The following is a 70,614-nucleotide window of genomic DNA, read 5'->3' as shown; positions in this document are numbered from 1 at the left end:
TTCTGGGGTGCTCTCAGATTTTATTCCTTTATATTACCTGTGAAATACGTTTGCTCAGTTCCAAGGCCTATCGTAGGAATTCTATTCAGAACTGCATTTTATTGTGTTTTGGTACAAGTTTGTGTTCATACCTAGGCACATACGTCTTCCTAACATTGTTTGATTTCTTTAACGATGAGAGAGAATCATGGATCGGCTGCCTCCTGCACGCCCCCTACTGGGGATGGAGCCCGCAACCTGGACATGTGCCCCGAGTGGGAATCGAACCGTGACCTCCTGGTTCACGGGTCGATGCTCAACCCCTGAGCCACGCCGACCCGGCTCCTCTCAATACATTGAAAGGCATCCCCTGTTCTATCAATTTTGTTTCTTTCGGGGAGATCTCTCCCCCATGGTTTTCCCTCTTACCGCTCAGACCGGGACGGGCTGCTCTGAGCAGCCACGACCTGCCTGTCAGCCTGGGATTCCATTCGCATTCCCCTCTTGTCTCTCAGCGGTGTTTCCTGGTCGTTGGCTTCCCGTTTCTCATTGTCTCTCTCTTTCCCGCTTTGCTGCCTGTGGAGGACGGAAGGGAGAGGAGAGGTCACGCGCACTTGTTGGCATCGCTTTCCAGCGATGAGAGAAACATGAACTGTCAACCAAAAAATGCAGAAGAGGAAGAGCTCGCGGGAGGAGCGGTGGTGGCCACCGAGATGAGGGGGTAGGATGTGGGAGAAAGGTCGTGGGGCTCGCACATGGCGGAGCTGGCTTCGGAGAGGGAAAGGTCTTCCCACGGCCATCAGCGCGGAGAGACGAGAGACAGACTCCATGTCTGGGGACCTGGCAGGCTCCGTCATCCGGGCCAATCCTGCTGAACACGATGAAAGGTGTTGGATAAAATAGAAGGAACATTAAAACACACACACACATGTTTACAGTCTGCCTAAATATTAGATATTGACAGAAAAGGTCAACTGATGATAACCTCGTATGTTTCAACCTAACAGCAAAGCATGAACAGGACGCCCTGGCCAGTGTGGCTCAGTGGGTTGGAGCATCCTCCCCGTCCACTGAAAAGGTTGCAGGTTTGATTCCTGGTCAGGGCACATACCCAGGTTGCCGGTTTGATCCCCGGTTGGGGGCACGTGTAGGAGGCAACTGATCAATGTTTCTCTCTCTCTCCTGCTCTCTTCTACACTCTCCGTAAAAAAAATCAATGGGAAAATATCCTCAGGTGAGGGTTAAAAAAATAGCCTATATAATAAAAGCCCAATATGCTAAGTGTCCAGTCATCCAGTCGTCCAATCAAAGCATAATATGCTAATGATATGCTAAGGCTGCTCAACCGCTCGCTATGACGTGCACTGACCACCAGGGGGCAGGCACTCCAGCTGGTAGGTTAGCTTGCTGCTGGGGTCCGGCCGATCGGGACTGAGTGATACGGGTGGACACGCCCTGGAGCCCTCCCTCGGTCCCTCCCCTGCTGGCCAACCTCCCTTGGCCCCAATCGTGCACGGGTGGGGTCCCTCAGCCTGGCCTGCACCCTCTCGCAATCTGGGACCCCTCGGGGAATGTCAGAAAGCTGGTTTCGGTCTGATTCTGCAGGCCAGGCCGAGGGATGCCACTGGTGCACAAATTCATGCACCAGGCCTCTAGTTAAAAATAAAGACATAAACAAATGTGGGGTTAAAAAACGGTGGCAGCTCTTTAAATTCCTGGAAGTCACTCCAGCCAGGGGGGAGGTCACTTCCAGCCATGGGGGTGGCGCAACCACAGCGGCTGCCGACCTCTTCGACGGCATCTCAGTGATCAGAAGCCGCGATCGGCAAGCCCTGGCAGTGCCCAGATCCGTGATATTTGGAGGACAGATGGACAGAGCCCTTTTTGCACAGCCTGGCTCCCGCACGCTGCGTGCACAGCTGTTTGAGGGACACAGGCACAGCTGCCCGCCACTGGCTGGGGGCTGGGGTTGGGGCGCGGAGCTGAAATTAACCAAAATTAACCGGCAAGTCCTCCCCTGGAAGTTGTAAGACTCTGAGATTTTAACAGAAGGTTAGAAAATGCGAAAGAAGGAATTCTGGAACTGGAAGTTCAGCTAGCAGAAATGATCCAGAATGAAAACACAAGAGACCTAAAAAAAAATGGGAAAATATGAAAGAGAGGCTAAGCAAGATGAAAGATGGAGATAGCATTGAATGAGAGTCCCAAGAGCCCAACAGGAGTGGCTCAGGGATTGAGCGTCGAACTAGGAACCAGGAGGTCACGGTTCGATCCCCAGTGCAGGGCGTGCAGGAGGCAGCCGATCCACGATTCTCATCATTGATGTTTCTCTCTCCCTCTCCCTCTCCCTTCCTCTCTGAAATCAATAAAAATATATTTAAAAGAATAATAGAGTCCAAAGAAAGGAGAGAAAGCGTGCAGCAAAGTCAGTATTCGCCACATTTTTCAGAACGGATGAAAGTTGGGGATGCGTCCCCTGGGCGGTACCCCCAATAAACACCTAACAGCACAGGCCCTGCCGTCATCGTGTTGCGCGTGTCAGTGGGATTTGGGGAGATTTAAACTTTTATTAAACCAGATCGCATCATCCCATTCCCTGCGTTAGAAACCCGGTATCGGTGGATGTTTCTCTCTCTCTCACCCTCTCCCTTCCTCTCTGAAATCCGTAAAAATATATTTAACAACACAACACAAACAAACAAAAAACCAGGATCAGGGTGATAACACGACAAAATCAGCCCGGAAAGGGAGGTGCTTTGCAACCCGGCTGAAAAGGGGCAGAGAAGGTGCCTACGAACAGTGCTTTCCCATGAGGGTTCCTTCGCCTTCTCCCCACAGAGCCATGACGCTGCATTTTGAAAAAAGTCAGCGATCACGGTTTGACGACCTCTTGGGCCATGACCTCCTCAGAGGGCGGACATGAAATTCACTCCCACCGGGTTCTCCGTCCGCAACCTGGGAGGCCACGGGCGCCAGAAGAGAATGCCACACACTCTGTCATGTCACGAGTTACAGTCATTGTTCTGGGAATTTTCTCTGGGATTTGGCATGTGTCCCCATAAACAGAACTACTTATCACTCCGGACGCCGTCTGGCACCCGGCGTGCGAGCCGTTGCGGCATCTCTTCCAGATGAAAAAAGAGAGCCGGCCGGTGTGGCTCAGTGGTTGAGCGTCAACCTATGAACCAAGAGGTCACGGTTCGATTCCCGGTTAAGGGCACATGCCTGGGTTGCGGGCTGGATCCCCAGTAGGGGGCGTGCGGGAGGCAGCCGATCCATGATTCTCTCTCATCATTGATGTTTCTATCTCTCCCTCTCCCTCTCCCTTCCTCCTTAAAATCAATCAAAATATACTTATAAAGAAAGCCCTGGCCAGTTTGGCTCAGTGGATTGAGCGTCGGCCTGAGGACTGAAGGGTCCCGGGTTCGATTCCGGTCAAGGGCACGTACCTTGGTTGCAGGTTCCCCGGCCTTGATCAGGGCTGCGTGCAGGGGGCAACCAATCGCTGTGTCTCTCTCACATCGATGTTTCTCTCTCTCTCTCTGCCTCTCCCTCTCCCTTCCACTCTCTCTAAAAATCAATGTAAAAATATCCTCCAGGTGAGGATTAACAACAAAAAATAAAAATATTTATAAGAGAGAGAGAGAGAGAGAGAGAGAGAGAGAGAGAGAGAGATGCCCAATGGTCCCAAAGCAAGGCTGGGCTTTTGGGTTTCACATTTCACGTGTCCCCAATGAAGTTGCCCCCACCGGGACACGGATGGAGACAGCATCCCCTCAAAAAGCGCCCTGGCCCGACCCCAGGCCCCCACACCGGGACCTCGGACAGCTTCCTCCACGACCTTTCAGAGCCTGTGAGTGTCTGAGCCCGGAGACAGGGCTAAGGTTTCTGTCTCCAGACAGAACCTCTTCGCCTGGACATGCATCCTCAAGATCGGGCTCAAGCACCCACGGCTGGTCCAGCCTGTTCCTTGTTCATAAGTGGGTTCTGGGACGAAGTTTACAAGATCGAGTTTGACGACCTCTTGGGCCTCAAGGGCTGTAGGCGCGGAGGTCGTTGAAGTCAGTGGGGCGGACACAGAGGATAAGCCATCGTCGTTAGCAAGGCTCCCAGCCTCCTGGGTGCTGGTTCCCGCCCTCCCTTCCTCCTTTGCTCGATGTGAATAACATCAGGGCGGTATATCTCTTTATTCTACAGTCTTTTCTTGTTGTTGTTAATCCTCGTCAAGAATATATATAGCCCTGACCGGTTTGGTTCAGTGGATAGAGCGTGGGCCTGCGGACTGAAGGATCCCAGGTTCGATTCCGGTCAAGGGCATGTACCTTGATTGCGGGCACATACCCAGTGGGGCATGTGCAGGAGGCAGCTGACTGATGTTTCTCTCTCATCCATGTTTCTAACTCTATCCCTCTCCCTTTCTCTCTGTAAAAAATCAATAAAATATATTTAAAAAAAAGTATATATAAATAAATTATTGATTTCAGAGAGGGAGGGAGAGGGAGAGAAACATCAGTGATGGGAGAGAATCATGGATCGGCTGTCTCCTGCACACCTCCTACTGGGGATCGAGCCTGCAACCCGGGCCTGTGCCCTGACTGGGAACCGAACCGTGACCTCCTGGTTCATAGGTTGATGCTCAACCACCGAGCCACGCTGGCCGGGTCTCCCTTTCCCTTTTGAATGGCTTCCCCAAGAGTGCGAGGGCCAGAGCTTCTGATGGAACCCTGGGTTGGAGGGTGTCTACAAGCACATGCCCCACACGGGTCTGCGTGACTCTAGGGCCCACGTGCTCCACATCATCCCGCCAACCTCTCAGTGGCAGATGGAGGTGGCTTTGCGAGGTCAGGGGACCAACGGCGTCAGGAGGGCATCTGAGCGAGCCAGGCCTTGAGAATGCGTAGCACTGCCACGCGCAGAGAGGAAGAGAGGGGAATTCCAGGTGGGGTGGAACTCGGGGAGAAAACACACAGAACTGGTTTGCTGGATGGAGCGTGAACAAGTTGGACCAGAATCAAGCAGCGTTTCTCAACAGGGGCCACTGGCTGGCATCCGGACGGGACCAGCGTTCAGTGTGTGCGACTGTCCTGGCCATCGGAGGGCAATGTGCGTGCCCGGCCTCTGCCCACCCAGTGCCAGTCACCGCCCCCATCAAAACTGCTTCCAGGACTGACCGGACGGTGTGGCTCAGCGGTTGAGCCTCAACCTATGAACCAGGGGGTCACGGTTCCATGCCCGGTCGGGCACAGGCCCGGGTTGCAGGTTCGATCCCCAGTAGGGAGCGTGCAGGAGGCAGCCGATCCATGATGCTCTCTCATCGCTGATGTTTCGGTCTCTCGCTCCCTCTCCCTTCCTCTCTCAGAAAGCAAGAGAGACATATATTTTTTAAATCCAGAAAAACAACGTGACAAGGAGAAGGGTACATTGAGATAAACGGCAGTTCACGGCCCCTTGGGGGCCTGGGCAGGTTGGGTTCCCAGAATTGTGTGGCACGGGCCGCCCTCCAAGATTTGAGAGGCACCTCCAGGCATTTGGAAGAAAGCACCATTTGGCCGGGAAAATGGTACCAAGGGAGGCTCTGGGTCCAGGAATTACAGGGAAAGTAACAACGGTGCTCATCACGTGCCTGGAGCTGGCTTTGCAGAGGCTGTGTGTGCAAACATTGGCCAAGAGTGTCGTTCCGTTTGTTTAAAATATAATCCTCCTTCCCTTCTTCTTTTTTTTTTTTAAATGTATTTTATTGATTTTTTACAGAGAGGAAGGGAGAGAGATAGAGAGTTAGAAACATCGATGAGAGAGAAACATCGATCAGCCGCCTCCTGCACATCTCCTACTGGAGATATGCCCGCAACCCAGGTACATGCCCTTGACCGGAATCGAACCTGGGACCTTTCAGTCCGCAGGCCGACGCTCTATCCACTGAGCCAAACCGGTTTCGGCCCTTCTTCTTTTTTAAAAAATATTTTTTTATTGATTTCAGAGAGGAAGGGATAGAGAGAGAGAAACATCCATGAGGAGGGAGAATCCTGGATCGGCTGCCTCCTGCATGCCCCCCACTGGGGATCGAGCCCACAACCGGGGCCTGTGCCCTTGACCGGGAATCGAGCCGTGACCTCCTGGTTCGCAGGTGGACACAGAGCGCCCTGGCCTGCTGGGTTGGCCTGAAGAGGAAGCTGGGAGGGGTTGTGGGTAACAGGGCTACCTTTTTCGCCTGCATCAGCAGGAAGAGCCTGTGCAACCCCCTTTTCCTGGAATTTGCTTTTCCTGCTCTTAGAATCCTGGGCGGGGATGTAACAGATGCCTGCGTGTCCACGGCTTCCCGCGAGGGTTTCTGTGGCAGGCCCGAGGTCCGTCAGAAGTTGCCAGTTAGTTCCTTCCATTCCTCCCTTAAAAAAAAAAAAAAATATATATATATATATATATATATATATATATATATATATGTGTGTGTGTGTGTGTGTTTATATGTTATTGATTTCAAAGAGGAAGGGAGAGGAAGGAGAGAGAGAGAGAGAGAGAGAGAGAGAGAGAGAGAGAGAGAGAGAGAGAGAAACATCCATGATGAGAGAGAGTCATGGATCGGCTGCCTCCTCCACGCCCCACACTGGGGATGGAGCCCGCAACCCGGGCCTGTGCCCCGACCGGGAATGGAACCGTGACCTCCTGGTTCCTAGGTCAATGCTCCTCCCCTGAACCTCGCCGGCCAGGCCATCCCTCCCTTTCCCCCAGCCTTTTGGTCCATCCGGGGCTTTCTCAGTAAAACCAGAGCAGCAAATGCCTTGTCTTTGGCCCCCGTGGCTCCGGTCGCAAACTCTCTGCTCCACGCCGGGCATCTCTGAGCAACTCTTACTCAGTGGATGATGACACTGCTGGGCTTCTGGCAGAACGTGTGTTTATCCATCGCATTATCGTTATTAACTTTCTCTCCCACTCACATTTTTTGCTGAGTGTGCGTGGCCGGGGGGAAGGGAGTCCTGTATGGACGGGTCTAAGACACAGTGTACCTCTGGTGACCATCACACCATGTACCCGAACTTTCCTTTATCTCCGGAGGACAAATACCTAAGAGTAATCCGTTGCGCTAAGCAGATGTTCTGATTTCTAAACCAAATTTCTTCTGGTTCCCCCAAAAGTCCCTTTCGTGGTTCCTGCCTTCCTCAAGTGTTAGTCATGCCTCGATCACCTCCTACGTGCCTTATACTAGTAGAGGCTTTTTAGTTGTTGTTTCACGACGGGTCTAAAATGATGTCTTTTGGCCCTGGCCGGTTTGGCTCAGTGGATAGAGCATTGGCCTGCAGACTGAAGGGTCCCGGGTTCGAATCCCGTCAAAGGCACCTGCCCGGTTGCAGGCTCGATCCCCAGGGTGGGGCGTGCAAGGGGCAGCCGATCCATGATTCTCTCTCATCATGGATGTTTCTCTCTTTCCCTCTCCCTTCCACTCTGAAATCAATAAACATGTATTAAGAAGAAAAGATGTCTTTTGAATCTCTAAGAAGCCAGCCAGCCAGCCAGCCAGCCAGGAGAAGGATTACGTCGAGGCTCTGGAAAATAGATTAGTCATCTGCTGTAGTCACTCGAGAAAAATTCGGAGTTAAAATCCAAATGGCTTGCCCAGCTTTCCAACGTCTTCGTCACCCCATTGCTTCCCATCATTCAACCCGGAATCCACGTCACCTGCTACACATGCCACCCTTTCCCCGGTGCCTTTGTGGGGGGGCCGTGTCCAAGCCACTGGCCCAGGAGGACGAGGGGGGAGCTATAGATGAACCCCCAGTGAGAGCCCAGGCCCCCGTATTCCCACCCAGATCCAGGGCTCACATGCCCACGGGCCCAGCTGTCTCCAGTGAGGTTCTATCCTGCTATCGGCTGGGGACCTTCTACCCTGGCCTTAAAGGACCCCCCCAAATTTGGTTCCCCTGTCATCACTACTCCCCGGCATGACATAGGGAAGAAAGTCGCCCGCAGACCAAGGACGCCCGCCTTGGAGTGTCACATGGGTGGGACATGAAGGCCTATTGGGGGGGTCACTTGTTACAGCAGCTGATGTCGCCCTCACTCCTCCAACAGCCATCTGTGCTTGCCTTTCTTTTTTACTCACCACCTTTCCCCACAAGTCTGCTCCCCAGGATGTAGGCGCCAGCCTGGTCCATGACTCCCGGGGCCCACGCTCTCGCTGGCCTGGATCCTCAGGGTTGACCATCTCCCCATGAGTGGGATAATTTTTAAAAAAAATGTATTTATTGATTTCAGAGAGGCAGGGAGAGGGAGAGGGAGAGAGAGAAACATCAATGATGAGAGAGAATCATGGATCGGCTGCCTCCTGCACGCCCCACACTGGGGATGGAGCCCGCAACGCGGGCATGTGCCCTTGACCGGGAATCGAACTGTGACCTCCTGGTTCCTAGGTTGATGCTCAACCACTGAGCGACCCAGTGAGGCCCTGTTGGGGTCACGTCCCTGGTGTCAATCTGCACCCCGACTGCCCAGGCACCCAGCCTGTCCCTAGCTCAGGTCTTGCGCCTGCAGAATGGGACAAGGACGTCTACCCCGCGGCGTCTATGTCATTCTTTCGGGGCGTAAGCTCCGGGAAGTGGCTGGGCCTTCATGAAGGCTCAGGAAACATCGGCGCCCTCTGTCTCTCTGCTCTCTGAGGAGGAAATTCAGACACAAAACCTGAGCCATCTGGCTGAGCATCACCTGCAGGAGCAGAGAGGGGAACCCCCCTGAAAACCCAGGACTTGGACTTGCCCTTCCTGGTTGGCGGTGAGCAAGGCTCACAGCACCCCAGGGAGGTGAGCGTCCGGGGCAGGGGTCCACATGGCCTGGGCCCAGGCCAGGGAGGCTCATCAAACTCTCTCTCTCTCTCTCTCTCTCTCTCTCTCTCTCTCTCTCTCTCTCTCACACACACACACACACACACACACACACACACACACGCCCTACCTGGTTTGGCTCAGTGGATAGAGCGCCGGCCTGTGGACTGAAGGGTCCCGGGTTTGATTCCGGTCAAGGGCACATGCCTGGGTTGCGGCCTTGATCCTCAGTAGGGGGCCTGCAGGAGGCAGCCGATCCATGATTCTCTCTCATCATGGATGTTTCTATCTCCCTCTCCCTCTCCCTTCCTCTCTGAAATCAATAAAAATATATTTTAAAAAACACACATCCATGATTGAGAGAGAATCATGGATCAACTGCCTCCTGCACGCCTCCTACTGGGTGGGGATTGAGCCTGCAACCCGGGCCTGTGCCCTTGACCCGAATGGAACCTGGGACTCACTCTTCAGTCCTCTAGCCACTGAGCCAAGCCAGCTAGGGCTATGGCGCATCTTATATCACTTACAAGCCAGAGTCTTTGACTCCGGAATATTCAGTAAAGCCACGCCTCCAACCGATCAGGCCTTCAAAAAAAAAAATAGGGCACTCGTGTCTTTTTTTAAAAAACTGCTGTCTCCAACTGGCCTCGCTGTTTTGCAGGTGTGCACAAAAACCCACTAACAAACAAATTCCAACCTCGACTGGGTCATTCCTCTTAAAATAAAACACCCCCAAAAATGGAGGAGGATCGGATGGTTACAGGAATTGGAGTCACACACACTTCACACTTCAGGGAGTGCCTTCTGCACCCACACTTCACAGCACAGCGTCTGCAGAAGCAGAGAAGCCTGCAGCGAGGCCAGGCTGGGCATCTGGCCTCGGGCCGCTGGCTGGCGTCACTTCAGGGTGTCCGCTGACACGCGTCTTAGTGAGCCCTGTGGAGTGGGGGTGGGGTGCGTGTTCAAAACCCTGATGCTGCCTTTTTAAAAAATACATATATATTTCATTGATTTCAGAGAGGAAGGGAGAGGGAGAGAGAGAGACGTGAGAGAGATACATCGATGGGTTGCCGCCTGTGTGCACCCTGACCCGGGTCGGGGATGGAGCCTGCAACCCAGGTACATGCTCTTGCCCAGGAATCGAACCCGTGCCCCTTCAGTCCGAGGGCCGATGCTCTATCCACTGAGCCAAACCGGCCAGGGCTTCCCAAGTGTTTTCAGGGATCACAGCTTTAAGACCACCAGGGCGCCCACAGATTCGAAAGCTCAGGGCACTCAGCCCCCACCCCCTACCCGGGTAGCTGCGCCCTCACACAGAACCAGGTCCCCACACATGTCCTCATGCTTTCCTCTTTGTCAGTAACTTCCAATGTCAGGAAAGACAGTTTTCCTGCACACACGTGCCTCTTTTTTAAATTTTAATTGATTTCAGAGAGGAAGGGAGAGGGAGAGAGAGAGAAACATCTATGATGAGAGAGAATCATGGATCGGCTGCCTCCTGCACACTCCCTACTGGGGATCGAGCCTGCCACCCGGCCATGTGCCCCGACCGGGAATCGAACTGTGACCTCCTGGTTCCTAGGTTGATGCTCAACCACTGAGCCACGCCGGCTGGACCACGCCAGCCTCTTATTACAGGCAGGAAACACTTGGTAGTGGCATCTAGCAGCCGTCACTTCGGTTGGGGGGAACATAGAGACTGGTGATCCTCAGACACCATTTTCCCACCCACGTTTCTGGGAGGTGTTCTGGAGGGATACGGGGGCGGGTGTGTTTAAACAGAGACAAGTTGTGAGTCACAGAACCGAAAACCCACGGAAGGGAATTTTCAAGTGAGTCTGCTCAGCTCCAACTCTGTGGGACTAACCGATCTGGGCCGTCTATTTATTTTGTTATTCAGTTGTTGGCCCGAAAGACAAATATGGGATCAGGGGTGGGGGAGTGGGGTGTGGGAGGCAGAAAAAAAACCACCGTAGTGTAAAGAAATGAGAGACAAAATCCCCCATTCAAACCCAAACAAACAGGCCTGGCCAGGCGTCCAACCCCTCTGTCCACTGGCCTGTCACCTCGTGGCACCTCGGCTGGAGTAAACAGACAGGTAAGGAAAATGCCAAGTTGGCCCGGCCAGTGTGGCTCAGTGGTTGGGCGTCGACCTGTGAACCAGGAGGTCACGGTTCCATTCCCGGTCAGGGCACATGCCCGGGTGGTGGGCTCCATCCCCAGTAGGGGGCGTGCAGGAGGCAGCCGATCCGTGATTCTCTCTCATCATTGATGTCTCTCTCTCCCTTTCTTTCTGAAATCAATCAATACAAATATATTAAAAACACACACACACAAAGACAAGGACTGGTTGTGCCGGAACACGGGCCGGTTCCCGGAATGACGTTTCCCAGCCCCGGCTAAGTGGCCAGATGTTTTCCTCATTAAGCCCTTTCCTCGGGCAGCGAGGACTCTGGCCTGTTTAGTGCTTGGGTAGATGGGTCGTCTTTGCCCGGGGCGTGGGAACTGTCTGCTTTCGATGGCTGCCCCAGATGAAACATCGAGTCCACGGCATCCTCGACGCGACCCACTTACCGGAACGTTCACCCCGAGTCCCGCCGCCGGGCTGCCCCTCAGCTTCCAGGAAGTCCCGGAGGCAGGCGATCAAGCCAAGTGACACCAGGAATAAACAAAAGGTCACGTGTATCCCGAGGAAGGGCCGTTCTCCACGGCGAGGCTTCTGGACTCTTCCATCCACCTCATTCGATGAAGAGGAAATCAAAGAAGAAAGAGATGAGGTAGGGTTACTGCTCTAGACCAAAAGGAACCAAAGAGACTCACCAAAGGCAATGGGTAGCCCTGGATTAGATCCCGATTAAGCGTCCTATTAAAATAGTTATAGCAGAGCCCGGCCGGTGTGGTTCCGTGGTGAGCCTCAACCTAGGAACCAGGAGGCCACAGTTTGATTCCCCATCAGGGCACATGCCCGGGTGGCGGGCTCCATCCCCAGTAGGAGGCGTGCAGGAGGCAGCCGATCCATGATTCTCTCTCATCATCGATGTCTCTCTCTCTCTCTCTCTCTCTCTCTCTCTCTCTCTCTCTCTCTTTCTCTCTCTCTACCTCCCTGAAATCAATCAAAATATATTTTAAAAAATAATAAAACAGACGCCCTAACCAGTTTGGCTCAGCGGATAGAGCGTCGGCCTGCGGACTGAAGGGTCCCAGGTTCGATTCCGGTCGAGGGCATGTACCTTGGTTGCGGGCACATCCCCAGTAGGAGGTGTGCAGGAGGCAGCTGATGGATGTGTCTCTCTCATCGATGTTTCTAACCCTCTATCCCTCTCCCTTCCTCTGTGTAAAAAATCAATAAAGTATATTTAAAAAATAATAAAATAGAGATGGCGACCCCGTGAACTCTCAATCCTGGTGAATTTGTCACCGGTTTACGACAAAGAGAAGTAGAAAGGACATGTGTCTGTCTGTCTGTCTGTGTCTCTCTCTCTGTTCCTAGACAGACCTCCTGCCTGTTGGGAATAGAAGCTCCTGGAATCGAAGGCAGCCCGTAGAAATTTTTTTTTCCTGGAAGGATTAAAACAGTAGCAAGCATGCTCCCCCTACGCTCTGGGCAGCTCTGGCTCTAACCCTAGCATGGACACACACACACACACACACACACACACAAAGGTGTGGGTGGGTGGGTGGGATGGGGTTGGAGAGCGTGCAGGGGTGGGCTCCCTGACCCCAGGGGCCGAGCAGGGGACCACATGACCCCACGCCCTGAAAGACCCTATAATTTGCAACTGATTAATGGGGGGCGGGGGGGGAGGGGGGGAGGGAGGGGGACAGAAACCAACGTGTGAATCACCTTTCAAGTTTTTAATGTCATCAGACAAGGAAAACGAGGCTGCTTTCAAATTCCTCCCTGGCATTAACTTTGGTTGCCAGGCCGCCCCGAGTAATTGGGAGAAGCGATTGCGGAGGCTTAAGTCCATTTCTCACGGCCGCTGCACTCGGACAAAGAGGGTTTTACGGGGGCCAAACCCTGGGCCAGGGCAGGGCAGACCCCGGAGCAGGGACCCCAGGCTTTTCATAAACCACCTCGAATCATAAGCCTCTGTAATAAGGGCTCCTTGGGGAGGACTGGGGAGTCTATTAACCAACCAGCCCAGCGGGGCCCCCTCTCCCGTTGTCCCAGGGCCCTGTCCTTTTCCCTCTCGTCTTCTCTGTAGCTTTTTAAAAAAATGCATTTTTAAATATATTTTTTATTGATTGCAGAGAGGAAGGGAGAGGGAGAGAGAGAGAGAAACATCAACGATGACAGAGAATCATGGACCGGCCGCCTCCTGCACGCCCCACACTGGGGTACACAGTAGGTCTGTGGAACTGAGCATGACCGCCCCCGACTGCTCCTTGACACCATTTGTCACAAAGGCATTTCCACAGCCCGGCCGGTGTGGCTCAGTGGTTGGACGTAGACCCAGGAACCAGGAGGTCATGGTTCGATTCCCAGATCAGGGCACAGGCCCGGATTGTGGCCTTGCATAGAGACAGACATTGAAAAAAAAATATATATATATTTTTGATTTCACAGAGGCAAGGAGAGGGAGAGAACGTTTTGGGCATTCCCTCTTCTTCAAGTTATCTGTTTTCTCACTCTCTGATGGGAACGATCAAGCCCATTAAATCATACACATCCTGTATGTGCAGTGTTCGTGTAACAGTTATACCTAAATCAAACCAGTTCTGCCCCGGCTGGTGATGCTCGGTGGTTAGAGCACAGGCCTGTGAACTGAAGGGTTGAGGCTCCATTCCCGGTCAAGGGCACGCACCTGGGTTGCAGGTTCGATTCCCTGGCCCAGGCTGGGATGTGTGTGAGAAGCAACCAATTGATCTCTCTCTCTCTCTACATCTCTCTCTCCCGCCCCTCCATCCTTGCCTTCCACTCTCTCTAAAAACCAATGGAAAACAAATATCATCATGTGAAGATTAACAACAACAAAAAAACCCCCACCAAACTGTTTTAAAATTGTGCACCGAGAGGTCACGGGTTCGATTCCCACTTCAGGGCACATGCCCAGCTTGCAGGCTCCGTCCCCAGTAGGGGGCATGCAAAAGGCAGCCGATGGATGGCTCTCTCTCATTGATGTTTCTCTCTCCCCCTCTCCGGTCCTCTCTCTTGCTTTCAGCAGATTCCAAGCAGAGCTGACTCCACGCTGCTGACTCTCAGAGTGACTCCCCGACCAGCCACAGCCCTTGATGCAAAGCTACACCCATGTCCCGCCTGGTTTATTGTTTTCCTTAAAGCGGGTAACACGTGCTTAACCCCCAAGAAGCCAGGCTGTATCCAGGGGCTGCGAGAAGACTCGTTGGTGCTGGTTCCCTGGGTGCCGTGGGCTGTGCCCGGCCCGACCTGGCCAGGTGTCCCCCATCTGCCACCAGCGCCTGGGCCGACGTGGCTGGTGCCTCTTCCCATCGCCGGGACTTGGCACGGGCCGTCTGTGTCCCCGGGCAGCGCCTCGTCACATGTGAGCCGGAGCAGCGAGCATGGTTCTCTCCCCCACCTCCACGCAGGCCAGGGCGGTCATGTTAAGTTCGACAGACACATGATGGACGAGCTGTTGAATGAGGCCGAAGGACAGTAACAGCAGGACCCAGGCTACCGGTTTTGTCCCGGCCCAAATGAAAGTATGTTGTCGTTGTTGCAAAAGATAATTGGAGACATAAAAGCCCGGATGGGTGGTCAGCTGGTCACGTGGCCGGGAGCTTTGCATTCTTGGTTCACAGTGATGGCGAACCTATGACACGCGTGTCAGAGGTGACACGCACACTCATTTTTTTGGTTAAATGGCATTTAAATATATAACATAAATATCAAAAATATAAGTCTTTTACTATGGTTGCAAAGATCAAAAAATTTCTATATGTGACACGGCACCAGAGTTGAGTCAGGGTTTTTCAAAATGCTGGCACGCCGAGCTCAAAAGGTTCGCCGTCACTGGTTTAGGCGGCCGTTTGCACATGGCTTCTGAGAGTCAGTCTATCCTTTTATTTTAAAAAAATTTCAGAGAAGAAGGGAGAGGTAGAGAGAGAAACATCCATGATGAGAGCGAATCATGGATTGGCTGCCCCCTGCACGCCCTCTACTGGGGATCAATCCCGCAACCCGGGACTGTGCCCTGACCGGGAATCGAACCGTGACCTCCTGGTTCCTAGGTGGACGCTCAGCCACGGAGCCACGCCAGCCGGGCTAAGGCGCTTTTTAATTTTTAAAAAATCATTCAATGGAGAGGGAATGCTATCAGTTAATCTCAGGTCAGGTCCCGCCCGCCCCCAACTCCCTAATAATTTCCTCAACATCAAGCATTTCCATGAAGCCAGCCAGCCCCTTAATTACACAGCCTTTGTGAGTAAGTGCTTCTACGGGCTTCTCAAAGGAATGGCGGGGATCCGAGTCTAATTGAGGGTTTCCATGTTCCTCGGAGCCCGTCTTCCAGCCCTTTTATCTCCATGCAGAGCGCGGCCCAGAGGCGGCGGCAGAGGGGGCAGGTACATACCTTGGGAGCCAGCCTGGCTCGAGGATGAGGCAACCTGCTGGGGGCTGTGAGTCGCGGACGTGCTGGGGCCGCTGCAGCGCCCACTGTGGGGATCATCCCAGCAGGTGAGCGTCCCCTGGGCAGGAACCCTCTGCATGGTTTGTTTTTTTTGGTTAATTCTCACCCGAGGATATTTTCCCTTTGATTTTTAGGGAGAATGGAAGACAGAGGGAAACACAGAGAGAAACATCGATGTGAGAGAAACACATCGATGGGTTGCCTCTTGCACGAGACCCGACCAGGATCCGGGCCCGGGAGGAGCCTGCAATGGAGTACGTGCCCTTGACTGGAATTGAACCCGGGACCCTTCAGTCCTTGGGCTGAAGTTCTATCCGCTGAGCTACACCGGCTAGGGCTGGCCCTTCCTTTCGATGACCTAAGACGAAAGAAACCTTGTCAGGACAGAATAATGCTAAAGGCAAATGAATCACCTTTGTTATCTCAGGAGTCCACATGAGCTCCGGCCGACGTAGCAATACCTGGCAGTGGCTATTTAAAATCTTTCTTGGTACTTAAAGGAACTCTAAACTCTCACCATCAATATCTGTGTTATGGACAGAAATCCCGGGTTCGATTCCCCGTCAGGGCACAGGCCCGAGTTGCGGGCTCGATTCCCAGTGTGGGGCGTGCAGGAGGCAGCCGATCCATGATTCTCTCTCATCATGGATGTTTCTCTCTCTCTCTTTCCCCCTCTCCCTTTCTCTCTGAAATCAATCCAAATATATTTTCTCAAAAAATCTGTGTTAAGAGCGCACAGGTTAAAGCCCCGCTGGTGTGGCTCGGTGGTTGAGTGTCAACCTACGAACCAGTCATGGTTCGATTCCCAGTCAGGGCCCATGCCCAGCTTGCAGACTCGATCCCCAGTGTGGGGCGTGCAGGAGGCAGCTGATTGATGATTCCTCTCATCATGGATGTTTCTCTCTCTCTCTCCCTCTCCCTTCCTCTCTGGGGGAAAAAAAAAGATAAAAAAATAAATACAGGCAGAGGATACAAATGCATTTCCTTTCGTCTCAGGAGCCCAACTCCGTGAGATGCGGAAATGTCTTGTGTTTTTTTTTTTAATGAAGGAGATAATCTGTTTTATCAAGAGCGACTCAGCCCTTTTTTGCAAACCGCCTTTCAGCTGCAAAAACAGGACCCCACTTACATCATGTTGGAAAGCAATCACCTCCGGGGTTCCAAGCAACACAGCGGTTTCTCACAGCTGAGCTCCCCCACGGCTCAGGAGGCCGGGTTTCAGATGGCCGGTTCCTGGCCTCCGCCTGACGAGCCTGCAAGCAGATTGCAGTTGCAAAGCATCCGACGGCTCCGCGAAGTGCTAAGTCCCGTCCTCCCTTGCCCCCCCGCACGCCATCACTCACGTCAGCCCCCGGGCTCTCCTGAGTGAGCCAGGCTGATGTTACCCAGAGGAAGCCTGAAACACAAGTGTTTTGTTGTTGTTTTTTTTTTTTTGCTTTTGTCTCCGGCAGCCTGAGAAGCTATCTCCGAGTCGTTGTTCTCGCTGCATCACTGTTGCGGGCTTAGAAAGGCCGGGGTCCAACGTCTGTCCTCAGTCAAAGTGTGGCAGACACGAGGCAGCGGGGAGCCCGGCCCCCCAAAAGGCCCGGGTTTGGAGCAACGCATTGAAGAATGCGATAGGCGTGTGTTGGCTGGTATTTGCAGAATGCAATAAAAAAATAAAATAAAAAAGGGCGGCGGTGTGGTGGTGAAGAACCGCCTCGACGGATCTAAAATGGCTCTATTTTCTGTATCACATTCTGACACCATTCCCAATTATCTGGTCCCTAGCCGGTGTGGCTCAGTGGGCGGAAGGGTTGCTGGTTCGATTCCCGGTCAGGGCACATGCCCGGGTTGCGGGATCGGTCCCTGGTAGGGGGTGTGCAGGAGGCAGCTGATGGATGTTTCACTTTCACGTGGATGTTTCTCTCTCCCTCTCTCTCTAAAAATCAATTAAAGAATCTTTTCCTTTAAAAAAAATATTTTTTATTGATTTCAGAGAGGAAAGGTGAGGGAGAAAGAGATAGAAACATCAGCGATGAGAATCATGGATCGGCTGCCTCTTGCATGCCCCATACTAGGGATGGAGCCCGCAACCCGGGCATGTGCCCTGACCTAGAATCGAACTGTGATCTCCTGGTTCATAGGTAGAGACTCAACCACTGAGCCACACTGGTTGGGCCAATTTAAAAATCTTAAAAAAATAAACATAAGTCCTAGCTGATTTGGCTCAGTGGATAGAGCGTTGGCCTACAGACTGAAGGGTCCCTGGTTCGATTCCGGTCAAGGGCACATGCTTGGGTGGCAGGCTCAATCTCCAGTAGGGGGCGCGCAGGAGGCAGCCAATCCATGATTCTCTCTCATCACTGATGTTTTTCTTTCTCTCTCTGAAATCAATAAAAAACATTTAAAGAAAAAATATTGATGAAGGAAGGTTAGAATTTTGTTTCCTTTCACGAAAGAGCTGGGAAATGTTAAACCGTTAAGGCCGACTAGAAATAACACACAATTCCAGGAAGTGTTAAAACCAGATTGAAGTTTTTTTGTTTTTTTTTTTAATTCAAACTGACCCAAAGCAAAACAAACTTACATTACAAAGGAAGAACAAAATACAGTATGAGAGAACACACTAGGAGTTATATGAAAGCTCAATTTGGGGGCAGAGGGCCTCATCCTGGTCATATCCTGGGCTGCTGAGCACTTGGGCAGGGCGGTTAGAATCCCCCGGGGTCACAGGCGTTCTCGTCGCTTAGCCTGACACAAGGCGCTCGCTCCCCCGTGTGCCACGTGGACTGTGGCCACGGCCACAGGACACTGGACTCTCTCGCGGAAACACGTCCCGAGCGTGACTGATAACGACTTAAAGAACAAAACGGTGACGTCGTCCCGACGCACAAGCGCAGATTATTTCTGTCATCAATAGTTTAGAAAGATGGGCATTAAATAATCTAAAAAAAAAACAAAACAAAAAAACCACTCTCGCTCTGCTGTACATTTACAAACACAAATATTTACATGGGGGGGGCGGGGGAGGGGGGAAACTCGGTTTCAAAAACAGAGGAGGTTGGCAGTTCATGGCTGATCATAATCTTTCAGGAGCTGGTTTCTTTGGTGTACTCGCCAGATAGGTTTTTTTTTTATAAAGGTTTACGCGGAGGCCTCAATCATAAATTTCAAAAGAAACGTCAAGGATCGTTGACAAATTTGATGCTATTCTGAACATCTCAGTCAAGATTCTGGGGAAAGCGATCGGTTGATTTTTTTTTTTTTTCTTTTTTCTTTCTGAAATGACTCGTTTCTCTCTCCTCGCCATGGGACCCCGGGATGCTTCTAGAACAATCCGATTCAAATGCGGACCTGCACATTCACCCCTCCATCCCACGGATTCCTGACCTCCAGACAGTTTTAGTTACTGTGAAATACGCTGATGTGATAGGGAGTCTGTTACCAAAAACAAACAAACAAACAAACAAAAAACCCCCACAAAAAAACATTCTTTTTAAGTGTCCGGAGAAATCAAACCTCAAACAATAAATAGTGGGGCTTAGACACGTCTTCATTAAATAGAAATTTCAATCGCGGAAGGAGCGCGCATAATTTTTTTTTCTCAAGTCGAAGCAGCGACACGGAGCGAAGAACTCGCCTCGGTCTTTCTACTTGGGACCCCCTGACTGGGACTCAGTGGCTTGCTTTGGGGAAACTCTGGGCTGGTTGGGGAAAGAGAATCATTTTAGACTAAACTGATTGAATTAACACACACGTAGGCGGACAGAGGGCCTGCGCGCCCTCCCCCGTCCTCGCCTCCCGGGGCCTGGATTTTACAGGGAGAAATAAGGTTCCATTCATTCCTGGCTGTGCCATGTCCCCGATGCCTGCGGGTGGCTCTTGGCTCCGGCTCGGCTCCCCATGTCCCGAGGGAAGTGAACTGGGACAGACCACACCTTTCGGGCCACCTGGCTGCAGTTACAGGCTTGGGGTGGTGACAAAACCGGCCACACGCTCACGGCTCCCCCATCGGCGACCCCCGAGGCACCCTTTTCCCGAAGGACAAGCCACAGGAGGCCCCCAATTCGCTGTGGCAACAGCTCCCCACTTGGGGACGTAGAAGCAGAGACTCGAACCAGGCCAGCCCTTCCCCGCGCCAACCTCTGATGAGAAACGCGTTAGGATGCGTGACTGGGCGTTGCCCAAAGCGCCAGGAACCATCCTGGGAAGTTGGAAGAGGCTTTTTGGAAACGAAATGACCCGTCAGGCGTGGCACCCACTTCCAAGGGCCTCATCCCGGGTCCCTGCGGCTTCTGGAAGCTTCTGCGTGGTTACGGACGCGCTATCACGCCTGCGTTTTCACGCTGCCAGCCCTATCAACCCAGGAAATAAGGTCCCCGCGGGTAAGGGCTCATCGGCACAGTAGGAGGTTCCCCAGATTCACCAATGCACGCCCATTAGAAATGTCACCCTTTCGAGGCCTGGCTTAACTGGGGAGGAAAAAAAAAAAACCCCAACACAGCACAGCAAAACGCCATGGAACCGCCTCGAACGATTCCACCATGAGAGCCACAGGGTTAAATGCTGTTTGGGGAATATTTTTTAGGGAAAAATGCTCTCCCACCCGGAGATGAAATTTTAGGCTCCATCCGCGTGGAGGAAAGGACGAAGCCCTGAATGGAAACTGTGACCCGGGGGACTGCGGCCCCGCAATTCACACAGAAGTGGCAGTGCCCGCGCTCACGGGCACGGCAAAGCCGGCGGCCGTGGCATGGGGAACATTAAGCGAGATAATGGCCCAAAGACACCCGAGAAAGTACTGTCCTGCACCGGAGGCGCTTTAGAAAAACAGAAGACAGGGGCTTTAGAAAGTGATTTTCTCTCCCGTTAGTTTTTTTTTTTTTTTAAAGCACTATTCCCACAGAGACTCGCGGGGGCCCCGTGTCTCTGGGTAGTGTCCTGCGATGGTTAAGAAAAGTAAGTTAAAAACAAGAGCACGCTGACCGGGAATAGAGAGGTACTGGGGTTAGGTCCCCCCCACCCCCCCAAAACCACCGAAAGCGACGGGAACTAGGAAAGGAGCCGTTTCAAACAGCCAGTCTGTATTCATTAAAAAAACGAACGCGGGGACAGGAGTACTTACAAAATTTTGGGGGGAGGAGGGGTGCATTTTCCAGTAGAACCCAGAACCCCGTCCTGGGTGGGACGAGGACTCCCAACGTTAACATGTGCTCTGCTGGTTGGCAACAGGCACAAGCCCATGAACCCATAACATTGGCAAAGGGCGGATTCTCCGCTCCAAGCCTGCTCGCGACGTGTGGGGGTGGGGGTGGGGGTGGGGGGTGGGGGAGAACCGCCACCACCCCACAAGCTTTTGTGAGTGCGGCATCGGAGAGAAAGCTTGGACCTCTCAAACCTGGACCAAGAAACCGAATTAAGACCGTCAAGCATGTGGTGTGTTTATAGATAGATATATATATAAAAAACCAACAACCCCTCCCGTACAACGAAAACCAACCGAACAAACGAAAAAATAAAAAAAAAAACAAACAGAAAGAATAAACATCTAAAAGTGTACACCTGCTTTCTGACTTCTCGGCGGATCAGAAATTGCATAGGATATACTTTGTGCAAGGCGAACGGCCTTAGGGGTATCTGGGACAGAGCGCCCGGCCCCGCGCCCGGGGGCCTGTGTCTGTCAGATGCCGTCGAATTTGTGTTTTAAGTAGTCTTTTATGACCTTGGCAATGGGGAGGTCGTCAAGTAGCTTTAGGTTCTGAAGGCCTATACACTGTCGGATTTTAATTCGGCACAGGTCCTGCAAGTTTCGGGGCTGCCCTAGAAAGACAGAGAAGAAGAAAACACGTTTACAAAGCAGAATATTTAAGGCGGGCTTTTTAGGTTCTGAGAATCACTGGGTGTTTTGGTTTGTTTTTTTTTTTAAAAAAATATGTTTTTATTTTATTTTTTAAACAGATATTTTTATTGATTTCAGAGAAGAAGGGCGAGGGAGAGTGAGAGAGAAACATCAATGAGAGAGAATCATGGATTGGCTGCCTCCTGCACGCCCCCTACTGGGGATCGAGCCCCCAACCCGGGCATGTGCCCTTGACTGGAATCGAACTTGGAACCCTTCAGTCCGCAGGCCGGCGCTCTATCCACTGAGCCACGCCAGCCAGGGCTTTTTATAGTCTAGATCAGCGGTTCTCAACCTGTGGGTCGCGACCCCTTTGGGGGTCGAACGACCCTTTCACAGGGGTCGCCTAAGACCATCGGAAAACACATAAATAATTACATATTGTTTTTGTGACTAACCACTATGCTTTCATTATGTTCAATTTGTAACCATGAAATTAGGGGTCCCCACAACATGAGGAACTGTATTAAAGGGTGGCGGCATGAGGAAGGTTGAGAACCACTGGTCTAGACAAACATCTTTTGTATTGGAAGTACGTTCTCTTCGCCTGCTTTCATAGTCAATGGTAACGCTGATGAGAGCTGGCACACGTAGAATGCTTACGCTGAGCCGTGGATTCTCACAAACCCCTGACACACAGGAACTCCTTTAATCCTTTTACGAGGGGAGGACTTTGATCATCAGCCCATTTCACAGACTCCGACTGTCTGAGGGATTAGGTAACGCCCTCCAAGTCTAGCCGGGAGCCCTGGTTCAGCGGTTTTCAAACTTCTCCGTCCCAAAGCCGCTTCCTACGTTCCCAGATGCTCAAGCTCCCAAAAGAACTTCTGTGTTTAGGGTAGGGCTGTATCGAGTGGTTAACATCCCTGTCTGAAGCTAAGAGACAACGTTTAGAAAGACTTCTTCGTTCTCTTAGAAGCAACGGCAAGAAACCCCATGACGTGCGAACAGAAACCGCGCGGCTGTGAAATGAGCAGGATGAAGCGAGGAGGATGGCACGCGTTCACGTCTTATCAACACCCGGGAGCGCCTGGCTGGATCCTCTCCGACGCGGCCGCATCCCACCCGCCGGGAAGCGGTCACGTCATCTGGTCTCTGGAAACGTCCCCTCACACGCAGGGGAGAAGGAATGTGAGCGAGGCAGCGCACGTCTCGGGGTGAGGATGAGCATCACTCTGACCTCAGATGCCCTGAGAGGGTCCGGGGAAGCCCAGCGGCCCCCAGGCCACACGGGGAGGACCACGGGGGGCCACATGGGGAGGACCATCGCGCTGCTTAGCACTTGAACCTGTGCTTGAATGGTACTCGTCTGTCAAGAGGGATCACCACTGTTGGAAATTAATTCTTTGTGAGGACAAAAGGCTCCTTAAAATTCAGGCCTCTGTTCCGGAAGGCCCACGGAAACACGTGTTTCCCAAGAGTTACTGAATACATACGTGTAAGGGCTTTTAAAAGAATCACAGCAGCCCGGCTGGCGTGGCTCAGTGGTCGAGCGTCGCCCTACGAACCAGGAGGTCACGGTTCGATTCCCGGTCAGGGCACAGGCCCGGGTTGTGGGCTCGATCCTCAATGTTGGGTGTGCAAGAGGCAGCCGATCCATGATTCTCTCTCATCATTGCTGTTTCTATCTCTCTCCCTCTCCCTCTCCTTTCCCCTCTCTGAAGTGAATAAAAACATATTTAAAAAAACAAATCACAGAAGTGACAGATTCCCTAGAAAGATTTATAAATTAGGAGCAGGAGCATCTACAGAGGTTTGCGCTGGATCTGTGTGGCTACGAGACACACAGACACAAGACACACACCCCCCCACGTGTCTCCCAGCAAACTCCCACCTTCCCCGCCTCCCACCCTCAGGGGCGAGGAGTGAGGTTCCCAGCAGACGCGCTCAGAGCTCGGCTGGCGCGTAACAAGGTTGTGAACAACCTACACCCCATGCCCACGAGGGCAGGACCGCTCTGGCTGCCCGTCAGCCCCGCGCCTGACACAGCCCTCCACCAACACCGGCCGGGGGAGCGAATGAGTGAATGAGTGCTCTGTAGGCGGGTCCCTAACGTAGAAACCGGCCAGCTCATGGCAAGACACGCCCCTGCCGAGAGCAAATCGTTTCCTAAGCGGTGCTGGGTGACTTGGCATCGCCATGCACAGGCTGCCATTAGCAAGAGGATAAGCGATCGCTGCCATTTTTCAATAAGTGCTTACGACACTTGACCCGCACGTGTACACCAGCACAGGAATCTTCCTTAAAAAAAAAAATACACACACACACACACACACACACACTTCAGAGAGGAAGGGAGAGGGAGAGGGAGAGAGAGAGAAACATTGATGTGAGAGCACAGCGGCGACCGGCTGTCCCCTGCACGCCCCCTGCTGGGGGATCAAGCCGGATCGCCCTGACTGGGAATCAAACCAGCAACCTTTCAGTGCAGGAACGTCGCTCAACTGCCGGCCAGGGCAGAATCTGAGTTTTTAAACCCTTCCTGACCCTGTGGGACCCGTTGCCTGCAGAAGGACCATTCACGATGGGGGGCACACCCCCCGTCGTGCTCCAAGCATCAGGCCTCCAGCCAGGTTCCCCGGGCTCGACTGCCCAGGTCTTGTGCCCGTCCCCCGGCGTCCTCACCTGGGCACTGAGGACACCGCCACCTGCACCACAGGCCCGACAGGCCGGACACGAGTTCACCCGGGGCAAGGGCTCAGAATAGCACCGGGCACACAGGAAGAGCTAGCCACGCCTTTAAGTACACAGACGCTCAAACAGTCCTATTCAGGGGCTCGTAAAAAACCACGTTTGCTTCTCCCGCCCAGGAGAGGAGGAGCCAGAAGGCCCTGTCCGCCCGGTGCTCAGAGGACAGTGCGGACCGTAAAGGTGCGGGCGATTCGTAACCCGTTGCTGGGAGCTGGTCCCGGGCCGACGGATGGAAAGCAGATTCCGGAAATCGCCGCATGGCTTGAGTCAGGGTGTGAGGAGAGAACGCTCCCTGTATACAAAGAGGTGCAGCCCTGGCCGGTGTGGCCCAGTGGATAGCGCGTCAGCCCGTGGACTAGAAGAGTCGCGGGTTCGATTCTGGTCAAGGGCACGTACCTAGGCTGCAGGCTCGATCCCCGGCCCGGGACCCTGGTCGGGGTGTGTGCAGGAGGCAGCCCATCGATGTGTCTCTCTCACATGGATGTTTCTCTCTGCCTCTCCCCCTCCCTTCCACTTTCCCTAAAAAAATCAATGGAAAAATATCCTCGGGTGAGGATTCACACAAAATAAAGAGCTGTGCAGCGATGAAAGGAGGTGTATCGTTATCCCACTGCTCCATCCACACAGGCACAGACGCTGACTCATCTCGCCCGGTACTAGCGCTGAGCGACAAGCAGGCGAAATAATAAATAGTAATAAGGGCTACTCATTGTAATTATTGTTATTGCTAAGATTAAGGAGCTGCCCCCCTGCCCCGCCCGAATAGAAATTTGGGAATAGAAAATTATGATTGAAAAAAAAAAGACTTATTTTTTTTAAAAAATTATTTTTTTAAATTGATTTCAGAGAGGAAGGGAGAGGGAAACATCAATGATGAGAGAGAATCATGGACCGGCTGCCTCCTGCACGCCCCCTAGGGGGGATGGAGCCCGCCACCCAGGGGTGGGCCCTGACCGGGAATTCGCACCGTGACCTCCTGGTTCATAGGTCGAGGCTCAACCATTGAGCCACACCAGCCGGGCAGGGCTTATTTTCTTGAAAGTATTTAGGGAGCACCTACTATGCGCTCCAAGACGCATTGCCCCAAAGATGAAAGGGGCGAGGAGCAGGCAGCGGCCGAGGAAAAGAGAGCTGAGGAGGAGAAAAGGGACGGAAGGAGAAACTCCACACACACGCACACACGCACACACGCACACGCACACACACACACGCACGCACACACACGTGCACACACGCTTTTACGAGGTGTCTTAGAAAAGGCTCCCTTCCCTGTTACATAACAGCGCGGGGCTGTAACAGCGGCCTGCCTGTCCCCGGGGGACAGCGCACAAAAGAACATAATTGACGGAATTATTGTAACACTCCGGGGCTGCGTCAAACTACAAGGTAGCCGAGCTCGTGAACTATAGTGGGATTACGCCACAGTTCAAAGGGGCTGTCGGCCTCTCCCCCGGGGAGGGAGCCCGTCATTAGCGGTCATGGGGCTGGTGCTGGTGCGAAGTAGGAAGTCGGCTTTTGAAGGGCCTGGTCTGGCACGAATTACAAAACCGGGGCGGCCGCGTCGTTTGGAAAATTAAACCTCCCCCAGCCTGCCTTTTGGCGCTGCCATTCGCGGATTCAAGATAGACCTCAAGTTACTGATCTGGACAAAATGTTCGTGGAAGTGGGCAGGGAGGGCCAAACCTTTGCACGTAACGTCACCCAAAGGGGCGAAATAAAAGCAAAATAGGGTTTTTTTTCCTTTGGGGAAGAGGCGGGGAGAGACGGAGATGGAGAGGAGGGTGTAGAAAACGAACAAGCAAACAACGAAAAAAAAAAAAAAGCCAGAAATAAACAAAGAGAAAGCCCCCGCCCCTCTGGGTGGCTAAGTACAATCTGACTGGTCCTTCAGGCACCCCTGCATCCCGCCGACATCCGCAACGGCCTCCCAGGACCTGTGTCTGTGCTTCAGCTCAGGGCCCCACTTTCACATCCTCCCCAACCCCACTGCGTCCCTCCTGCTCTCGCCTCCGGATTCCCTTCCCGGGGCCTGGGTCCGAGCTGGGTGAAACGAGACGTAAGGCTGTAAAACAAAGGCGGTGCCTGGCTGCCTGGACAGAGCCATGGCGCTGCCACCTAGGAGGCGGCTCTGGTTCAGCCCTCGGCGCGGCGAGACTCCCAAGGCACCACATCAGCCCCGACGACATGCGTCCACGGGTGACATTCTTTCCCACGGGGACGTGGGTTTGGGCTATATTTGCGTTTTTGCTTTTTAATCCTCAACCCAGGATATTTTTCCACGGTTTTTTTTTTTTTTTTTGGGGGGGGGGAGTGGATGGGAGGAAGGAGAGGGGAGAGAAGGGGGGAGAGAGAGCGGGAGAAGGAGATAGATAGAGAGAGAGAGAGAGAGAGAGAGAGAAAGAAATATTGATGTGAGAGAGACACACTGATTGGTTGCCTCCCATATGCGCCCAGACTGGGGCCGGGGATCGAGCCTGCAACCGAGGTGCATGCCCTTGACCAGAGTCCAACCAGGACCCTTCGGTCCACAGGCCAACACTCTAACCACTGAGCCAAACCGACCAGGGCTGACCTGTATTTTCCATCTGCACTAAGCCAACCAAAACCATACGCTGCTTCCTGGCAAACGGCAAGAAATCTCGAGAAGCTTACATTAAAAACAGAGAGTAATACAAATAGGGTGAAAACAGCCCAGGATAAGGCACTACTTTTACCCCAAAGAACCGTAAAATGGGGTGTGATCTGACGTAACACTGTGTGCTGCTGCTTTGTTTGTTTATTTCTAAAAGTGATTTTAGTCACTGAGGCAGACATGTAGATGTCTGGCAAAATCCCCAACAAGAAAAAAAAGTAAATAATTGAAAATAACCTCAGTTAAAATGAGCTACGCGAATCACTGCTCTGAAGAGTTACACTAGGTAACCCTGTTTTGACAAGTCATCCTGCAAGAAAATTCAAAGAAACTGACTAGAGGATCATTGGAAAATTAATAAAGAAAAACAAAACCAAATAAACAAATGAATAATCATTTGAAAGGAACATAGGAGTCAGGCCCCGGCCTTGGAAGCGATGTTTTAGGTGATCATCTGCCCGCATACCCATTGGGGACTGGACTCAGCTGAGATGAGCCTCAGCCTAAATTTCATTTTCTTAATATTTTTTTTTTAAAAAAGGAGTCATGATTAGTATTCCTACTTTTTTTTGGTGTGTGCCCTTGACTGGAATCGAACCCGGGACTCTCCAGTCCGCAGGCCGATGCTCTAGCCACTGAACCAAACCAGCTAGAGCTATTTCTACTTTTTAAAAGTCTGATCCCCCGCCCCTGCCCCTAAAGTTTAACTTCTGCAGCGACTGACATTTGAACAGAAACGTATTTCAGGTCGTGCGGTGCTTACAAAACAGGAAGCACGCGTAAACACCTGTGACTGATGTTCTAGAACAGCAGTTGCCAACCTTTTGGACCTCGAGGGCCACTGTTCTAGAAAGCGTAAGTGCTTGACAGATGAAGTCTCTAGCAAAACAGCTTACCCGGCTCCATCCCCATCTATTTCATCTTACAGCTATGAGCCATTTCATCCTAAAACACACACAAATCAAGCCCTGGCCAGTGTGGCTCAGCTGGTTGAGCATCATTCCAGGAACCGAGAGGTAGCTGGTTCGATTCCGGGTCAGGGCACGTGCCTGGGATGCGGGCTCCATCCCCAGTAGGGGGCGTGCAGGAGGCAGCCGATCCACGATTCTCATCATTGATGTTTCTCTCTCTCTCCCTCTTCCTTCCTCTCTGAAATCAATTTAAAAAATACATGTATTTTTTAAAAAAGAGTGGATTACAGCTGAGAGTGAGCTGTGGGGCACAGACCCGCTGAGGAGTGAGGGGAGCCCCCGGCCTGAAGCCCCCGGCCCCTCTGGCTGCCGCCACCATGACACACAGACCAGCCCCAGGCCAGGCTAACGTGAAACCTGACATTAACGGCCTTGTTACCTCAGTGCCTATTACCTAATACTTCATGTCTGGCTTCAATAAAAAATTACAAGACGTGCTAAAAGGCAAGAAAAAACACAGTCGGATGAGACGAAGCAAGCATCAGACCAGACTTCGATATGACACAGATGTTGTAAGGATCAGACAGGCAATTTAAAAGGTCTATGATTACCATGTTAAAACCAAGGGACACATTAGATGGGTAAATGTGACAGCTTGGCCCGGCTGGCGTGGCTCAGTGGTTGAGCGTCAATCTAGGAACCAGGAGGTCGCGGTTCCACTCCTGATCAAGGGCACATGCCTGGGATGCGGGCTCCATCCCTAGTAGGGGGCGTGCAGGAGGCAGCCGACCCATGATTCTCTCTTGTCCCTGATGTTCCCCTCTCTCTCCCTCTCCCTTCCTCTCTGAGATGAATAAAAATATATTTAAGAAAAGAAAAAAGGCAGATGGGCCTTCATGTCTGAAAAGCCGGCCACACGTCTGCTCGGCTGCCATCATTCTGAGATCCAATCGGCCAGCCCACACGCACCCGGGGCCAGCTCGGGGCGCGCTCCATTCCCGAGCAAGGGAGAACTCCAAGGCCAAGAAACATCCCTGTTGATTTTTCTATTTGCCCCGAATTTTAAAGGTGCATGTGAACCGTATTTATTTAATCCTCATTGGAGGATATTTTCCCATTGATTTTTAGAGAGTGGAAAGGGGGGAGAGGGGGGAGAGAGAGAGAAACAATAATGTGAGAGAGACACACCGCCAATTGGTTGCCTCCTGCATGCAACCTGACCAGGGGTCAAGCCTGCAACCGAGGTACGTGCCCTTGACCGGACTCGAACCCAGGATCCTTCAGTCCGTAGGGGATGCTCTACCCACTGAGCCAAACCGGCCGTGACTTATGTGAACGTCTTTTTAACTCAGCGTTCTTGCCCTCCAGCATCATTCTGAGAGCTGGGACCCGGGCAGCTCCGACCACGCCCCTGGCTGGGTCTCCGTGTGCAGACCACACAAGTCTACAGAGCCGATGAGAGGCGGCTGGGGGAGATGCGTCTGGAAGGGATTCCTGGTAGCAAGCCCTTGTCGTTCACCCGCCCACAACTAATGCAATGCTTTATTGAAAACACACACACACACACACACACACACAGCACTGCAAACGCACCAGACACTGTTTTCAGTGCATTATAAACATTAACTCATTTAACCCTCCCAGCGAGCCTATAGGACGTAAATACCCTAATTTTCAGATGCGGACACAGGCACAGAGCAGCCACGTCGCCTGCCCGAGGTCACGGCCAACACGTGGGAGAGTCAGCGGCGGGAGCTCACGGGGGCCCAGCTCCAGTCTGTGCTGTGAACCGCGGAGCCAAGTACTTAACGGAAGGGGCTGAGCCGTGTCTGTGGGGCACACGCCTTCCTGCCGGCGGCCCCACTCGTGCCACCCAAGCGCCGCTAGTGCAGGAGTTAAAGCTAAAGACACCCCGAGATTCTGATGAAACAGACACGCTCAATGCTATGCAAGCTGGGCCAGCCACTTCCAGGCTTCTTTTAGGAAAAGCGAAAAAAAGCACCCACAGAGAGACAGGTCAGGCACAATGGAAGCCGGCACCGAATTTCCCGCCTACGGCAAATCTCTTCTCACCAGTTTCCTACCAGCCTTCACCGCTTTAGCGGGCGGCCTGAGCCAGTGACACTGCGGCCCCATGTCACGTGGGCTCTCTCTGCGATGGAGCCAATGTGAGCAGCAACTTGGCAATAAAAAAAAAGTACAAGCGCGGCCTATGAACCAGGAAGTTATGGTTTGATTCCCAGTCGGGGCACATGCCGGGGTTGTGGGCTCGATCCCCAGTAGGAGGCGTGCAGGAGGCGGCCGGTCAGTGATTCTCTCTCATCAATGATGTTTCTTTTTTTCTCCCCTTTTCCTATTTTTTTTTATTGATTTCAGAGAGGAAGGGAGAGAGAGGGATAGAAACATCAACGATGAGAGAGAATCATGGATTGGCGGCCTCCTGCACGCCTCCTACTGGGGATCGAGCCCACAACCGGGCATGTGCCCTTGACTGGACTCGAACCTGGGACCCTTCAGTCCGCAGACTGACACTCTATCCACTGAGCCAAACCGGCCAGGGCTCATCATTGATGTTTCTTTCTCTCTTTCTCTCCCTCTCCCTTTCCTCTCTGAAATCAGTAAGATTAAAAAAATAAACAAAGAAAGCCAGGAGCCTTGAGCAGGTCAGGAACCTAAGACCCAACTTCCCCTGGTCCCTCCCCCAAAGCCCACAGCAGCCCCAAGAAACGACGCTTCCAACACAGAGGGGCTGCCTTGTTCTAGCAAAGATCTTCATTAATGAAGAGCCCTCTGATTCCTGTCCACTTCTCCTTCGCTTCTCTCCCGACTGTATTTCCTATTGCTTCTCGGGGCTCACCTGAGTTTCTATGCGATCCTGTGATATCGAGCTTTCTTTCTATTGCGGACGAATGAGGTCTGACTTTACCGAGCAGGGCTAAAAGGCACCATGAATGTCTGGTTATTATCATTTGTTGAGAAACACCTTACAGCCCTGGCCGGTGTGGCTCAGTGGAGAGAGCATCAGCCTGCAGACCAAAGGGTCCTGGGTTCGATTCCGGTCAAGGGCACGTACCTCGGTGGCAGGCTCTTCCCCGGTCCAGGCCCTGGCCAGGGCATGTGCAGGAGGCAACCCATCGATGTGTGTCTCTCACATCGATGTTTCTCTCTGTCTCTCCCCTTCTCTTCCACTCTCCCTAAACAACAACAAAAAAAATCAATGGGAAAACATCCTCGGGTGAGGATCGACACCACCACCGCCTGCGATTCCTCGGAAGATGCAGGCACTTTTGCCAACGCGAGAGTAGGAACCAGCGGGTTACGTACGTGTGACTTCCTGCAAGAAATCCAAACACGGCCGCCCGCTGCCCGAAATGCTGAGCGAGACCGCCAGCGGGGTCTGCCCTTCGTAGTTCCTCGTGTTCGTGTCCGCCCCGTAACTGTACAACATCCGCGCGCAGAGCACGTCGTCGCGGAGGGCGGACAGGTGCAGGGGCGTCTGGCCGTCCTCCAGGCGGCCCAGGTTCGTGTCGGCCCCGCGCTGCAGGAACATGCGGCAGTACGAGTGGTTGCTCTTGATGACGGCGTAGCGCAGCAGGAAGCCGTTCTGGATGTCGATGTTGGCGCTGTGGTCCAGCAGGATCTTCACGCAGCTCGAGCGCTCCCGGATGATGGCCAGCTGCAGCGGCGTCGTGCCCTTGTCGCTGAGCGGGTCCACCTCGGCCTTGAACTCCAGCAGGAGGCGGACGAACGAGTCCCGGCCGTAGTGGGCGGCCACGTGCAGGGGAGTCCAGCCGTCGTTGCTCTTGGCGTTGATGATGTCGCTCCGGTACTCGGACTCCAGCATCAGGCGCGCGATGCGGGCCCGGCCGTGCATGGCGGCGTAGTGCAGCGCCGTGAAGCCGCCGATTAAGTCCTTGACCGTGGGGTCAGCTGCGGTGGAAACCAGAAGGGACACATCAGCAGGCGCCCGGACAAAACAACGAGCCCTCCCCACAGCAGAGCCCGCGGGCGCCAATTCTCACACGGGATGCAGAAGGATCAGACATCGCAGCCGACGTCAAGCAGCACGTCTTTCCTCGGTTTAACTGAAGTCAAGGGTTTTTAAAAAATATATGGCTTTATTGATTTCCGAGAGGAAGGGAGAGGGAGAGAGAGATAGAGTCATCAATGATGAGAGAGAATAATTCATCGCCTGCCTCCTGCACGCCCCCTATTGGGGATCGAGCCCGCAACCCGGGCATGCGCCCTGACCAGGAATCGAACCGTCACCTCCTGGTTCACAGCTTGACGCTCAACCACTGAGCTACACCGGCTGCGCTGAAGTCAAGTTTTGATGAAAAATGAAGTTTGGTAGAAAGTGATCAACCGTGGTTAAACAAGTTTTTAAAAGATATATATATACGCCCAGCTGGTGTGGCTCAGTGGTTGAGCACTGACCTATGAACCAGGAGGCCACGGTTCGATTCCTGGTCAGGGCACATGTCCAGATTGCGGGCTTGATCCCAGTAGGGGGCTGCAGGAGGCAGCCGATCCATGATTCTCTCTCATCATTGATATTTCTTTCTTTAAAGATTTTATCTATCTATTTATTTTTTTATTATTTTTTTTTTGCTAATCCTCACCCGAGGATATTTTTTCCATTGATTTTTAGACAGAGTGGAAGGGATGGGGAGAGACAGAGAGAGAGAGAAAGAAAGAGAGAGAGAGAGAGACAGAGAGAGAGAGACAGAGAGAGAGAAACATCAATGTGAGAGAGATACTGAGACACATCGATTGGCTGCCTCCGGGATGGAGCCTGCAACCAAGGGTTATGTGCCCTGGATCGGAATTGAATCTGGAACCCTTCAGTCCACAGGCTGACGCTCTATCCACTGAGCCAAACCGGCCAGGGCTCATCACTGTCCATTTCTATTTCTCTCTCTGAAATCAGTAAAAAGATTTTTTTTTAAAAAAAAGATATATACAAAAAACATAGATTTGAGACCACCATGTCCGTTTGCTAACTGAACCCACTGCTCTTGGCTGCCCCAGCTCACCCATCTCTGAGTTGTTTTCATGCTTCTCTTCGGCTTTAACTTTCTGTTTTATTTTCTCTTGTGCTTCTTGGTCTTAAAGAGAAGCATGTGTAGCAACATCTGCGGCTCTAAATTACGGATATACTGTGGTCTGGCAGACGGCGTTGTTTTAAGGGTGTATTAAGTGGGGGGGAAAAATAAAGTTGTGTTCTTTTTTCCCCTGTGGTCTGCAAAAATTCCAAAGCACGTTAGATATATGTTAAGTGATCTGGACAAATCAGGTTCTCGTAAGATAAACGTCTACTCTGAACGCTTGGTTTTACGAGAACTTTGGAGTCTGTAAGAATTAAATGGCGCGCCGTGTGAAAACCGGGAAGCAACTTGAGCGCCGTGTAAATATTATTTTGTACGACAGTTCCCAAGCTCTCTCCTAAACGGAAGGATTTCTGCGGGAGGGGGGGGAGAGAGAGAGAAAGAAAAAGAAACGCCAGTGATGTATCTGCCGTGTCACTCCTCAGTCACAAGCGTTGTCACCTGGCCCAGCGGCTCCTTGAGCCAAAGGGGAAGTTCTCTGTAGCTCTCATCCCACAGGCATTCCTGGCACCGTCTCCCGGAGAACACAGGCCACTTCCTGGAGGCCCGCAATTCCTCGTGAAGATAAACTGGTCAGACCTAACTGCCTGGGATCCAAAGGCTTTCTCCTTGCCCTGGCCGGTGCTGCTCAGTGGTTAGAGCTCCGGCCCTAGGACCGAAGGGTCTCGGGTTCAATTCCGGTCAAGGGCACGTACAGGTCCTCCAGGCCCGTAAGGGCATGTGCAGGAGGCAACCGATCGATGTTTCTCTTTCTCTCTCTCTCTCTCTCTCCCTCTCCCTCCCTCTAGGAATCAATGGAAAAAATATCCGGGGGTGAGGTTTTAAAAAAAACACACGAAGGCTTTATTCTCATAAAAGTCACCCTTAATGTCTAGTTTGGCCACGAAAGAGAAAAATTCATGAGTGCTTTTTCAAACAACGAAACAGAAAGCCTCCGAAGTTGTGTGAGCAGACATTTGTGTACTGTCTAGCAAAATGTTATTTCCTGCTAAAACGTGACAGCTGGGTCTCTGGGAAAATTCTACGAAGCAGAAAGCTCCATGGAAAAGAATGGTATTACGGAGAATGAAAGTTTCAGTTAAGAAGCAGTTGCTCACAGAACCTGTAAAAAGTTAAGACTCTTACTAAGTAAAGTATACCAGTTCGATTTCTAAAATCACTAAATACAAACGAACAGTGCACAACAGCAATAGCGTATCCTGCCAGCGTTGGTCTTCGCTAAAAGGAAAACAGATAGCAACTCTGTATTATGCGGCTTAAAAATAAATGAGGGCGAGCTTTTTTTAACAAAGCGTCTTGCTGCCACCTGCTGGCCATGCCAGGAACGGCAGCTATGACCTGCCCACTCTGACAGGATGCTGAGCCCTCATCCTGCTTCCGCCGCCTCCCTTAACTAAAAGCAGCGACGTGGAGACAGGCATGAAGGAGAAAAGAACCCCTTCGATCCAAATGAAACCGTCACTGAGGCCAAGGCGCCGTTTCTAATCTCTACCTGACCAAGCAACAGCTGCCCGCTCGGTGAGTGAAACGTTACGAATACCTTCCATCTCTCCCACCTTTCGTCCACTCTTACGCGCATCTTAGACTTGCTGATTCAACAGCAAAATGACAACCATGTTATGTGAGACTGCACTTGGGGCTTTGGTTTTCCACTCTGGGCCTTTGCCAGGTTTTACTTACGTTTTGGTGTTAACGCGGAGCTGGGAGAAACCGTGATTAACACACAGAGCAAGGATCTGCTTAGCCTCAGTAAAAACCGTAAAAATATACTGGCTGTGCACACGCGGAAAACAGCACAGAATATAGAGCTTTAAGTAACAATGCATGAACTTTGCATAGTTACTGTCCTTGAGGCATTAACAAAAGGAAGATCTAGACAGATGAAGATGCAAACAAAATCGAGTTTAAGGATGACTGTTAGCCAGTGCAGTAAGAAAGAGATCTCATTTGTAATAGTAACAGAAACGATAAAAACACCTAGCGCCCCAGATGGTGTGGCTCAGTGCATCAAGCATCAGCCTGCGGACTGAAGGGTCTTGGGTTCGATTCCGGTCAGGGCACATGCCTGTTTCGGGCTCCATCCCCAGTAGGGGGGCGTGCAGGAGGCAGCTGATCAATGATGTTTCTCTCTCTCTCTCCCTCTCCCTTCCTCTCTGAAATCAATAAAAACATATAAAAAAAATAAAGAAAGAAAAACACCTCAATATTAATTCAGTAAGAAATGTGCAGGGCATGTACAAAGACAACTTTGACGGAAATTGAGCTCACTTTGTCCCATAGTCTCAAGACACCTTGAAATGTAATGAAAAATTTGGAAGTACATATAAATAAAAGCAGATAAACATTCCCTATCAATATGGTATGTTTTTTTCCCCCCAACAACTTTAGCGGGGTTGCAAGAAAGCTTCCCAATCTTAAGTGTACACGTCGATGAACTTGGACAAATTGTATACAGTCATGTTGTAACCACCACCATAACCCAAATATTCCCATCATCCCAAAAAGTTCCTTCCTGCCTCTTTGCTGTCAATTCTCTGCCCAGACTCTGGGCCCCAGGCCGCCACTGAGGTTCTGGCCTTCCTCGAATTTCATAGAAATGAAACCATAGGGTACGGAGAGTTTGTGTCTGACTTATTTCACTTAGCACGATGCTTCTGAAATTCACCCGTGCTGTTGTTGTGTGTCCAAATGTTCATTCCTTTACATCATTGAGTAGTTTTCTACAGTATGGATCTTCAATTATTTATCTACTAGAGGCCCGGTGCATGAAATACGTGTGGGGGAGGGGTGGGTCCCTCAGCCCGGCCTGTGCCCTCTCCCAATCCGGGACCACTTGCTCCTAACCGCTCGCCTGCCTGCTTGCTGGCTCCTAACCACTCACCTGCCTGCCTGCCTGCTCGCTCCTAACCGCTTGCCTGCCTGCCCAGTGCGTGTCATAGCGACTGGTTGTTCCCGTCATTCCGCTGTAACGGTTGCTTAGGCTTTTATATATATAGATTATTCACCAGCAGGTGCACAGTGGGCTATTTCCAGTATTGAGGCTATTATGAATACGGCTCCTGTGAACATGCATGTACAAGTCTACACGGGGCTGTATGTTTCCATCTCACTTGGGTACATACCTAGACCTGTTGGCCTGTATGTTATATGTACATTTGAGAAACTGCCAAACTGGCTTTTAGTGGCTCCACAATAGTACATTCCCACCAGCAATACAGGGTGGGGCGGATGTAGATTTACAGGAGTAGTGAGTGTGAGAAACAGAGTTTATTCCTTTTTTATTTTTTGAAGAATTTGGCTGGGACTTCCATTATCCTCTCTCTCACACCTAGCAGCCTGGGCCAGCCAGCAATCTTTGTTTCATTTTATTTATTTATTTTGTTTTATTGATCTCAGAGAGGATGGGGGAGGGCGAGATAGAAACACCAATGGTGAGAGAGAATCATGGATCCGCTGCCTCCTGCACGCCCCCTACTGGGGATGGAGCCCGCAACCCGGGCATGTGCCCTGACCGGGAATTGAACCGTGACCTCCTGGCTCATAGGTTCATGCTCAAACCACTGGGCCAGAATTTATTCTTGTATTCTTATTTATTAATGTATTACTTTCCATATGAACAACTGTAAACCTTCTTTTGCCCCAGCCTGTAGAGGCGTTCAAGTTGGTCTTCACTAATACTTGGCACCGTAGCAATTTTCGTTTCTTCCACGCTAGCGAGTGTAAAGTCGTAACTTATAGGAACTTAATTTACACATCCCAGGTGGCGTGGTGATACTGAGCTTATGCAAGCGCTGTGTGTTGTGAAGTGTCTGTTGAAATCATTTGATTATTGCTATGGGGTTGTTTTTCTCACCGAGTTTACAACTCTGTTGTGTATACATTCTGGATACGAGCCCTTTGTTAGATATGTTTTGTAAATATTTCTCCTCGTCTGTCAGGCCTTTTCATTTCCTATACAGCGTCGTTTAAAGAAGAAAAATGTTTAGTTTTGAGGAGGTCAAGTATGTTTTTCCTCTGACGGTTTTCGCTTTTTGTTAAGAAATCTATGCCCACCACGACGTCACATAGGTTTTCCGTCTTCTTCTGGAAGTTTTATGTTGTTGACTCTTATGTTTAGAGCAATGATCCATTGCTCGTTGCTTTTTATGTCCAGTGTGAGGTCAGATCAAGGTTCATTACTTCCCACACGGGTATCCAGTTGTTCCAGCAAAATCTGCTGAAAAGTCTAGCTTTTCCCCAGTGATTTTTGTCAAAATCAGTTTGTCAAAAAAAAAAAAAAATCAGTCTACCAGGCAAGTGTGGGTCTATTTCTTTTCTTCTTTGATAACCCTCACCTGAGGAGTGAGGATATTTTTTCTAAGGAGGTGGGAGTGGGAGAGACAGAAAGAGAGCAGAGAGAAACATCTATGCGAGAGAGGCACATTGATGGATTGACTTCTGCATGTGCCCCAACCAGGGGTGGGGATCGAACCTGCAACCCAGGTAGGTGCTCTTGACTGGGAATCAAGCCTGCGACCCTAAGGTGGGGAGGCCGATGCTCTAACCACTGAGCCATGCCGGCCAGGGCAAGTGTGGGCCTATTTCTGAACTCTACTCTGTTCCATTGATCTGAAAGTTTATCCATATTGTCCTGACCACTGTGGCTTTCTAGAAAGTTCTGACAGCAGGGAGTGTATGTCCTCAACCTTCTTTGAAACCGTTTGGGCCAACAAATCAACTTGTCCATTTTTTCAAACAAGCCTGCTGGAATTTTGACTATCACTCCACCAACTCTATAGGCTCCTCAGACTAGATGTTCACTGATCAATTTTCAAGGTCACTGATTCCATCTTCTGTCAGCTCAAATCTGCTATTAACCACTCTAGTAAATTCTTCATTATAGATAATGTGCTTTTCAACTCAAAATTCATATTTGGGGATATATATGTATACATATACTAATATGATATATAACCTCCTATGTAATAAAGAGCTAATATGTTAATTAGACCAAACAGCAAAATAACCGTCTGGACGAAGCTGGGGCTGTGAGGGCCAAGCCCCTGGCACGAATTTTGTGCACCGGGCCTCTAGTGTATATTCTATCAATAATAATAAAAAAGCAATATGCTAATTAGATCGGATGTCTTCCAGATGTCATTCTGGACGTCCATCCTGATGAAGCCAGGGCTGGAGGGAAGCCAGCCTGGGTCCTGGGTGCCTGCTGGTGGCCGGAGGAAGGAAGCCTGGGTCCCGGGTGCCAGAGGGGAAGGAAGGCCTACTCTTGCACGAATTTTTGTGCATCGGGCCTCTAGTATACATATAACAAATTCTATCTGTTTTTGATAGTCTGTATTTGACGCGTTAGTGCCGCCATATATTTATGTTTTGACCACCATTTCCTTAATTCTTTGAACACATTCATAAATAGCTGCTCTGAAATTTGTTCTTCTTCAAGGTGCAGGGTCCTGCCCTCGCAATATCAAAGATCGCTGATTAGCCTGACCAGTGTGGCTCAGTGGTTGAGCATCGACCTATGAACCAGGGCTGATCAGTGACCTTTTAAAAAAAATATATACATATTTTTTAATTGATTTCAGAGAGGGAGAGGGAGAGAAGGATAGAAAAATCAAAGATGAGCCCAGCCACATGGCTCAGTGGTTGAGCATCGACCTATGAACCAGGTGGTCATGATTCAATTCCCAGTCAGGGCACAGGCCCAAGTAGTGGGCTCGATCCCCAGTAGGTGGCCGATCAATGAGTCTCTCTCATCATTGATGTTTCTCTCTCTCCCTCTCTCTGAAATCATTAGGACATATTGACAGTCCTCCACTCTATCAACTGAGCTATCAAAGGCCCTGCTATTAGGACATATTTAAAGGGGCCCATGTGAGGTCTGTGTGTTTGAGCAATGCCAGCAGGGGAAATGTGTGTAATTCTCCGGCTGTAGGTACACCACAGCCACTTCTGCATCTGAAACGCGAGGAACTGGGCGAGGTGACGAAGGGGCTGCTTTTAGTTCAAGCCACCTGCAATCTTGGCTGTATATCAACTACTGCTACAAGGGAAATAGCACTTTCACCAAACTGATCTTTTCGACAATTTGGTTGCAAACAAAACTCAGCATAACTGTAACAAAGCTTCACATAGGAGAGGTTATAAGAAGTTGAGCATTGCCCGGGTGGTGTGGCTCAGTGGTTGAACGTCAACCTATGGACCCGGAGGTTACGGTTCGATTCCCAGTCCGGACACAGGCCCGGGCTGTGGGCTCCATCCCCAGTAGGGGGAGTGCACGAGGCATCCAAGCGATGATTCTTGTTCATCACTGATGTTTCTATTTCTCTCTCCCTCTCCTTTATTCTCTGAAATCAATAAAATATCTTTAAAAAAAAAAAGATATACACATGCACACAGATGTTTCAAATTAAATATAGTTTCATTTTAAACTTCTCCTTGGGGGAAAAAAGAGATTTGCTCCTAAGCAGACTCACCTCCGTGTTCTAGAAAGACTCGGACGCATCTTTCCTTTCCTCTGGCTGCTGAGAAGTGGAGGAGGGTCCAGCCATTCGCATCCCGGCCATTCGGAGAATAGCCTTGTTCTAGCATCTTCCGGACGGTGTGGACATCCCCGGCGGCCACCGCAGCCTGGATCTGCAACTCTTCCTGGAGCTCAGGGTTCCTCCGACAGTGGTGGTGTAACATCCTAGCGGAGTCCACTGCTTACAAAGGATGCATTAGGTCACAGGGGTCAGCCTTTAAGGGGAGGCAGAGAACACGGCGTTTAGGATTCTGGGCTCCTGACAGAGGGGCCATGAAACGTTACGGAATTTTCCTTGGCTAAATTGCGTGCACCTCAGTGATGCCAGTTCATAATGAACCAAATCTGTTATGACCCAGACATTCGGTGATTTCCGTAGGATGATGAAAGATGGCAAAAGAAAGCCGCCCGGCCGGCATGGCTCAGTGGTTGAGTGTTGACCTATGAACCAGGTCACGGTCCGATTCCCAGTCAGGGCACAGGCCCAAGTAGTGGGCTCGATCCCCAGTAGGGGGCGTGCAGGAGGCAGCCGATCTATGATTGTCTCTCATCACTGATGCTTCCATCTCTCTCCCCGTCTCTCTTCCTCTCTGAGATCAATAAAAATTTATTTAAAGACATACAGAAACTTAAATTAACATTCTTTTAGGAAGCCACTCCATCTGGGCTAATTTTCAGGAATAGATTAGACACATCTCCGAGTAGGCTTCCATTTCTAAAAATAAAAAAAAATTATGGGATAAAGTTCTTTAAAGACATTTTGGTCTGTTATGTAGGTTAGACATCTTGGGATGATCTTGTTACCAATAATAAGTTATCGTGTAAAACTTCTTATTATAGCCCTGGCCGGTGTGGCTCAGCTGGTTGATCGTCATCCCATGCACCAAAGGGTTGCAGGTTCGATTCCCGGTCGGGGCACCAGAAAATAAACAACTTCTCATTATAGATTGTACAAAGGTACACTTAAGCCTAACTTAGGCCACAACATCACAGCCGAAGAGCATAATCAAATATCCTATGCTATTTTATACATGGAAAATGGTATTACAAACTATTTTTTTAAATATGTATTTTTATTGATTTCAGAGAGGAAGGGAGAGGGAGAGATTGAAACATCCATGATGAAAGAGAATCATTGATCGGCTGCCTCCTGCACTCCCCCTACTTGGGATCAAGCCCACAACACGGGCATGCGCCCTGACTAGAATCGAACCTGGGACCCTTTTGTCCGCAGGCTGACGCTCTATCCACTGAGCCAAATCAGCTAGGGCGGTTATAACAAACTCTTAAGTATCACTACTAAGTAACGTCATTTAAAAATATCGGGCTACTTCTACGGAGAGCTATTTCCTCAGAAAAATTAGGAAATGAGAAATTTCAAGACGATCTGTTTTCTTAATAAACATGATTTCCTCCCCATCTCTTCACTTAATTATTTTTCAACTGACACTAAAGTCAAGTCTCTCTCGTTTTAGAAAATGTAAAACCAGGAATCCTGTTCGAATAGGTTTTTGCCTACTATTAGCGTTTTTTGCTGTTGATGATGTTGTTTTGTTAATCCTCACCCTGGGATCTTTTTTTTCCCCCAATTGATTTTCAGAGAGTGGAAGGGAGGAGGGACGGGGAGAGAGAGAGAGAGCGAACCATTGATGTGAGGGAGACACATTGACTGGTTGCCTCCCGCATGCGCACAGACTGGGGCCGGGAATCGAACCCGCAACCCTTTTGGCGCACAGGCCGACGCTCTCACCACTGAGCCAAACCGGCCAGGGCTACGATTACGGTTTTGAGAGAAGATGTTGAAGGCCATCAGAAAGAATGAATGGGAGCTATGGACGGGTCAAAGCAACCATCTTTCGCAGATTCTTTTTTTAATGGGATGATCTACCCTGGCCCTCGAATGAGGGCTACTCTGCACGAACAAAGGTCAAACACCATCGAACGAAACCTGGGTTTTCTTGTAGCAAGCGCTGTGCTGAGTTTTCCATGAGCTGACTGGAGGGAGAGGAGTCAAAGCTAAAGGGGTTCCCCCCCAACCACAGTACGGGTGACCGGGGACCTCCGTTGGCTTACCTTCTGGAAGAAAGTCCCTTTTCCTGGGAGGGGGCCGCCTAGTCAGCATTGTGCACATACAGCATCGTGGGGCGGGTCTCAGAGGGCGTCCGGGTGGCGGATCAGCTCCCTCTACCTAAACACAAATAACAACCGTGGGAAAACTCCGAAAGATGACAGAGGATCACAGCGGCCCACGGCGTCTACCATTCGATGGGCTTCACTTCAGCACCTGACGGAGCAGAGACAGAGCTTGACCTTGAGACCCCCCGTTCACCTCCCCCCAGGTACAAAATCACTTATTTTTCAGGATTATTTCCCCCCCTAAAGAGGCAGGGTATTTTTGGAAAAAGAATAAAGAAAATAATAAATCACACATTTGCTCTATTCAGAATATATTTTCAGACTTGCCTTATTTGAATTACTTTTTTTAAATCCTCAACCCAGGATATGTTTTATTAATTTTAGAGAGAGAGAGAGAGAAAAACATGGTTCAATTGCCTCCCATACGGTCCCGACCGGGGATTGAACCCACAACCTAGGTACGTGCCGTGACCAGTAATCAAACCCGTAACCCTTCGATGCACAAGAGAAAGCTCCAATCAGCTGAGCCACCCGGCTGGGCAGTTATTTTTGTTGTTGTTGTTGTTAATCCTCACCTGAGGGTATTTTTTCCTCCACTGATTTTCCGAGAGAGTGGAAGGGAGGGGGAAAGACAAGAGAGAGAGAAATATAGATGCACTAGAGACACATGGATTGGCTGCCTCCCACACTCGCCCCAACTGGGACCAGGGATCGAGCCTGCAACTGAGGTATGTGCCCCGGACCCGAACAGAACCTGGGACCCTTCAGTCCTTGGGGTTACCCTCTAACCACTGAGCCAAACTGGCTAGGGCCTGAATTACTTTTTTTTTTTTTTTTTTATAAATATATTTTATTGATTTTTTACAGAGAGGAAGGGAGAGAGATAGAGAGTTAGAAACATCGATGAGAGAGAAACATCGATCAGCTGCCTCCTGCACATCTCCCACTGGGGATGTGCCCGCAACCCAGGTACATGCCCCTGACCGGAATCGAACCTGGGACCTTTCAGTCCGCAAGCCGACGCTCTGTCCACTGAGCCAAACCGGTTTTGGCCTGAATTACTTTTTAACTGACACTGTTAGTCACTTGTTTTTTCCCCAAACAGGATTAAGAAAGATGAGAAAATGTGTGCATTCAATACAGCAGGTGGCCAGAGCCAAAATGGAATCCGTGACAAGGAAAAGGACATCATGACTTTATATGCCGGCTCTTCATACGCCCAAAAGGCACCACGTGAGTCACTGTGAGGCTGTCATTCCTTTATGCACACACCCAAGTGAGTAAAAGATTAACAACAGTCTTGCCAGCTTCCTTATATGAACTCTGAAAAAATTCCCCCTACAACTCAAAGAAAAGGGATCTGGCCTGGCGGGTGTGGCTCAGTGGTTGAGCATCGACCTATGAACCAGGAGGTCACAGTTCCATTTCCGGTCAGGGCACGTGTCCGGTTGCAGGCTCCATCCCCAGTAGGGGGCGTGCAGGAGGCAGCCGAGCCGTGATTCTCATCATGGATGTTTCTCTCTCTCTCTCTGTCCTCCCTTCCTCTCTGAAATCAATGAAAATATATTAAAAAAGAAAAAAAAAGAAAAGGCTTTGTGTTAAGGATGAAGTACCTAACTGGTTTCTTTCAATAAGAAAGAGGCATGAACAACAACAACTTGTGGTAATCCCGAATGGGCACCTCCCACCAGAGAAGGAAGGCCTCCTGAGCGCCCGCCGTGAGCTGGGCCCGCTATCAGGCCCGGCCACTCCTGTGGCCCCGGCTGGAACTCGCTTAGGCAGCTCTGCCTACTTAACAGGAACCACGTGATTCTGGAAATGGCACATCGTTTTCCCCCCTTTTCTGACAGCACCAACCACTATCAACAACAGCCGTAGGTCTAAACCCAAAGCACTCTTTACATGCAGGGGTCTTCCCGGGAATAACACATGGACTCACACCCCATGCACACGCGGACACATACCATGCACACACGGACTCACACCCCATGCACACAGGGACTCACACCCCATGCACACGCGGACACATACCATGCACACATGGACTCACACCCCATGCACACGCGGACACATACCATGCACACACGGACACATACCATGCACACATGGACACACACACAATGCATAAACGGATACACATACCACGCACACACGGACTCACATACCATACACACACACCATGCACACACGGACACATACCATGCACACATGGACACACACACAATGCATAAACGGATACACACACCACGCACACACGGACTCACATACCATACACACACACCATGCACACACGGACACATACCATGCACACAGGGACTCACACCCCATGCACACATGAACATATACCATGCACACAGGGACTCACACCCCATGCACACATGGACACACACAACGCCCACACGGACTCACATACCACACACACGGACTCACATACCAGGCACACACGGACTCACATACCATACACACACACCATGCACACATGGACATATACCATGCACACAGGGACTCACACCCCATGCACACATGGACACACACCCCATGCACACACGGACACATACCATGCACACAGGGACTCACACCCCATGCACACATGAACATATACCATGCACACAGGGACTCACACCCCATGCACACATGGACACACACACCATGCACACACGGACATATACCATGCACACAGGGACTCACACCCCATGCACACATGGACACACACAATGCCCACACGGACTCACATACCACGCACACACGGACTCACATACCATACACACACCCCATGCACACACGGACATATACCATACACACAGGGACTCACACCCCATGCACACATGGACACACACAATGCCCACACGGACTCACATGCCACGCACACACGGACTCACATACCATGCACACACAGACTCACACATCATGCACACAGACACACATCCCATGCACACACACCATGCACACACGGACTCACATCCCATGCACATACGGACTCACATACCACGCACATTCACCATGCAGACATGGACACACACACCATGCACACACGGACACACACACCATGCACACTTGGACACACATCCCATGCACACACAGACTCACATCCCATGCACACACACACCATGCACACACCGACTCACACACCATGCACACACGGACACACATACAATGCACACACGATCCCTGGCAGCTGCAGCCCTTAAATTATGAAGGACGGCGACTTATTGCCAAAGGTCCTCACAGTCCAAAGCATCACACAATGCATTTGATCTGGGTGCTGTTTTGTGGGACCTTGCCCTGAGCAGAGCTCAGCTATGCACGTGTATACAGATGAGGAAAACATAGAGACGACTGAACTTAAAGGGCAAAGGTGCCCATTGCAAACCGCAGAGGAAGTCCAGAGGTGAGAATGAAAAAAAAAAAGTCTATTTCCTCTAAGGAGCGCAGGTCTGACAATCTGACAGCTCATGGAAATCACCCATGGAATAAGGGAACACGGGCCGGGAGGCAAGTGTCTAAGTAAACGTACAATGAGAATTGTTTTAAATCAATGATGACTCAGAATGACTAAAACTCGGAAGGTGCAATCTTCAGAAATTCCATTTCAGGTTTTACAGTTAGAAAAAAAACACACTAACAGGGAAGACTTCAGAATTATATACCAAATGAGCCACTTCCCTGATGTATCTTATTATTTTTAAAAATATGCTTGTATTGATTTTAGAGAGGAAAGGAGAGGGAGAGAGAGACTGAAACACCAATGGTGAGAGAGAATCATTGATCGGCTGCCTCCTGCATGCCCCCTACTGGGGATCGAGCCCGTAACCCGGGCATGTGCCCTGACCGGGAATCGAACCATGACCTCCTGGTTTATAGGTCGACACAACCACTGAGCCACACCGGCTGGGACTGATGTATCTTTTTATATAATATTTTGTTGCCCCATGTTAATGCTATGTGTAAATTTGATGAATGCATGTTTTCTACTCTATATGGGGCCAAAAGATAACAATATAGGCCTCTAAGCTTTTATGCTGTTGACCTTATTAAAACTAAATATTTAGAAATTATATGTTACCATCTAGCCCGGCTGGTATAGCTCAGTGGTTGAGTGTCCGACCTATGAACCAAGAGGTCATGGTTCGATTCCCAGTCAGGGCACATGCCCGGGTAGCAGGCTGGATCGGATCCCAGTGTGGGGTGTGCAGGAGGCAGCCAATCAATGATTCTCTCTCATCACTGATGTTTTTCTCTCTCTCTCTCCCTCTCCCCTCCTCTCTGAAATCAATAAAAATATATTAAAAAAATAAATTAATTAACATTACCATCTAATTTCCACATGGATGGCCAAGTAAACGTCATTAAAGTTAAAATCAAAACGTCTTTCTTCATATAATTAAGAAAAAGTCTATATCCATACAATGGAGTGCGGGAAATGAAAAAAAACGAAATGTATCTCAGACCTGCCTAAAGTTACATAATGGGCACCCAATTGGCCCACATGTCCCCAGTTTCCGTCGGCATACACGATTAGTCACTAATGGCTCTCTGCATGCGGTTTTCACTGAAAAGTCCACACATTTTCTGATTAAGGGACACAAATCAGAGCTGCGCTTTCAGATTTCACACAAGCTGGAAACAAGATAACAGCTTGCTACTCAAAAAAAAAAAGAAAAAAAAAAAAGTAAGCATTTCTTTGCAGAGTAAACCGAGATACAGGCTGCTAAGGAAATAAAATCAGCAACTCCAAGAATATGGCCTCTGAGAAAACACACACACAAAAACCAAGCCACCAGTGGCTCGCAAGTCCTAACAGAGCAGGCGGGTACAGAAATACTACAAAGTCCAACATGGCCGAGATGTGTGTGGATGAGTTCTGCTGATGTGATCGAAAGACTGGAACCCTTAATCGAGTAGAAGGAGTGTGATGTCAGTATCTCACTCAACATCGCATAGCGTTTATGTTCCCAAACAAGCAAGGTGTGTGCATATTTCCACCCTACTCCTGGGGCTCCATATAACACAAAGATTCATTTATTCATTTTCATTCTTCCCCTGAGAATATTTTTTTCCCATTCATTTTTAGAGAGACGGGAAGGGAGGGAGGATGAGGCGGGAGAGAAAGAGAGAGAGAGACATCAATGTGAGAGAGAATCATGGATCGGCTGCCTCCTGCACGCCCCCTACTGGGGATCGAGCCCACAATCCGGGCATGTGCCCTGACCGGGAATCGAACCCGTGACCTCCTGGTTCCTAGTTCAAACACAAAAGAATATGCAAACCCTCAGAGCCCCTTAAAAGGATCTCTAGCTCGGTCTTGGCAATTGGAAGAATCAAGAAAGACATTCCTTTTCGTGGGTGGCAGAAAGTCTAGATGCTCAACCACGAAGCCACACCAGCCTGGCTAGAATTGGGTCTAAAGCGGGGGGAAAAAATATTGAACAGGGAAGACCCGAATAGAAAACACATCATTCATTTTTACCTTAAAAACATACTTCAAACATTTTCACAAGTCCTAATTATGAGACATCTCTCTGGTGATTCGCACGCTGAAATCATCAAAACGGCCTTGAACCTCACAGGCTTCCGCCTGGCGTTCACTGAAATGAAGCGGGCCCTACGCACACTTACAAGGGCTGCCCTGAATGTTCACACCGGACCCTACGCACACTTACAAGGGCTGCCCTGAATGTTCACACCGGACCCTATGCACACTTACAAGGGCTGCCCTGAATGTTCACACCGGACCCTATGCACACTTACAAGGGCTGCCCTGAATGTTCACACGGGACAGCCCCCGGCAGACACGGACTCGAAATCCCATTCTGCAGCGAGCACTCCCCGGCGGGGTCTGCCTCCGGGTCTCAAGAACATGCAAACCAGGCCAGGGCTGGTGTGGCTCAGTGGCTAGAGAGTGTCAGCCTGTGGACTCAAGGGTCCCGGGTTCGAGTCCGGGCAAGGGCTCGAACCTTGGTTGCGGTCGGGGCAACCAATCGATGTGTCTCTCTCACACAGATGTTTCTCTCTCCCCCTCCCTTCCATTCTCTCTAAGAACCAATGGGAAAATATCCTCGGGTGAGGATTAACTACAACAACAACAACAAAAGCATATGGAAACCCTCAGAGCCCCTTAAAAGTGTCTCTAGCTATGTCTTGGCAGCGGGGAGACTCAAGACAGACATTCCTTTCTTTTGGGGGAAGGCAGAGAGTCCAGTGGAACGGAGTAAATCAAAGATTTCCTGAGGACTTCTGCTATTTTAAGGGCTCCGCGGTACCTACAACTCCCTCAGCAGTCTTGAGATATTAAAATTACTCTGAGATTAACAAGTCACTTTAGATTCCCGTGACTCGATGTTAGGAAAGTCATTCACTTGGCTAATTTCTGAATTGACGCTTGTATGATTTCCCTGGTCATACCCGCTTCTTTAGGAATTACACGAATGTCCTGAACATTTAAGAGGCACCAACAAAATCCAGCAGCACAGATATGACGCCTGAATTAGATGCTTACATTTCTTTCCTTTTTTTTTCCCTTCTCTTTTTTGTTTTGTTTTGTTCATCCTCCAAGGATAAATATCCGAGGATATTTTTCTATTGATTTTTAGAGAGCGTGGAAGGGAGGGGGAGAGACACGGAGAGAAACATTGATGTGAGAGAGACGCATCCATTGGATGCCTCCCGCAGGCACCCCGACCAGGGCCGGGGATTGAGCCTGCAACCCAGGTAAGTGCCCTTAGCTGGAATCGAACCCGGGACCCTTCGGTCCGTAGGCCGACGCTCTACCCACTGAGCCAAACTGGCTAGGGCTACATGCTTACATTTCAATCTCCCAAATTACCCGTGAGGGTTTTGAATGGAGAAATCTCAGTTATGAAGAGGGCAAAGAGAAAGCCCAAACATTCCTTTGTTTTAAAATTCTTGAATGTCAAATGATAGCGAGCTAGTATGGAACGTTTTATGGGTTCTAGAAAACCGGAGGTGTAACCAGTATTATTTTTTTTACCTTTTTATAACAGCTTCAGAGCCCATCCACATGTGTCCCACAGAAACACACAAAAGCCTGAAGCATTCCCAATACATCAGACCTTCAGGGGCGCGTTTTGCTTTCCTACAATCTACCCCATTAAGGTACACCGACCCCCTTTTTTACTAGGGAAAAACTCACATTATTTTCCAAAACTCATACACTTCCAGCCATCACCTTCCTCGAACAAACCCTGGTGGGTTAGGGATTTTTATTCTGGTGGAGCTAGAAGGACGGCGATAGGAAGGAATCAGGGGGAAGCAGAAAACTGCGGTTTAATTAAAAAAAAAAAAAAAAGTAGAGCCATTCAGAATGAACAAGCAATCGAGGAAAATTCTTAGGAGAGTGAGGGGTGGGGGAGGGCTACAGAAAACTCTCTGAACCTCAGAGCAAGGAAAATGGTACCATCCCCAAAAGAGAATGCAACACACAGAAACACCAGCCAGAGAGAAAGGGTGGGAAAGACGACGAGGGAGTGGAAAAGTTACGAAAATGCCCAGGAGCAGGGCAAAAAGAGCAGCGTTTCTGGGTTTGTTGTTTTTTGTGTGTTGTTTTGTGTGTGTGTGTTTTTTTTTTGCGGTGCAAAGGGGGAGGGGGGTTCAGGAACCAGTTGCACCCCCCACTCCCCCCAGGGAACCACCCTGAAACCAGAGTCATTGCCTAATGAGACAGGGGCCGAGGGGATCAACAATGGGGGAGGGCAGGGGAGGGCTGGCTGGTTACCTGCACGGAGGATGCTACCGCTAGAAGCTCTCGGCTACTTCCCAGGTGGGTGGGCAGGCCTCCTCTTGCTTTCCAGGCTCCGGGAGCCAAACACCAAACCTGGAAATCAGAAACCAGGGAGAGAGGTGAGGCGCGGTGCCCCCGGGGCCAGGAGCAGGGAGGTGGGGGGGGGGGGGGCTTGGAGAAAGGGGAGCAGAGAAAGAGAGAGAGAGGGAGGGAGGTTGGTTCAGGGCAGGTAGGAAGATGCAGTGATTTTTCCCCCCCTCCCTCCCTCCCTCCCAGCCGCCCCCTTGGCTTCAAGGGAAGGTAACTGACTTTACCTGTCTCCTCAGCTGCTGCGGCGCTTCCTCCTCGCAGCCTCCTCCACACTCACCAACTTCTCCATTGAAGAAATGCCTCGGGCAGGGCCGGACACGGGGGTTCCGGAGCCTCCTGCGAGCCTCCCGGCCCCAGCCCGGCGAGCATCCACAGACGCTAGGCGGCGGTCCCGGCCGCGGGGCAGCCTCGGGGCAGGGGTGCAGGGAGGAAGTCCCGGCTCGGGGACGGGCGGGAAGGGGGGGGGGGTCCCGGTCTGAAGGCTCCGATCAGAGGGGCTGCCGCGGTCCGGGCCGGAGGCTCCCAGCTCCGAGGCGAGGACACGGGAGCTGTCGGGGCAGCGAGGTCTCGGCTTGGGTAGGGTCCTCGGGACCAGCCGCGGGGGCACCAGGCGGGGGGCTTTCAGGATGCACTTTGCACTGGGCCACCCCCGCCCCCTCCCTCCAGCACTTTGGGGTCACTGGGATGGGACCAAGCCTTCAGCAGCCAATCAGCGGCCGCCCTGGAGCCAGAGCCCGGAGCCGTAAACCAAGTCCGGGGTAGGGAGGGCTGGCGGGAGGAGGCGGCATGATTGGCTGGTCGCTTCCTCCTCTCCTCCCCATCCCTAGCGGCACCACCCCTTCGCCTGCCGTAAAGCCGACTGCGCATTCGCGACAGTGGGAGGAGGCGTGGCCATCGAAGCTGGGACTCGTCTGCGATTGGCTGCACTCACTCACCCCCCTCCTCTAGGCTTCCCCGCTGTGGCTTCCAAAGCCCGCCCCTAGCGGAGGGACTCGAAGCGGTTGCTAGGAAACGCTGTACGCCGAATAGGACTTCTACGCATGCGGGAGGCGGGGCCAGCTCGGGCCGTCTGTGCCTGACGGTGGCCCGGAGGGGGCCGGCGGGCGCTGGCATGGCGGAGGCGGAGGATCCCTGACAGGTAAACTGAGCTCGTGTGTGCGGCCGACCGAGAGGCTGGCCCGAGGGTTGAAGGTTGGGGAGGCGGGAGTCCCAGGGGCGCCTTGTCCCACCGCCCCCGTGCCGGGTCCTGGGCTGGTCTCCATCCTTTGGGCCGCGGTACTGGAGGCTGAGCAGACCTCGCCCTGCGCGGAAGAGGGGACCTGTCTTTGTAATGATGGTGACGCTTCAAGGGCTCCCCCCCCCCCACCCCACCCCAGGATACGGATTCCCCAGGAAGGAAGGGGGAAAGGGAGTAAAAAACGTGTGATGGAGACGTTTGCAAGCATGCATTCATTTAGCAGGTGGCCGGGCACCGTCCTAGGCGTTAGAGAAACAATAGTGAACAACCTAGTTGTGTTCGCTTGACTCTTGGAGTTTGCACTTAATTTTTTTGTGAATTCTCACACGAGGATATTCCCCCCGCTCCCCCCCCCCCATTGATTTAGAGAGAGTGACATGGATGCGAGAGAGACACATCAAATGGTCACCTCCCTTATGCGCGTCCCCCCACCACCAGGCCAATAGAGCCCGTAACCCAGGTGCAAGCCCTGGGCCGGAATCGAACCCGGGACCGTGTGGCCCGAAGGCCGGCACTCTAGCCACTGAGCCAAACCGGCCAGGCCGAGTGTTGGGAGGTTTTTGATTACCGGTTCCATCTTCTTAGAAGTAGTAATCTGTCCAGATTTTCTATTTCTTCATGATTCAGTCTTGGTAGGTAGGTTATGTGTTTCCAGGATTTTATTTTCTTGCAGGTGGTCCAGTTTGTTGCATAGAAATGTATATTCAAGCTTTTAAAACGAAAGGAAAGGCGGGAGAGCTTTCTAGGCAGAGGGAGCCGCGTGTTATCAAGAGCCAGAGCCAGGAGGGAACCTTTCACGTGGACTATTCAGTAAAGGAGGATCGGCTTCCTCCTACTTGAGCTGCATAAATGTTTTCACCGTAGAGGACCCGTAGTTCCTCAAATCCCTGAGCATGTGGTACTCGGCTGCGGTGGGGTAGGTAACCGTATTTTTTCAATAATTGAAAATCAAATCTTGGCCCAACTGGTGTGGCTCAGCGGTTGAGCTTCGACCTATGAGCCAGGAGGTCACGGTTCGATTTCTGGTCAAGGGCACATGCCCGGGTTGCGGGCTCCATCCCCAGTGGGGGGCATGCAGGAGGCAGCCGATGCATGATTCTCTCTCATCGTTGATGTTTCTATCTCTCTCCCGCTCCCTTCCTCTCTGAATTCAATAAAAATATATTTTTTTGAAAAAATCAAACCTTGTTTGCGTGCATAGAATTTAGAATTCAGTTCAGTAAAATCTGGGTAGTGCTGCTGGCAGGGGTGAGAGGAGACAGGAAAGGGGAATGAATGAGGAAACCTTTCATTCTGAAGCAGCACTTAAAATGTAGAACCCACCGAAACCGGTTTGGCTCAGTGGATAGAGCGTCCGCCTGCAGACTGAAGGGTCCCAGGTTCGATTCCGGTCAAGGGCATGTGCCTGGGTTGTGGGCACATCCCCAGCAGGAGATGTGCAGGAGGCAGCTGATCGATGTTTCTAACTCTCTATCTCTCTCCCTTCCTCTTTGTAAAAAATCAATAAAATATATTTTTTAAAAAAAATGTAGAACCCTATTTTACCAACTAAGGGTAGAAAAGTCTTCTTTCTAGAGGTTTTCCATTAAAACACAAAACAAAACTGTAGCATTGCCATGATATAATATCAGCCTAATGTGGTCAGATTCCTTACCAGTAAAATCAAGTAGATTGGTCAATGCTCATTGAAATTTAGTCCCCCGTCCAGTTCTTGCCCCCCTCCCTCCCCATCGACCCCCACTCAGTGAATCTGATCTGCCTTAACCACATCATTTGAAGTCTTTTACCTATGACTTAATTATCAGGCTAAAAAAAAAAAAAAATGACCTGTAGCAGAGTTCTACAGAGGAGAGTTTATAATAAGTGGGCAATTGACAGAAGCGCGGCAGGTATTAAATATTCTCAGTGCTTCAGTGGGAACCTGGAAACTTGTTAGAAATAAAAATGATTGGGCCCCGTCCGGGAACTACTGGGTCTGAAACCCCTGGGGGAAGGCCCGCCCCCCTTCCCCTTCCTTGGGATTCTGAGGCCCGTGAAACTTGAGCTCCATTGTTTTAAGAAAATGAGCGCCTGGGGCTAGGAACATGGGGCACCTGCACCTGCTCTAGGCCCCCCAAGGTAAGTAGGAGCAGTTCCTGAAACTTGAAAGGGTTGCCTCCCCCCTCCCCCCCCCAACTCCTGTTGGAGCCTATTGGGGCGGGGAGAAAGGTGATGAGTATAACCAGCAGGGCAAAGGGAAGGTACCCAGCACCTCGCATGCTGTTGGGAAGCGACCCCCCCCCCCCCACCTCTCGTTTCAAAATAGGGTGGGAGGTGCTCTCGAAACCATAGTTGACCAGCTTTGACGGCCCTGGTGATCGGCAGGGATGTAGGGAACTTCTGTGCTTTGGGTGTCTGGGCCTTCTCAGTGCTTAACCGCCCTCACCAGCCTCCCCTCACCTTGGCCCCGACACCCAGGCCTCCCCCACCTCCCTCAACTTTCTGGAGAGTCTAACCAGACCCATTTTATTTTTATTTTTTTTTAAGTAATATTTTTGTTGATTTCAGAGAGGAAGGGGGAAAGAGAGAGAGAGAGAAACATCAATGATGAGAGAGAATCATGAATCGGCTGCCTCCTGCACGCCCCCCCCCCCCCCACTTGGGGTCAAGCCTGCCACCCGGGCATGTGCCCTGACTGGGAATCGAACCCTGACCTCCTGGTTCCTACATAGGTCCAAGCTCAACCGCTGAGCCACACCGGCCGGGCTGTAGCACTAGAATATCCTTTTAAAGTGTTTTATTTTTCCTATTGTAGGTTCTGTGGAAGAAACACCTTAGAGATCCGTCGCATTTCCAAGGTTCCTATTTACCATTTGGAATCACCCCACTTCCTGTCTGGAAGACAGATGTCGGCAGCCGAAATGAAGGATTTCTTGGAGGTTTTGGACCAGTTGTATAAGAAGGTACTTGTGGGCGCCACACTGGAGAACGACACCCAGGATTACATCTGCTGTCTCCGCCCAGCGTGTTCAGATCACAGCGGCTCTGGGACCGCCTCCTCCCAGCGTGCAATCACCCTCGGTGACCAGGGCCAGAGGCAGCCGTCCCCTGTCCTTCCGACCACCGTTCCTGTCGCGCCTGCGCCAGGGAAGAGCAGTGCCCGAGACTTAACGCTCCTTCGGTTGACGGTGATCCAGGTGATGGTGACCAGGATACTGTCCGTGGAGACTGAGTTCCGAGCAAAGGAGAAGTACAGAGAGATCATTGCAGTTCTTTTAAAATCATCGGACCTTGATTCCCAATTAGTAAGCCATTTGTTGTCTATTTTTAGAGATCTAGATTTAAAAAAAAAAAAGTTTTAAAAGCATTCGACAGTAGTAGGTAAATGTATTGATTTTCCCACAGATCTGCATGTTCCAGGACTCGGATAAGTTGTTGTCTCACGTGGCTGCAAAATGCCTCGCGTGGCTTCTGTATTTCCAACTGAGGGAAAAGGTAAGTCCTCAGCTCATGTTATGATTTCTTTCCCAGGTTCTTTAAAATCGCTCTTTGGCACCCAGTTCCCCCCTTCCAGGAGTGGCATCCGTCACGTGATTGCTAACCTGATAACCTGACTTGCATTAAGCATTCGGGTCTTCGACATGCGGTAGCTCATTACAAATTAGACTCTTAACCTGAAGGGGGGTTCGAGTCAGTGAGTCCACGACTTCAGATTCTCAAAGGAGAAGGTGGGTTTCCTTCCGGCCCTCCAAGGAAGGGGTGAGGAACCCCTGCTGGAGATCAACAAAGACCGTCCTCCACGGGTTTGCTTTCAGCGGTTCTCAACCTGTGGGTCGCGACCCCTTTGGGGGTCCAACGACCCTTTCACAGGGGTCGCCTAAGACCATCGGAAAACACATATATGATTACATATTGTTTTTGTGATTCATCACTATGCTTTCATTCTATTCCATTTGTAACAATGAAATTGGGGGTCACCACAACATGAGGAACTGTATGAAAGGGCCGCGGCATTAGGAAGGTTGAGAACCACTGCTGTAAGTGAATTCTAAGGGCAGTCTCAGCAAAATGAAGAAAAGAATAAACGCGTCAGATTTTTCTCTTATCTCTGAATTAGTTACCAAACAAACCTCAGCACCTACTGACTTTCAGCTGTAAATGCTTGCTCCTTTCTGAAAATGACTTTTTTTTCCCCCTGAATACAAAATGGCAGGTATTTGCATTAGAAAATTTTGAGAAATGAGAAAAAGTATAAAGAACAAAATCAAATGTACACCTTTCACCACTTGGAGAGAACCACTGCTGATATTTTCATGTTCCCTTTTGATCCTTTATACCTATGACATACTGAATTTTTTGGCTTAAAGAATATTAGGATATTTGTGTTCTATTTTTTTTTTCTGTTTTTTTTTTTTGTGTGTGTGTGTGTGTGTGTCCTATTTTTAACAAATATTATCATACTTTCTTAAAACTTTGTTGTATAGAGTCGTATTGTGTGCAATAGGTGATTTGTAATTGTAAGGACAATATTAATATATATAAAAGCCCACTATGCAAATTTTCCCTGCGGAAGTTCAACCAGGCGACCAACTGGGAGACCGATCACTTGCTATGACGTGTACTAACCACCAGGGGGCGGCATGGAATGAAGGGAGGCCCAGGCTGGCAGCTGAAAGGCCCTCATCGGCCAGGCCTAGGGACCCTACCCATGCATCATTTTCATGCACCGGGCCTCTACTTATATTTTAACTTACCGCTTTTTAAAATTTTCTGTCTTGTAGATAACATTAAGTAATTCCTGGATTGCTTTTTGCCAAAAAAATCTTTCTGAACACTCTGAAAGTGATAAGGTAGTTTACTGCCTCTGGACTCTTACTGCTGTAATAAAAGAAATCTTTAAAGATACATGTTCACAAAAATCAGGTACGAATTATATCCCCCGTAAACGACTGTCATTATCTTGCTCCCAAGAGGAATTACATTTATAAAAAGAGTAAAACTTATTTTACAACATCTGATCTGTTTTCACGTATGAAAAATTAAAGAATCTCGCCCCATATTTTTTGATTGAGGGTACCTTTTTAAAAATATATATATTTTTATTGATTTCAGAGAGGAAGGGAGAGGGAGAGAGAGAGAAACGTCAATGAGGAGAGAGAATCATGGATCGGCTGCCTTCTGCACGCCCCCGACTGGAGATCGGGCCCGTAACTTGAACATGTGTCTTGACCGGGAATCAAACTGTGACCTCCTGGTTCATAGGTCGATGCTCAACCACTGAGCCACACCGGCCAGAGAAGGATACCTTAAAAAAAAAAATTAAAAGCTTTTTCATTGTTATTAAAAATTAAAATAGTCTGGTGCTATGGTTACTTGTAAAGTGGACTTTGACCTTAGGGATTAAGGTTAGTCTGTGTATCTTCGTTTGTTCATAGTAGGGATCAAGCAAACCCATTGGTTCACCGTGTAAAGTGATAACATTTCTAGAAAGTGAATTGTGAACGTGTGTTTTCAGGAGGCTTTGTCTTTCCCGTTGTTCATAGCTACCTTTTTTGTAATTGCAGAGCTCCTACAGCAGCTCCTGACTCCTTTGGACGCTCCCTTTGAAGTCTTTTACAACTCCTTCTTTTCTCAGCCTCTCGACGGCCCCCCGGGCACCTGTCACTTAGCAAACACCTTGCTGGGTGTCCTGGAGCTGCTTGAACTCCTCATCGCTTCCAGAACCCACCGGGACCTGCACTTCACCTGCCAGAGGATTTTATTTTTGAAACCGTCCTGTGTGCTGGAGGTCATCACCTGGCCCGTGCAGGCTTTCGTCAAAAGGAAGTTCGTCATATTCCTCAAAAAGTGCCTTCTCTGGAAAGCGGGTGAAGACCTCTGCCGCGGGGCTGTCGCCGCCCCGGCGCTGCCGGATCGGCATTTGGAGGGGGACATGGCGGCTTTAGCTGCTGCTGTTTTGCAAGCTGTGGATTTGGGCTTATTGAGGACGCTGTCTGTCCACGGAAAACCTTCCTGCTTTGCAGGCGGTGAGGTTCAGCCTGGATGTGAGCGGCCCCCTGGTCCAGATCACGTGATCCTTAGAGCCGCGAGCTTGCTTGTTATTAAATCCTTAGAAATCAAGATTCAAAAGTGTGCTTCAGCCAAGGAAATGGAAGGTAATTCTTCTGACTCCTTTTTTAATATATATATTATTGATTTCAGAGAGGAAGGGAGATGAAGAGAGAGAGAGAAACATCAGTGATGAGAGAGAATCATGGATCGGCTGCCTCCTGCACTCACGCGGCCTACTGGGAATGGAGCCCGCAATCCAGGCGTGTCCCCCGACGGGGAATTGAACTGTGATCTCCTGGTTCATAGGTTGACTCTCAACCACTGAGCCACACCAGCTGGTCTCCTAACTCCTTTTGTATGTGAAGTAATGGGTAATTACTTCCTGAAGTAATATTATTCAAATTATCAAATCTCAGAACTATAAGTCTATTAATTTAAGCTACATGTAATCCTAGTAATAATTTATCAGATATTCTTAAAAAAATTAGAATTACCTTCAGGAACATCAACATTTTGTGGGCTAAGCCTAATTGTTATAATTACTAAGTTTTTTAAAGAGTAGGTGGTGTTATGTCAGTGCAAAGTAAGTGATGTAAGTTAACTGATACATGGGTATTTGTAGCATTTTCATATTCTCCTTTATAAAACTGACATATCTACTCATGTAGATTATTGATAATTATGAATAGAATGGAAACTAATCTGTGAAAAGTTATATTGATGAAGAAATTGTTGCATGTAATTTCCAGGATGTGGAGTCCCAAGACAGCCATGTAGCGTATGATGTTCAGTGTAGGTGTTGGGAAGACATGTCCTCCTTTTCATTTGAGAAAAATGAAGAGCAAACATCTCTAAACAAGCAGCGTATAGTGTTAGTGAAAGGTTTGGCTTGTAAGCAGTGACTTCCCTGAATTGCTTTGGACATCAGCTGTACTGGTATATGAGTTATAATTGTGTGCAGTTATAATTTATAACACTAGGTGGCATATGTTACATAATTCAGAGTTCTAAATTGCACTTCAAATTTCCCAAACCCGTTTGAGTTTTGTGCTTAATAGTAGTACTGTCTTTTAATGCTTCAAATAACCAAAAACAAGTTTGTTATTTTGAAAGCAAAATTCGTTTTGTTTCCTTGCATTCTTGCCACTAGTAACAGCTGTGGCATTCGATGATTTCTGTTGTCTGCTGCCCATTCATTCATTTATGTGCTTTTAGCAAGAATTCATGAACAGTCTGACTGTCCATTTTAACGGTATTCTATTGATCAGTCACTTTTTACCCCCTAAAGCTCAATTCCCTAACTTGTAGACATTTTGAGTGTGATATATCTACTAATGTAAATTATTGGTAACAATATGTACATATATATTTAATGTCTTCTTTGAAAAAAATATTTTTTATTGATTTCAGAGAGGCATGGAGAGGGAGAGAGAGAGAAACATCAATGATAAGAGAGAATCATGGATTGGCTGCCTCCTTCCTGCCCCCTACTGGGGATTGCTGAGCCATGCCGCCGGGGCCATAACAATGCCTTTTTAAAGCACTCCAGACGCTGTCATTATGTGTAAACCTAGGCAAGCTATGAATGTATTTGTGAACCGTTGCCCACACTTTGAAATGTTCATATTTTGAAGGTGATTTGCAGAGGTACATGTCTGAGCTACTGACCTTCCTACAGCCTCACCTCCAGCCGTCCGTGCAGGCACACAACCCCTGCGAGTGGCTGTCTAGGGTCTTCATAGAGCAAGATGATGACATGCTGGAGGCTGCCAAAGCATCCATGGGCATCTACCTCAAGCTCACCAGGTCGGTATATTGTCAACTCATTGCACTCACTCCATGCCAGGAAAGCAGAGAACATCTTTAATACGGTGCTGGCCCTATTGTGTACTTTCCATCATTAGGAGGGGAAAAAAAAAATTCCCTAACAATCTTGTGGTTTCCTTGTGAGAGCCAGTTCCTTCCTTTAAGTCTGCCCTGCATGAAAACGAGATTACATGTTAGTTCTCATTAGAAGAGGTGGTTGGCGAGGCAACCTAGGTTAGCACAACTAGCCTGGGCTTAGCAAACGGAGCACTGGTTTGGCCTCCATCTCTGTGCTGCCTGGGTCTAAATCTTAATCTCACTGATTTGGTTAAGAGCTCTTTGAAGTATAACTTTTCTATGTGGAGCTTCTATAAGGTGATGCTTGCCTTTGTAAAGGTGAATAGAAACTTGTAAGTCATCGAAGGAGCTGCTATTCTGAGTTTTCATGTTCTTTCTTTTTTTAGTATTTATTAATTGGTTGGGAAAGTTTTCATTTTTATACCCAGTTGAACTGGGGCTGATGCCATCCTGAGGCAGCTCTGTGAAATGGATTATGAAGTCACGTCACTGATGACATTGTATACTGATCCTATTTCTGCTTTATTGAAACAGCTGGGCTGAGGAAATACCTTCTTGTGGCACATCTCTGTAATTGGTTAGGAAGCTAGTAACTGATGACTTTGTCCACTAGTTCTGCTTCTGCTATATTTATTTTTAAATATATATTTTTTGTTCATTTCAGAGAGGAAGAGAGATGGGGGGGGAGAGAGAGAGAGAGAGAAACACCAATGATGAGAGAGAATCATGGATTGGCTGCCTCCTGCACACCCCTTACTGGGGATCGAGCCAACAACCCGGGCATGTGCCCTGACTGGGAATCGAACTGGTGACCCCTTGGTACATGGGTCGATGCTCAACCACTGAGCCACGCCGGCAGGTTGATTACATCTCACCTCTGAAATCATCCTTAGGCAGGGCCACTAGCAATGTCAGACTTACAGCAGCCTTCCAGTTATAAATAATCTTTAACAACTCCAGCACAAGTCCCAGGGGAGAGCAGATTGGTCAGTCTGGGTCACATGTCCACCAGGGTCAGGAGAGGGTAGAAGGAAGGGAGGAGGGTAGGGTCCAGCTCCGCCTTACCCACCTTACCATGTGGGATTAGGAGTTACGGGTGGGAATGAAGAAGTCTGATGTCAAGGATTGGAAGACGGTACTTGTCGTCGGGCCGACAAAAACTAGAACTACCAAAGTCAGTGGGTTTTGTTTATTTCAGGGGTCCTCAAACTTTTTAAACAGGGGGCCAGTTCACTGTCCCTCAGACCGTTGGAGGGCCGGACTATAGTTTTAAAAAAAACTGTGAACAAATTCCTATGCAGACTGCACATATCTTATTTTGAAGTGAAAAAACAAAACGGGAACAAATACAATATTTGTATTTGCATGTGGCCCGCGGGCCGTAGTTTGAGGACCCCTGGTTTATTTTATTGAGTTGGGTTAATATAGAGTTTGTGGAGAAAGAGTTTGGCTTAAATTTTTTCTTTTAAAATAGTGCATGGATTACACTGTAATCTGGGAGGTGAATTATTGCATGTGAATTATACCTACCAGAACTTATTTTTGTAAAAGGTCATTAATCTGGGGTCTCCATTATCTTTATTTTCAGAGAGTATGAAGCTGCTCAAAACTTGGCCCAAGAAAAAGAAACGTGGAACCAGCACACGCACGAAAACGGCTATAACCCGCACTGCATTTTTTTATTCTTTTTAAAAAATATAGGGTTTGATTCTACCGTTCTTCTCGACTTTTTGATTTCATCCGAAACCTGCTTCCTGGAATATTTTGTCCGATACTTAAAATTACTGCCCAAAGACTGGGATGCATTTTTCACCATTTGCAAGTACTTTGATGTAACCGAATGTACCGATAGCAGAAATACTTGTGGTCGCATCGCCTCACTTGTCCAAGACACAAGCAGCAACCACACAGAATGCAGGCCGCTGGCTGCCCCTGGCAGTCACAGGAGCGCGCAGGCCTGTGTCTCCTGGGTGTCGGAGGCTTCCCCGGAACCACCGAACCAGGCCGCGATCTCCCGGGAGAGCCACGCCATGCCCCAGGCTGGCTGTCGGGCGTCCCCGCCAGCCGCTCAGAGCCTGGTAGATTACGACACCTCCGATGACTCCGAAGTTGAACCCCCAGACCTGTGCTCAGCAAATAGTAAGCAGACATCTGCACACCAAGACGCCACGGAGAAAATTCAGGACACAGTGGGGACAGGGAGAGGTAAGAAAGAACTGAGCTCGGAGCTTCAGTCCGGGCCTACGGTTCCGAAAGAATCCGATACTCCTTTCTCTGTGGATTGCGATGAAGCCCCAAGGAACGTTGGCTGTGAAGTGGGAACGTCTTACCGAACAGTAAAGTGTTTCCAAGAGCTGCAAGCTGCCATTTCCCGTTTGCAGAAGAAAAACCTTTTCCCCTATAACCCGACTGCCCTTTTGAGGTTGTTAAAACAGATCGAGGCAATTTGTAATAAAAGCACGAACCCTCTGTGAAACGGTGGCATTTTACTTCCAGGAACTGTTTGTTTTGCCTGAATGAGGTGCTAGGAAAAGAGAAAACCTCCGAAGCCTTTTCTAAATGAAGGCTTTTCTTTTGGCCAATTAGAGGCAGCCTGGTGACTTACAAAGATGTAGCGAGGCCAGCCCGCTCGTGTGGACGTATGAACCAAGAGGTCGCGGTTCCATTCCCAGTCGGGCACAGGCCCACCTTGCAGGCTCGATCCCCAGTAGGGGGCGTGCAGGAGGCAGTGGATCAGTGATCCTCTCTCATCATTGATGTTTCTCTCGCTCTCTCCCTCTCCCTCCCTCTGGTACATGGCCATAAAGGTAGCTCTATCCTAAATGGAGAGAATGTAGATAAACATTGCCTGGTTTTGCCTTTTCTACAAATGGAACCCAGGCATATGTGTTCTTTGGTGTCTGGCTTCGTCAACATTATTTGGAAGCGTGTTCTAAATTATTTTTTTCAATAATGGTCACGTCGCTGCATTTCCACGATTAAACCTCTCCGCATTGTCACCTGCCCTCCGCGTGTGCTGGGATGGTGACACTGACAGACAGGCTGTTTGTCAGACTCAAACAGGTTATGCAGGGCCTTGTGCAATGGGCCCCAACCTGCTGCTCTCACCCGCGGTCCTCCCCCACCCATGTCTGAGCAGCGTCACCTTGATTTTCTTACGTATATATTCCTCCATCACGCCCCATCTTACATGTTGGATCTGGGAAGCCTCCCTCATCTATTTTGTTAATTCTCACCCGAGGATATTTTTCCATTGATTTTTAGGAAGAGTGGAAGAGATGGGGAGAGACAGAGAGAGAAACATCGATGTGAGAGAGAGAGAGAGACACACATCGACTGGTTGCCTCCTGCACTCACACTGACCAAGGCCAGGGATTGAGCCTGCGAGTGAGGTATATGCCCTCGGCTGGAATCGAACCCGGGATCCTTCAGTCCGTGGGCCAATGCTCTATCCACTGAGCCAAACCGACTGTGGCCTCCCCCGTCTGTTTTGAACCATTAAATCGTACTCACTGTGTGCTCTTTCCTGTATTGTAGGATTTGACACATCATTCGACATTATATTTTAGTCATGCGTGAACAGTCTGTTTGCCAAGCTCTTTCCATTGTCCCTAGTGAATAGCATCCTGTCAGTCCCACTCTGAGCACATGACAGATGCTGAGTAAATACGAAGGGCTCCCTCTTTAAGGATTTATTTTTTTACTCCTCACCCGAGGATATTTTCACACAGCACAGAGAGAGAAACATCGATGTGAGAGAGATACATGGATTGGTTGCCTCCAGCACACCCCTGACCAGGGCCCGGGCCGGGGATGGAGCCTGCAACCGAGGCATGTACCCCCAACCGGAATTAAACCTGGAACCCTTCAGTCCATGGGCCGGTGCTCTATCCACTGAGCCACACCAGCCAGGGCTGGGAGAGCAATTTTAGTTGGATCCACAGGGGAGGAGGAAAGCACAGAAAGACAGCGGTTTTCAACTTCTGTCTGTTCTCTGAATACTGGGAATTTTTGAGTGACAGAAAGGCTGAAAACCACACCATCACTGAAGGCCACGGCCAGGTCGGCCAGGTCACCGGGCCTCAGGTTCTGCCTGTCCGACTCCTCCCACCTCTTCTGGGAGCACACGGGGGCTGCAGTCACCAGGCTTGAGCTGCCAAGGTGTTTGGAAACTTGACCTAAATACTGACCTTTTAATTGGTCTCGTCCTTTATGTAAGATGGTGATGCTTTATTTGAATGCCCTCTCGGACACTGTGGTTGATGAAATGCCTTTCTGACTGCTACCACAGGTCACACTAGCAAACCAATTCTAACTTCTGATCATTCTGAAGAAGGTAGAGCTGAGCAAAGCCATAGAAGCCTTTATACGGTGTATTCCCTCCTAATTAAAAAGCTCACTCTCTCTATATATTTAAATATATTCTTATTGACTTCGGAGAGGAAGGGAGAGGGAGAGAGAGAAACATCAATGATGAGAGAGAATCATAGATCAGCCACCTTCTGCACGCCCCCTGCTGGGGATCGAGCCCGCAACCCGGGCTTGTGCCTTGACCGAGAATGAAACCCTGACTTCCTGGTTCCTAAGTCCTTGCTTAACCACAGAGCCACACTGGCCGGGCTGTACTTGCATTGAAAAGAAAGCATGAAGAGAGAAAAGCCATTGGAATCCCACCAGACACATTGCTCTTAACAGCACTGTCAAAAGGCAAAGAACAGCCCAGCTGGTGTCGCTCAGTGGTTAAGCATCGACCTATGAACCAGAAGGCTGTGGTTCGATTCCCAGTCAGGGCACACGCCTGGGTTGCAGGCTCGATCCCCAGTGTGGGGTGTGCAGGAGGCCCCTGATTAATGACAATCTCTCATCATTGATGTTTCTCTCCCTCTCCCTCTTTGAAATCAATAAAAATATGTGTTTTTTAAAAAGTAAATGAACAGTGGTGCTTATTTAGTTCTTTAATAATAGTCTGTTGTAGAGGATGGCAAGGCCCCTGTTAAGGAAGATGTGTCATTCCATTCATGGCAGGTCAGCCGTGACATACCCACCGTGGGAGGCTGCGCTCACACACACAGCAGCATGCCATTTGCAACACTGACATAGCACCGGTGATACTGGGATGCTTATGCATCTATATTGTCCATCCTGCCTATTGTAAACGAGCTGTTGCAAAAAACCACTGTGGTATCTAAAGAAAAGTACATGGGGCCCAGCCGGTGTTGCTCAGTGGTTGAGCATCAACCTCCGGATCAGGAGGTCAGGGTTCCATTCCCGGTGGGGGCACATGCCCGGGTTGCAGGCTCCATCCCCAATGTGGGGTGTGCAGGAGGCAGCCGATCCATGATCCGCTCTCATCATGGATGTTTCTCTCCCCTCCCTTCCTCTCTGAAATAAAAATAAATAATAATAAAAATAAATAAAAGGCCATGAAAAAGCCCAAGGTTACTAGGGTCTGAAACTCAGGGCTTGGGCGGGGGTGGGGGTGGGAGGGGGGGTCCCCAGACTACACGACCCCACCTCCTTTATGAAGATTTCCACGGGTTTAGCTCTCTTTTCATCAAGGCGCGGGCTCAGCGCAGAGCAGCGCAGCTCAAGCACGTGCCGCGGACAGGAAGCCGTTCTCCTTCCGGGGCACTGTCCCTTCCGGTGCACGCGGGCCGCCACCTGCGCGGGCCTCGAGCGCCGGCCCAACATGCACCGCGCCCAGAGGCGCCGCTGCCGCGCCTGCGCAGCAGGGCCCGCCGGACCGGGCGGCAGGGACGGTGTGGAAGACGGTGCAGGAGACGGTGCGGACCCGGCAGCGCCAGGCCAGGCGGCCCGGGTGTGTGTGCGGCTCGGGGGTGGCCTACCCCGCAGGTGCAGTCCTGTCCCCACGCAGGTCATGTCCCCTCAGTAGCCGTGTCCCGGCCCCTGTCCCCTCTCAGGCCGTGTGTCCGGCCCCTGTCCCCCCTCAGGCCGTGTGTCCGGCCCCTGTCCCCTCTCAGGCCGTGTGTCCGGCCCCTGTCCCCTCTCAGGCCGAGTGTCCGGCCCCTGTCACCTCTCAGGCCGAGTGTCCGGCCCCTGTCCCCTCTCAGGCCGAGTGTCCGGCCCCTGTCCCCTCTCAGGCCGTGTGTCCGTCCCCTGTCCCCTCTCAGGCCGTGTGTCCGGCCCCTGTCCCCTCTCAGGCCGTGTGTCCGTCCCCTGTCCCCTCTCAGGCCGTGTGTCCGGCCCCTGTCCCCTCTCCGGCCGTGTGTCCGGCCCCTGTCCCCTCTCAGGCCGTGTGTCCGGCCCCTGTCCCCTCTCAGGCCGTGTGTCCGGGCCCCTGTCCCCTCTCAGGCCGTGTGTCCGGCCCCTGTCCCCTCTCAGGCCGTGTGTCCGGCCCCTGTCCCCCTTCAGGCCGTGTGTCCGGCCCCTGTCCCCTCTCAGGCCGTGTGTCCGGCCCCTGTCCCCTCTCAGGCCGTGTGTCCGGGCCCCTGACCCTCTCAGGCCGTGTGTCCGGCCCCTGACCCTCTCAGGCCGGGCGGTGTCCCAGGCGCGGTCTCCCGCCTTGGGCCTCAGCCCCGGTGCCCTGGGCCTTGCACAGCCCAGCAGGTGGCTCCCTTTGCCTGGGGGCGGGGGGGGTGTGGGTTGCAGGGTTGGCTCTGTCATCTCTGGATCGGAACCCCCCTCCGGGGAAGAGAGACGGCCCGGTTTCTGCCGGTTCTGAGGCAGGGGGTTCAGCAGGGAGCCTGGAGCCTGGCCCGCGGGGAACGAAGGCCTAGACTCGGCTCCACAGCCACTGTGGCCGGCGAGGCCTGTGGCCAGGCTTTGTTTCGCTCGATGCCAGGGCTTTCCACCCCGAAAATGCTCCTTTATTTACCCCGAAAGCCAACGGGATTGATCAGGGACCCATATGGCTCCGGCCGAGCGTTGAGGTCGGGGTGTTGGGACCTCAAAGGCGAGAACGCCGCCTCCCCTCTTCCTTGTCGCAGTTTGTATGGGCCTGAGTCACCCTGATATTCGATGCTTATGCGTGTACAGGGTGTCCCCAAAATGTGTGCACACCTTATCGCCTGATAGCCCATTTGTGAAAATGTATTTTAATACATTTGTAATGGTTCAAAGTGCGTGTATGCATTCTTCTGGGACACCCTATATGTTTTTTTAACACCATCCTAACATGTCCTTAAACCCATTGGAGTGAGAAAAGAAGAAAGTAGTAGGTGGCGTTGTCGAAAGGACAAAAACAGTCCACGCGGGTTGGCTTGGGCAGCGTTCACCGTGTCCCATTAACACAGCGGTTCTCAACCTGTGGGCCGCGACCCCTTTGGCGGTCCAACGACCCTTTCCCAGGGGTCGCCTAAGCCCATCCTGCCTATCAGATATTTACATGGCGATTCATCACAGGAGCAACATGACAGTTGTGAAGTAGCCACGGAAATCATTTTATGGTGGGGTCACGACATGAGGAACTGTATTTAAAGGGCCAGAAGGTTGAGAACCACTGCATTAACAGGACAGTAAAAACAATTTGGTCCAGAGTCTATTAGGTTAGAACAGAACAGAACATCACCAATAGGATGGATAAGGGTTGCTTTGGGTTTGTGTCCGAGGTGTGTTTATATTGTAGGTGTATTTGTTCTAGGTCACGATGCAAAAGATATTTATTGTGGATTCCATTTGAAAAATTACAAGTTACTGGTTGGGACCAGGGTGAACATGTTACGTAATCACACAGTCCCCTGGCAGCAGTCACCATCCGTCTCCACACCAACTGGTTACGTGATTGAAACCCTGGGAGCGTCAGGTGGCGTTTCTGCCCTCATTAGCTCCGCGTTTTCTATTTACTTGACATGACATTAGCATGGCATCCGTTTGGGTATCTGATCCATCACAGCCAGTGCAGATCGCTGCTGATGGGCAAGGAATGGAATGGCAGAGTTGCTGTCACGTCTGCCATCCGTCGCGCTGATGGTCGCCGATTACCGAAGCCACAGGCCAGCGTTGTTACTGTGGAAATATGCATAAATTGCACTCGAAATACAAGGCCTGAGAAAGCATGTGGCCTGGCCCTGCCGAGGCATGAGGGGTGAGCTCATGAAATGTTGGACCAGATACGGCAGGCTGATTTTAAGTTGATAATTGTGTATGGCCCGCGGATGATGTTTTATTTCTTATATTTTTCTTTTAAAAATATTTTTATTGATTTTAGAGAACAAGGGAGAGGGAGGAAGAGATAGAAACATCAACGATGAGAGAGAATCGTTGATTGTCTGCCTCCTGTGTGCCTCCCACTGGGGATGGAGCCTGTGACCCGGGCATGTGCCCTGACCGGGAATCGAACCGTGACCTCCTGGTTCATAGATCGATGCTCAACCACTGAGCCATACCAGCTGGGCACACGTGGTGTCTCAATTTTTAATTCAAAACCAGCCTTAAAAAAAAAAAGAATATTTTTCTTCATTTGAGATCTCAGTAGAAGCCAGCGAGGAACACTTTCTAATCAGTTTGGTCTAAGGCATTTTGCTCATATCCCTTAGTGTCTCCTGAGGAGTTAGCCCCCACCCCTTGCTGTGTAGCTCAGTTGACCTGCTGGTAGACGCCCACGGAGGGAGAGCGAGTGACGGTCGCCATTGAGAGAGTGGGCCTTGCGTTCCAGCCAGAGCCCAAACTCGAGACTCCAAGTCTGGAGAAAGCAGGGCCCAGAGCTGCCTTGTTCACCGTGCTCTCCCTATTTTCAGGCACATGGGAGGTGCTCCGTGAATAACCGTTGAAGGAATGAACATCCCATGGAAGGAGGAAGAGCAGCTGCACAAGGTACATCTGGCTTCCAACATCCGGGCAAAGAGTGGTATCACATCCTTAACTAATATTTACCCAGGGTCTCCCGTGAACCAGGGAGTGTTTGTGGGGTGAGATCTGGGCTCAGAGGGTGTTAACAGCCCCGTGCAGACAAGGCACCGACCTGCGTGTGTGTCTGTGCACAAAGACACACACCGGTCAAGTTGGATTACGGAAGTATTTTTTGTACTTTGTTATGAAAGAAAGGGGCTGCGCATAAATGGGGAATCCTGGTGTGATTTGGATAATCAGTGTGAAGACTCAAGGAAGAGAAAGGTTGACCCAGGCTGGTGTGAGGAGCAGATTTGGGTGGGGCATGAGCAAAGGTCAGAGGGGACGTAGCCACTGGCCCAGCCCAAGGGGAGATAGGAATTGGGGTGCATTTGGAGCATGAAGTGGGATAAGCTGGGTGGGGTCACATTGTAGAGGGGAGTTTAGGAAATAGGTAGCCATGGAAGTTTATAGTTAATGTAACCAGCATAAAGGAGCCATACATTTCAGAGCAAGGAAGGAATTTGATGAGGGCTGTGTTTTAAGATTACCTGGTAACCTGCCCAGCATGGCTCAGTAGTTGAGTGTTGAACTATGAACCAGGAGGTCATGGTTCAATTCCCGGTCAGGACACATGCCCAGGTTGCGGGCTCCATCCCCAGTGGGGGGTGTGCAAGAGGCAGCTGATCAATAATTCTCTCTCATAGATGTTTCTATCTCTCTCTCCCTCTCTGAAATAATATATATATAAAGATTACCTGGTAACTTGGCAGGTAGGAGGGCAACTTGACCTCAGGGACCAGAAAGGAAAAGAAAATAGCGCCCCAGGCTTGGGGTCTGGGTGCCACTTCTAGTTGCCCGGGGGATCCTAGTTCCCAAGGATGCTTTGGTGGCATCCGCCAAAAGCACTGGCGAGGGAGATGCATTTGATTTAGAGCTCCCTTTTAGGAGGGTCTGGAAATGACCAAAGAGTGACCCAGCCTGTCCAGCAGCCACAGTCCCACACATGCTCACGCTCAGCCACAAGCCTGGGCTGTGTTTCTAGCGCCCGTGGAGTCGCCGGGTCTCTCGTTACTAAGTGGGCAGAGGGGTGAGCGTCTGGTCCGTGGGAATGAGTCTCAGCGGGCTGACATCATAGAGCTTAGCCCAGCTTGTGTTTTCATAGGGCGCTCCGTCTGCTTTTACAGACATCCTACTGAAGAATTCCCAAGCGACCCGGCTGGTGTGGCTCGGGTTGAGCATCAACTATGAGCCAGGAGGTCAGGGTTCGATTCCTAGTCAGGGCACATGCCTGTGTTGTGGGCTCTATCCCCAGTGTGGGGCGTGCAGGAGGCAGCCAATCATTGATGTTCTATCTCTATCTCCTTCCTTCCTCTCTGAAATAAATAAAAATATATATTAAAAAAAAAAAAAAGAATTCACACGCAGGAGAGAAGCGCCCATTCTTGGGTTAGCCGAGCAGATCTTCCCCCAGTTCTTTGTTGGAAGGTGGCCTGTGGGGTATGAGATAGAAGGGCAAACAGGAGCAAGAGGGGAAAGATAGATAGTAATCTCCACGAGGTCAGAAACATCGTCGCCATCTTTGTTTCAAACACTTTACATAAACCATGTGTCGAATTGAATGATGCCGGGAGGGATACAGGACATTCTGTTGCCTTATTGATTTGTCACACAGAACGTTGTATTGACAACTCACATACTTTTTAAAATAGTTTTTACTGATTTCAGAGAGGAAGGGAGAGGGAGAGAGAGAGAAACATTAATGATGAGAGAGAATCGTGGGTCGGCTGCCTCCTGCATGCCCCACACTGGGGTTTGAGCCATAACCCAGCATGTGCCCTGACTGGGAATTGAACCTCGACTTCTTGGTTCATGGGTCGATGCTCAACCACTGAACCGCACCGGCCAGGTATTAAGATTTTAATAAATGCCTCAACATCTGTGAATGAGGATTCAAAATGTAAAACTAATTAAAAAATAACTCCTCAAGTTTTCCCAGAAAATGAAACAGTTAAGTGTTATACTTAGAAGAAATGACCCTCCCACATACTAAGCACTCTATCATGCTTCCCAGGGGTTTCCCTCTCTGTTAGCAATGGACTGATAAATTTATCACGAGGCACAAGTGAGAAAGAGAAAGAAAAAGAGGAAGAGAAAGGCATTGCCTTAGGACTCCTCCAAAGAACCGTACTGTTCTTCACCTTCCTCAGAGGGGCTGTGCGCAGACACGCCAGGCTTGTGCGGAGAGACACAGCGCCCCCCTCCCCTCCACCCACCGCCCCCCCCCCCAGACCACACCTACCAAACCCAGACCACACCTAGCAAACCCTCAGAACCTCTCACTTCCACTTTTTTGGCTGTTGCCCCGTCACGTAGGGTGGGAGGCAGGTTAATTTTACATCCGTCCTTGAAGAATGAGGAGGAACTACACCTTGACACTGATTCAAGAAATACAGCCGATAGCAATCTGCTTTTTGATGACAGAGGAGATACGGAGCTATGTGCAAATACTTCAGACTCAATGTGAACATTCCATTTCATCGGTAGATGACATGTATTTAAGTATACAAATGACTAAAGGGGAAAAAACCCCACCAAAACCCCATTAAACGTGACGGCAGTACTCTGGCTTACTCAGTTCTGAGACAGGGAATCTGCAGTGGAGTTCAGGGGTCTTCTCTTCCCCAGATTTCCCGGGAGTGGAAGATTTCCCTGCCAGACACTGAGCCATGATGGTGCTAGAGTTGGACAGGTATTGGGCAGCGAGGCACGGTGTGAAGCTCCAGGGATAGAATGATGTGTAAGGCGTGTCCCGGAAGGACTCCCAGTGCAGTGGGGAAGCAGATACAGCACCAGCTAAGTTGTAACAGTGGGGACGTGTTGTCATGTAGGTGCCAACACAGAACTGGGTGCGCTGAGAGCTGGGGGACCCGGCAGCGGAGGCAGCCCCTGGGTGGACACCGGAGCTGTCTGTCTGCTTTGCCTGGAAAATCTTGGGAAAGGGCAAAAGGAGATTTCGGAACATTGGTGGCAACCAGGCTGTCCCCGTGCTAAGGAACTAAGGAAGCCTATAGGGAAAAGGAGGCTGGTAGAGCCTGGCCAGCAGGGGAGGGAGTCATGATAAAGAAAAAAATGTTTGCCCTGGCTGGTGTTGCCAAGTGGTTAGAGCATCAGCCTGCACACTGGAGGGTCTCGGGTTTGATTCTTGGTATCTCGGTTGCGGGTTCACACCCTGCCCCTGGTTGGGGCTCGTGCAGAAGGCAACTAATCGATGTGTCTCTCTCAACATCAATGTTTCTCCCTCCCTCTCTCTTTCCCCTTTTCCTTCCTTCCCTTCTACTGTCTCTGAAAAACAATGGAGAAAATATCCTCAGGTGAGGATAAAAACAAGAAAGAAAGAAAGAATGTCTATTTAGGAAGGTAATGGGGTGGCAGTTGGAGGAGGTGAGTGGACTGGAAATGGACAAGCTGGGGGCAGGAGGAGCAGGCGATTCTGCAGTCTCCCCGTGAGATATGCTGAGTGTCTGACCACAGCCCGCCACACTCAGAGACGCAAGTCCAGCCCTCCTGCCAGATGAGCTTTAAAATGTACA

The 70,614-nt window shown here is 50.4% G+C and overlaps 2 protein-coding genes across 7 annotated transcripts; one reads left to right on the top strand and one right to left on the bottom strand.

Annotated features, from left to right (window-relative positions):
* Positions 1-17,879: 17,879 nt before the first annotated feature.
* Positions 17,880-49,811, bottom strand: ASB7 (ankyrin repeat and SOCS box containing 7). 3 transcript variants are annotated; one of them, XM_059678293.1, is made up of 6 exons: positions 49,308-49,811; positions 48,988-49,086; positions 41,193-41,307; positions 39,073-39,297; positions 30,819-31,424; positions 17,880-21,181 (listed from the first exon to the last, which is right to left on the bottom strand). In XM_059678293.1, the coding sequence occupies exons 3-6, from the start codon at positions 41,248-41,250 to the stop codon at positions 21,042-21,044; spliced, it is 1,029 nt and encodes a 342-aa protein (XP_059534276.1). In that variant the 5' UTR covers positions 41,251-41,307; positions 48,988-49,086; positions 49,308-49,811; the 3' UTR covers positions 17,880-21,041. The 3 variants fall into 3 exon arrangements, with proteins under 3 accessions (XP_059534276.1, XP_059534277.1, XP_059534278.1); XM_059678294.1 differs by having other exon boundaries at positions 39,073-39,334; positions 49,308-49,810; XM_059678295.1 differs by lacking the exon at positions 41,193-41,307 and having other exon boundaries at positions 39,073-39,334.
* Positions 49,812-50,085: 274 nt separating this feature from the next.
* On the top strand, positions 50,086-62,661 carry LINS1 (lines homolog 1). 4 transcript variants are annotated; one of them, XM_059678289.1, is made up of 8 exons: positions 50,107-50,221; positions 50,994-51,236; positions 53,115-53,604; positions 53,705-53,794; positions 55,081-55,222; positions 55,864-56,454; positions 57,985-58,156; positions 59,823-62,660. In XM_059678289.1, exons 2-8 carry the CDS (start codon positions 51,214-51,216, stop codon positions 60,706-60,708), a joined length of 2,394 nt encoding a protein of 797 aa, XP_059534272.1. In that variant the 5' UTR covers positions 50,107-50,221; positions 50,994-51,213; the 3' UTR covers positions 60,709-62,660. The 4 variants fall into 4 exon arrangements, with proteins under 4 accessions (XP_059534274.1, XP_059534272.1, XP_059534273.1 ...); XM_059678290.1 differs by having other exon boundaries at positions 50,204-50,221; positions 51,185-51,236; XM_059678291.1 differs by lacking the exon at positions 50,994-51,236 and having other exon boundaries at positions 50,086-50,221.
* The last annotated feature ends 7,953 nt before the right edge of the window (positions 62,662-70,614 follow it).

The sequence above is a fragment of the Myotis daubentonii genome, chromosome 21, assembly GCF_963259705.1.
Source record: "Myotis daubentonii chromosome 21, mMyoDau2.1, whole genome shotgun sequence".
Classification (NCBI taxonomy): Eukaryota; Metazoa; Chordata; class Mammalia; order Chiroptera; family Vespertilionidae; genus Myotis; species Myotis daubentonii.
Note: the sequence above shows the minus strand (reverse complement) of the source record. Positions and strands in the feature narration are given on the sequence as shown.

What these genes read in the sequence shown, in the direction of transcription:
- LINS1 (XM_059678289.1), top strand. Translation starts at nt 51,214, where the DNA reads ATGTGGTACTCGGCTGCGGTGGG. An exon ending in CGGACCTTGATTCCCAATTA is followed by an intron (nt 53,605 to 53,704) that starts GTAAGCCATTTG and finishes ATTTTCCCACAG; the next exon opens with ATCTGCATGTTCCAGGACTC. An exon ending in ATCTACCTCAAGCTCACCAG is followed by an intron (nt 58,157 to 59,822) that starts GTCGGTATATTG and finishes CTTTATTTTCAG; the next exon opens with AGAGTATGAAGCTGCTCAAA.
- ASB7 (XM_059678293.1), bottom strand. Translation starts at nt 41,250, where the DNA reads ATGTGCACAATGCTGACTAGGCGGCCCCCTCCCAGGAAAAGGGACTTT. An exon ending in AAGGGACTTTCTTCCAGAAG is followed by an intron (nt 39,298 to 41,192) that starts GTAAGCCAACGG and finishes CTTTGTAAGCAG; the next exon opens with TGGACTCCGCTAGGATGTTA. An exon ending in TTTCTTGCAGGAAGTCACAC is followed by an intron (nt 21,182 to 30,818) that starts GTACGTAACCCG and finishes CTGTCTTTCTAG; the next exon opens with GGCAGCCCCGAAACTTGCAG.